We start from the raw sequence: 60,948 nt of genomic DNA on the forward strand, positions 1-60,948 counted from the left end.
CTGAAGTTTTATAAATGAAGCTTTCGAAGCTAGAGCTCTGTAAATGAAGCTTTCATAGCTGATTGACATGAGTGATGCTCATGGATGTTGACATGCGTAATGCTCATGAATGTTGACATGAGTGATGTTCATGAATGCTTATGTATGATTGACATAAGTGATGCTCATGAATGTTTATGTATGATTGACATGAGTGATGCTCATGTATGATTTTTTGGAGGACGGGTTGTATTTTTGATCACCTGGTTGGTGATAATAACGGCAGGCTGCTAAATAATTTTGGAGTACTGGATGTACTTTTGATCACCTAGTTGGTGATAAAAGCAGCAGGCTGCCGAATAATTTTGGATTACTGGACGTACTTTTGATCACCTAGTTGGTGATAATAGCGGCAAGCTGCCGAATAATTTTGGAGTACTGGACGTAATTTTGATCACTTGGTTGGTGATAATAGAGGTGAACCTTAAGTGGAGGGATGGAGGTTGGAGTTTGAAGTCATAGGGCCTGGCTCTTTTGGGCATATGGGTCTTCGCCCTCCATATAACATTCCAGCCCACTATTTTGGGCTTGCCGACATTTTGCCCTTTTTTTTTTTGGCATGCTGCCTTATTTCTTTATTTTATGATTATCCTCTAGTGGGGTATACAGATGTCTCCAGAAGATAAGAAAAGTAAATCACATCATTAAAAAAAAGAAACTATTGGGACTTGGTAACAGCGAGATTTCTCCCATCACATCAATCTCAATGGTCCAGCTGTTGGAGGAAACCTTCACGTGAAGGCAGGTCCTGTAAGCTGTCATCATTATTAGCACTCTTTGTGGTTGTTTTCCACGAGTGCAAATGGATGATTGAGTGTGGTAGACTTGATAGTGGTGGTCTATAGCCTCCCCCATAACAAACCTCATCATTTTCTCTTTTTCCAAACATCATTTTCCTTTTTCTATTCTTTTCCTTTTTTTTTTTTTCTGCTTTTGCTTCTTTTTTTCTCTTTTCCACCACACCTCTATCTTTGTCTTTGTCTTTGTCTCTACGCTGCGGACATTCCCACTTCGTCAAGGATGTTGTCCTATCCTCCGACGGTCAGTTCGCGCTGTCCAGATCCTGGGACGGCGAGCTTCGCCTCTGGGACTTGGCCCTCGGCGTCCCTACTTTTTTGTCTGAGTATGACAGTGAACAACTCATACATCTGACCCAGATCAGCTGTGTTCCCATGCCAGTGCAGAACAGTGAGCTTTGCCGACGGATTCCTTATGTACACCGCCACGACATCGTTCCCTCTCTTGGTCCACAGCTTTAAGACATCGACATTTTTCCTTGTCCCCACCCCGGTCATATTCACGGTCGATACTCGAACGTTTTCTGAAAGAGTTTCTCCCTCTCTTTCTCAGCCTTCAATGGCCTAAAAACCCACTGGGGAACCCCATCCGGATATGGTTTGAAGGGCTTTTTTGGCGATGAACATGGGTCAAGTCGACCCTTCCTTTAAACCTCGAGTGAAGAGGAGGGCGACGAGAATGCCGCCATCACTTGACTTGGAAACGACGTTGAATAAGTTAGAGATGGCGGCGTTGGGGTCACCAAATTTTTGACGGAGAGAGGACTCGAGGTGGGAGAGAGCATTGGCGGTGAAGATGCCATCGGTGGCTCCGGTGGGGTCGATGGTGAGAATTCTGACCTTTCTGATAAACTTTTTGCCAGAACGCACGTGGTGAAGAAGGCCTGGGTGAGGTCGAGGTTACCAGCTTGCGGGGAGAGATATTTTCTCTGCCCACCCACTTCTTTCCTATCACCACCCTCGATCTCTGACTCGACAGAGTCCCCCCGACTCGGTCGTTGACTCGCCCGACAAGGGTTTTGATTTTATGTTTCCAGAAAGAGAAAAAGAAAGAAAATTTCACAAAATGGATGAGAAAACACAAATAAAAACTTTTGGATTTTACAAAGCAAACATTGTTGAAGAAGAATATGAAGATCTCATTGAAAAAAAAGAAAAGAAAATAGGGATTTATCTGAGTCTCTCTCTCTATAGAATGAATGGGTGTGTCTCTGAGTGTGGGTGTTGGGTTGTTTGGTTCTTGGGTTTCTACAGATTCACGGTGGAGGTTGTGATGAGGTTTCACGGTGGTGAAATGAAAAAAATGAAAGAGAACCGACATAGTTTTTCGTGCTGATTCCCATAGACGACGCCAAATGTTGATGCACAAAATCAGTGAGGACTTTGATACAACAGAAAGTGTCAAGTTTGTGACCTTCGCTAGATTGCTCCGGTCACTAGTGTGGATAAGTATGTAAATGGATAGAGACAATGAAGCAAACCAAGATGTACGTGGTTCACCCATATTGGCTACGTCCACGGAGCAGAGAAGTTCTCATTAATTGTGAAGGGTTTACACAAGTACATATGTTTAAGCTCTCATTTTGTGAGTACTAGTGAATGATTTAGTACAAATGACATTAGGCCATATTGTGGGAGAATGATCTCATTTTATAGAAGAGTTTCTAGCTTTGTTTTGACATTGACACGTGTCATGTTATGATTGGCTTCTGATGTTGACACGTGTCGCGCTGTGATTGGCTTCTGATGTCAACACGTGTCGCATTGTGATTGGCCTCCTGGTCGGAGGGAAACTCTTCTGGATCCTTAACGGTATAACATTGACCGGTGCTTAGTAGTTTCGAGATTGGTCAAGTGTGGTACAAACAGTGTTCCCTTAAGTTTTCGAGTGAGGGAAGCTCCTCGGTTGGGGACTTGCAAGATCCAAGGTGCTGAGTAATCATAAAACTTCTAACTATCGAAGTGTGGTATCATCTTCACTTGCCTTATCTGTCTTATAGGTAGATGTGGCATCTTCTCTAGAAGTACTTTTCCTCCATCCAGGGGTGGTATCTTTAACCGGTAAAGATGCACAAGGTAATGTATCAATTTCACTTGAAGCTTACATGTAGTTTCATGCTTGGTCAAGCGCGATACAAACCATATAGTAGGAGTCCCCCAAGTCGCCGAGCTAGGAGATCTGCCGAAAGATGTGACAGACAAGGTAAGCAATCAGAGCTCCAAGCAATCAGTCCCAAATCAGAAGTATGATTTCGAGTTCCGGCTGATTGTTCTCATTCTCTCTATCTTGCAGGCAGCATGAAGGATAAAGAGAAGAAAAATGAGAAGAGATGATATGAGATACTTCTGCTTTTGAAGAAGTAACTTTCCACAGGCTTATTCTTGAACTGAGCTGGAGGGTTTTCTGGTTTCCTCCAAAGTATAAGGTCGACTCAAGAATTTAAGGGTTAAAACAAGTTCATCAAATCTAGAGTACGTTCGACCCTGATGATACGGGATATTTTTGCTGTTGACAAAGTAGTGGATGTATCGGCACGTGTTCTGTTACGCTTGTCTCCACATGCTTCCTTATATCCTTCTCACATGGCCTATCTGTTCCTCAGGCAGATGTGGTATCTTTTCTGGAAGCATAAGATGTTGAAGATGAGTACTCGAGAGCAATGACAGGTAAGTAATCAAGCAAGGGGTTCCGGTAGTCAATTCCTGACTGGAAGCTTGATTCCAAGTGTTGACTAATTGCTCTCTTTCTCATTGTCTTGTAGGTAAGAACAAGGGCAAAGGAAAAGACAGGGAAAAAGCATGATATGAGATACTTTTACTTTTGACCCTGATGATATGAGATACTCTTGCTCTGGTGTGGCTGGTTTGCATAGGTATTATTGGGGGGGAAGAAAGCTGAGTATTTCGAGAAGCTTCGTTGGGAGTGCCCTCTCAGATATAAGGAAGGGTTGAGCATTTTTGCAGGTCTGCCTATCCGTGGAGGATGGAGGTCAATATATATAAGAGTCTCCCTAACAACAAGTAGTAATGCTATTTCTTTACCCTTCTTAGTCATAGCAATGTAGTGGGAGCTGCAAACTTCACATGTTTTAACTTTGTCAGAACATTTTGAAAATAAGATCTGTGGTATCTGGAAAGTTGATGTTGCGTGTGAAGATTGCAGACAAGCTTTATCCAAGGAAATCTAGCTCTCAAAGTTCTGAAAGCGATGCCTCTTCGATTTTCGAACAAGCAATCATGTCGGGGATTTGGCTCTCGAGATTCGGAGAACGGTGCCTCTTCGATTTTTTAGAAAGCAATCCTATTGGGAGTCTGGCTCTTGAGATTCAGAGAGTAGTGTCTCTTCGATTTTTGAGAAAGTAACCTATTAGGAGTCTTGCTCTCGAGTTTTGGAGGGCGGTTCCTCTTCGATTTTTGAGCAACTAATCCTGTTGGGAGTCTGGCTCTGGAAAATCGGAGAGCGGTGCCTTTTCGATTTTTGAGCAAACAATCTTGTTGGGAGTGTTTTCTCGAATATGAGTAAAGGTTGGGCATTTTTGCCAGTCTGCCTTGCCACGGAGCATGGATGTTGACACACATAAGGACTTTCCAGTTATCAAGCAGTGGTGATGTTCCTTTACCCTTGTGGGTAATAGTAGGGTAGCTGGACCTTCAAAATTTATGTGTCTAAACTTTGTCAGAGATCTTTGGCAAAGTTATCTGTGGTACCCGAGGAGCTAATGTTGCGTGTGGAAAGTGGTGCCTCTTCGAAATCCGGAGAGTGATGCCTCTTCGATTTTTGAACCAATGGCCAAGTTGCCTTTTCTTTTATAAGGGCACCAATTGTGTGCAAGAAGTACATTCAGAGATTTATTGCTTGTAGAAATTTTCCCCTTATTTTTATACTTCAGAGATTTTTTGGACCTCATTTCTCCTTCATCATTTTTGAAAATGTCTGGCCCATCCAACCATTATTTTAACTTGAACTTTGGTAAAGAGGCAGTTATGTCTCTTCAAGACAACATATGACACCCATTCTTCTTATCCCCTACTCGTCCTCTTACCGTTGGAGATTATGTGATGAAGAATGATATGACTGCTGTGGTGGTGGCTAGGAACCTTCTCACTCCCAAAGATAACAGATTACTTTCCAAATGGTCTGATGAGTTGGCTGTTAAGGATTCCCTGACTTTCAGTGTCCAGTGTGCAGGTTTTGTGTCTAATATGGCCTAACGCCTATTTGCTCGAACCAGCCAAGTTAAATCATTACCGGCTGAAGTGATAAGTCTCAAATAGGAGATTAGAGGGCTAAAGTATGAGAATAAATAGTTGCACAGGCTCGCACATGACTATGCTACAAACATGAAGATGAAGCTTGACCAGATGCAGGAATCTGATGGTCAGATTTAGGAATCTGATGGTCAGATTTAGGAATCTGATGGTCAGATTTTACTTGATCATCATAGGTTTGTGGGTTTGTTCCAAAGACATTTATTGCCTTCGTTTTCTAGGGTTGTACCGCGTAATGAAGCTTCAAACGATCAACCTCCAATGCCTTATTTTATAAAAGGGGCTCCCTCACATTCATTGGAGAGAAACTCTTAGCCCATCACTTATGTATTAAGAAGCGAACTCTTATTCTATAAAAATGACTCCCTCACCTTTATTAGAGAGCATCGCTGCCAGTTGAGCAACCGTCTCGCAGCGAGCATCACTCCTAACCCATCACTTATGTACTGAGGAGCGAACCCTTATTCTATAAAAGAGACTCCATCACCATCATTAGAGAGCATCACCGCCTACTGAGTAACCGCCTCGCCGCGAGCATCAACTCTAGCCCATCATTTATGTATTGAAGAGCGAGCCCTTATCCTATAAAAAGGACTCCCTCACTTTCAATGCCACAAGCCGAGCAGCCTCGCAACATGTGCTGCTTCTAGTTGAGCATCATTTCACATTGAGCACCGCCTCATATTGAGTATCAGTTCTAGATGACATCTAGTTACTTCGGCCCACACATGGACTGAATTTCAAGTCTCTAGCCAAAAGACTCTTTTAACTGAAGACTTGGATGACTACTGTTTGTACCATATTTGGGGCCTCCATATTTAGACCTCGTATAAATACTCGGGGGACTCAAATATAATTATGTAATAAATGAAAGGGCAAATATGTAATAAGTGAGGAGTCCTTATTCTATAAAAGGACTCCTCACTCTCCTTATTACGAGAGGTTAAGGTTTAGGCCATGAGAAGAGAGAAAACATCTCAGAGAAGGCAAATACATAAAATAGGCTAGAGAGCACATTGCCTCTAGCCTTCTTGTACATTCACCATTCAGAGTGAAACAATATCAACATCATTGTGGATGTAGCCCAAACATTGGGGTGAACCACGATACATCTTTGTGTTCTTGAGTGTTTCTGTGATTCACGGCCGGATTTATGTTGGTCCAAGATCCTCCGGTTTTTGTGCATCAACACTCTGCATTTGGCATTAGAGATTGAATAGCATTGCCAATACCCTTTTGCTTATCTGTAATAAAAGCATATCCATGTGAATTTTCCATTCATAAATCTTTCTTCAAGATTTCAATAAACCACTCCCAAGTGTTCTGGTTTTCTATATCCACAATTGCATATGCTATAGGAAACATCTCATTGTTTGCATCAATCTCAACTGCTGCTAGTATTTGTCCAGGATGTTGGCCTTTAACAAGCATTCATCTAACCTAATCACTGATCTGCATCCTTCTTTAACCATTTCTTGCATGCATCAAAACAAATGTAGATTCTTTGAAACTTACACACATTCCCTCTCATTTGAGTCTTGAGAACAACAGTACTACCTGGATTAAATTCCTTCAACACTTCCACATATTGGCCTAACTTATTATATTGCTCTACCCAACTTCCTTTGTTAGCCTTCTCAACCCTTTGCCTCGCTCTGTATATTTGTTGTGTTGAAGACTTCATGTCCGCAGTCCTTCTTTACTGCAGCTTTGAATGCCTCAATTAACCATTCTAGATCTATCATTAATTGTTCTTAATACTTAGAGGCTAGAAACCTTGAATTCAACTAGTAAACTTTTTCATCCCTTGAACATTCATGTTTCATCACAAGGGTTTTTTATTTGGAGTGTATGAGAGTTATGTAGCCTACCTCCATATAGCAGAAAAGGGCATTCATTCTCATAGTTTACCCTAATTCTTAGATTATCATTCTTCTTAAACCAAATCCTCCTTCCATTCTTGCAACTATAATGCACTATTGCCTCCTTCAATTGTTCCTTATTGGGAAATAACATTCCCATCTCAAAATTTAGATTTTGTAAATCAATTGTCGTTTTCCATTGCTTAAACTTGGGCATTTGAGTTTCCCTCTGTCTCTTCCTCTTGCGGGTAACCCCATGAACCAAAGTAAACTTGGGCATCTGACTTTTCAAGCTCTACTTGAGACTAAAGTAATATTTGTCTCCAACCCCTCTTTGATTTTTTAACATACATTGAATGCCATGAACCAAATTAGATATTTAGAGTGCAATAAGGAAAAAGTAGGCGTTAGATATACATGCAAGTTAAAGTCTTAGAGCTATAAAATGTGACACGTAAGATGTTGCACAATGAGAGTTACAGAGAATGATAGAGGTATAAAACATGACATGTCAAGTTCTTCCACTCTATACCTAGTAATTTTCAAGGGTGAATGTGGATATATTCTTGAATTGACAATTAAATTGTTTAGCTAGTTAGTTATAAATATTTCTCTTTAGTTTATAAATATGTTAAAATTCAATCCATTTGTCATACTTGTATCTAGACTTATTTTAGATAGTTCATCAATAATAAAAAATTTCAACTCAAATGAAAGGAATTACTCAACTCGAATGGGAGGAGTGTCATGAATAATTGAATATATTATAGAAATAAGGGAATAGCCATGTAAAATAAGAACTTTGTAATCAAGGTTAATTTCTGACTTTAAAGCATTAGATTACCGATTCACAAGAAATAAAATAATTTAAATACTCATTATTTACGTAAATAAACACTAATACGATAAAAATAGAAAAAATGGTAGCATTGGTCCCTTAACCTTAATTAGAGCAATGGTACCTTAATTAAAAATTCATGAACATTGATATCTTAACTCATCAAAACGTGCAATTATGGTCATTTCCGTCAACTCCGTTAAAACTTCTATTAAAATGAGTCACGTGCCACCCATGTGAGACCGAATCAAGAGGCAAATGTGGGAAACTAAATGAGAAAATTGGAAAAATAATCCCTCAACTTTAAACCAATTAGAGAAATGATCTCTTAATTTTTAACTCAATTGTAACAATGATTTTTCCAACATGACTCATGTTAACGGAAGTTCTGATAGAGTTGACGAAAAAGACTATAACCGCACATTTTTAATTGAATGAGCATTGCTCTAATTAGATTAAAATTAAGGGACCATTGCTACATTTTCTTATAAAAAGAAAAATGTTTGCCTTGGAGTAACCAGTAACCGATACTCTAGTTAAAATGTTTGGTTAAAAATATAAAATTAAAATTTTACAGTTAAAACATTCGGAGTATCGGATTCTCGAAACATGCAAGTATTTTGAAGAAAAAGAAATGTAAATACACAAAGAAAGACCATGCGCCACGCGTTTGGTGACCTCAAACACGGCATCCACGACTCGCACTTGCTTGGAAGTAGGAAGGAAGCTTGGAACTAGTTGGGATAAAAGCATCCTACCATTTTCTAATAATAAATAAATAAAATAATTCGTAATGCCTCTGAGCAATCACGAATGATTCTCATCCCCAGGCGAATTTTCACATTGACTTGTACACTACGACAGCGTTTCGGGTGTAGAGTAATATTATAATTTAAATACGGCTTATGCCGGTATCCGGTAAATTGTTGGGCAGTCCAGACAATTTTTCCTCTTATTTTCTGCATACAACGCACCCTACCGCTTTATTCATCTTTCTCTCCTTCCTCAACAGCACAACTCTCTCTCTCTCTCTCTCTCCAAGTTTGTTCCTTTGAGAAAGAACCAGCCCTTCATCGACTTCAAAGGTACGACTTTTCCTTTATTTTCTTAACTATTTCAGTTTCTCGAGCTTGATCATCGTTTTATTGTTTCTGCACGATTTTTTATAATTTCTTCACATTTTTCTTAATTTTTTTTAAAGTTTAATTTTTGAGGTCCGATCGTCATTTTCTCGATCGATTCTTGTTCTGCGTTTCTGATTGTTGTTGTTGTGGTGCCGTTTCCGGCCTCTGATCGTTGAGGTTTGCTTGTTTGGTGGTGCTGCTATATAAAATTGTTATATACACACACACACACACACACACACACACACATACATACACATCTATATATATATATATATATATATGCCTACCCTCTGTTTAGGAATTTGTGATTTTTGGGTAATTTTTATTTTGTTTTAATGTGGATGCTGTATTGTGTAAAATGGAGCTGTGAATTGTGGTTGTTTGGTTTTATTCTGTTGTATAATTGTTCCAACATGTATGTAATGAACCCGGGCGGGCGGATAATATGATGACCATTATGATAGTGATGGTTATTGCAATCGTAAAGTCACTTTCCTCGGTTATTAGTTATTCAGGGAGAATGATTTTGCTTTGTAACTAATATCAGGGTCTCAAATACTGTTTCGAAGAAAATGGTTATACCTCCCCTGCGGTTTAGTTTAGACCGAGGTTTGCTTGGTGGATTTGAGGGTTTTTAGATAATAAATTGTTCGTTCTGGATTACCTTAGCATCGACTAGGTTTAGACCGTTCTTATTATGCAGGTTTTGGTTGTGCTGGTCGTGTATCGTTATTGCATGCTTGTGTTGAGTTCGACTGGAGAGGAGCATTAATACCCAAGTTCTGAGAGGTGATACAACTGCATCTGCAGGTGAGAGTTTCTTAGAGCCATATCTTTCTAAGGTTTGCGGTTCTGTATGGTGGTCAATATTTGTACATGATGGTTTACGTTACTGTTTTTTTTTTTTTTTGTGTTGGCAATGTGTGTTTTTGTGGTGGGTGTGTGTGGGTGGGTGGGTGGGTGGGTGTCGGGGGGGGGGGGTTTAGTTCCTTTCATTCTCTGAATTATGAATAGTGTTGCAGGGACCTTTTGATCAATTCGTCTTCTATAAAAAGGATCTCAATTCAAGCCTTGTCTTTTCTTCAGGATTTATTGGTACGCTCTGCTGCCAGCTGTAGTTTTGTGAGAGCACAGTATATGGTACTAACTACTAAAGACTCCATTTTTACTTGCTCAACTAGTAATGAACTGGATTTCACTTTAACTGGGTCTATCCACCTGACCTAGTGGAGGTCATTTTTGAGATAGAAAAAATGTAGCCTTGATGGTGATAGTGTCATGGTTTTTAGATCGGTAATGCCTGGCCCTCTGTTTACTGATGGAAAAAGTCAGAGTTCAATGCTGTTTAGGGAGGTCTTTGATCTAAACTAAGCACACAGGATCTTCCTTGTGTTTACATTATGCATACTAAGGTGACGGAGAGGTTGGCTATAATATAATGCCATGGGAAAATTCAATTGACTACGTAAAGTTTCTGTGGTCAATTCATGCTTCTCATTTTCCTAGGATTTGGAGTTACCTCTATGATGTTTCTGTACGTTGGTGTCAAATAGAACAGTGAGCTGATGGATATACTGATGATTGTGTGCTTAGGAGTTGTCAATGGATGGTGAACATACGGACCAGCTTTTGATACATTGATACATACCATCTCTGGAGAATCTTGTGCTCAGGTGATGGGATGGAACCATGTAGTTTGGTTTGAATGTGGAGTTTTCTAGTGCCACTTATCATTACCCTTGTGGTGGATGATTTGCCCGTGAGTAAGGAAAAACCTTCACTAAGAACTCTGAGGAGCTGATGTTTGTAGCACTGATACACAGAGCTTGGTGCCCTAAGATTTGTGTAGGCTAACAGGGTGGAGTGAGTAGTTGGGGTCTTGTACATGTCATACCTGGATGGGAGGTAGTGGGCTGCTAACTCATAATTGGTGGTTTGGGTTTCTTCAGATTGGCATAGGTTATCGGTTGGATGGCACCCTTGACTCGTGTACAGTTTCTTTTCTGTATTCCACACGAATAAAATTTTCCAGATTTGAGATTATGAGAATATCTTGGTTACTTCTTAGGACATCATCTTGCTGAGGAGCCTCTGTGGAGAGAGTTTTGCAAATACTAATATCCTTTCTTCGGAGATCTCCAAGCCTATCTTTTAGAGTGCAAGTATACCGACCATGTGTACTCTATAGCTTCAAGTGCCAAATGTCTCAAGATGCATATGATGTGAAGACAACACCCTTTTAAGTCTTCGGACGAAGATTCTCTTCATATTGGGCTATGGGATTTTGTAAGTGTAGAAACTTTTTGTAGACAGAGAAGGCTCCAGGTTTAAGCAATACATATATTTGATGGTTATACTAACTTGATCTTGTGGATTGACAGTTTTCAGAGTTTATATCTAGTGTTACCTTCTGTTCAGTGACTTAACCTCATCTTGGTATTTTACATGATAGAAAGGTATTGTAGGCGGGAATATAACTTTGACAAATTTTGTATTATTGATTTATGTTTAATTACTTGATTACCTAGTTTTAAAAATTGTTTAAAACAGCAATGGTATAGTATGTATTTTTCACAATCAGTCTACAAAGGCTCTCTTCCATTTATTTTACTTTTTTCATCTCAACTTATTTTATAATATACTAATTGTACCTTTCATTCATAATATTTTCAGCTTTCATCTGGAACAGTTCCGACTTTTAACCTTGATGAGAGCATCTTTTGAAATGTCTTTAGGGCTGAAAGTATTAAGAACTGTGCCTTTTTTTTCAGAATTTGGAGGCGAGGGGCCATCTGGTAGTGGGTTTTCTGGTCTTAGTTTATATATTTTAAAATTCTCCTGTTGATATTTGGATATCAAGAAATAATTTAAAAATCAATATAGTGTGTTATTAAGATTGTTACATCTTTACACCTGCTAGGTGATCTCTAATCCTGTGATTCAAAGTCCAAACGCAGGTAATATCTTCAAGGAAGGTCCTGATTCCATCTTTCACATCTCACTTTCAGCTAATTATTTCTTTACACTTTCCATTCTTTTTTATCCCTCAGAAAAAAATGGCTCTCCCTATTATCATTGGAAAAGCCATCTTATTGGAGAGGAATGCAAGTAAGGGAGTTGGTTGATGGTGATATAGGGTGCTAGCCTTTGTGTAATTAGACTTGACAGATCCTCTGCAGCACAATTGTTTTAAGCAGAACAAATCATGACTTTTACTTCAGTATTGGCCTTGAATAGAACAGAGATCGTGGGTCAAAGTGTGAAACCATATTTATAGGCAGGACTCCTGGTCGAGTAACTAGTTGGTGATGTTGTGGCATATTTTTCATACTCAGTCAAACTATTTTGAAATTTTTCGATTGGTATGTGAAGCCGGAACTTGCTGGAATAATTTGTTTAAATAAACTGCATTTTCCTTTGCCCATCTCTAGAAGTTAAATTTATCTACATCTGTGTTGGTTGCCCTCTTCGGTTGTTGGAACTTGATGGCCAGTTTTAACTTCTTTGAAACCTGTCTGGCTTTGGTTCGATGGTTCTTTTCTTATCTTTTGAAAAGAGCTGAAGGCAATTTCTTTAATGTAATTTGTATGAGGATGCTGATTCCTTTCTCCCATCCACACTCTGAGTTACACAAGAATTCTCGTTTGCTTGTTTAGAAAAGTAAAATCCTTATTACAAGCAATATTTTTGTAATGGGCTACTTATCAAGATTTTATGGTTAATAGTTCTAACTTCTTACTGTAGTGCCTAGATGTGGGCCTCCATGTGTTATAAATGCAAAATGTTGAAAGAAGAGATTTGCATGCATGATTAACCTTAGAAATATCTAATAACGGTGACGTTTCAAGAAAATCTTTGTTGGATACAGCGCTGATTTGGAGTAAAGGCGCGCAGAAATTAATACTAATGTATTTTTCATTTTAAATAAATAAATTTTTATAAGTGACATTTATTTAGATGTATCTTCTGAAACTAAAGTTTTGATGTGACACTCTTAGGTTGATGTTGGAAAATCTTGGATCTTTTCAAAATCCTTAAACGGTTGAGGATGCTGTTATATAGTTGCCCTTTTTACTTGCTCAATGCTCATTAGACTTTAAATCTGTTTAGTCGGCCTTCGTTGGTATTTTGTGATTTTCTTTAATTATACAGATACGTCCTCTTTGGTCAATCATTTTGATCTTTTAGTCTGTTTCTGCTATCTTCTAACTTTAAACATTCTGGTTACTTACTACTTGCACTGTATTTGTACAAAAATATGTTATATTTTATTATTTATCAATACCAGCTTACTTTTACACAAGTAATTACAAGTTTGGTTGAAGTTGTGTTGAGATTTGAGAATAACAAAGAAAGTAAAAAGATGTTGCCCTTGTTTTGGAATTAAAGTATGTAGGGGAACCTGCAGCACCGCTCTCTTTCCTTTGTTATTTGTCCAATATTTTATGAGTCCTGGATGCGTATCGTGACTCTCGCAGTCTGAAAAGTAATGAAGTTAATTACTTTTCTATGTTTTGAGCTGCCTTTCCCTTTTTTGTGCAGGCTGTGGTTTTATTTGGTAGATTCTATTTCCAGCTCATAACTTGTTCGTGGCTGTAAGCTGACGAAAGTTATGGGGCATAGACATCAGTTCAGCACATCTCATGTTTTTGAAAGTGAAAATGATCAGAATTGGAATCATATGAATACGGAACAACCTTTTGGGCATTTAGGTACTGTCTTTATTTTCCTTGAGTATATTCTTCTTTTCCTTTTTTCTGGTCTATAATTGCAAAATGTTTTTGGTCATTTATGAGTTTTGAGTGTATTAACCTTGAATATCTGATCTATGGAATATCTTTTGTATTCATGATTAACTGTCTGATTTTGGACCAAATACTGCAGGCCAGGCTGGCTCTGGGGAGAACGGTTCTTTCTTTTATCCTGTAGAAAATATGTTTATAGATGGAGCGCCTTTTGCTTCAAATTGGAACCCGGCTCCGAGGTCATATGGGTACTCTTCCATGAACCACAATATTGATGTACCACATTATCAACCTGATGCTTCTGGTCCGTCTCATGACCCTTTTCAGCATCCAATAAGTGCTGGTACCTTTGGCATGTCCAGTGGGAATTATGCTCACCATGCACCTTCTTCTAGTTATGACCGGCGTACATTCCATGGTGTTGAGGGTAGTTTTGTTGATCTTACAGTGAGCAACGGAAGAGGTCCTCACAAGAGAAAAAGCCCAGGGATCCCTTCAGTATCTGAGAGAGGCAGCACCAGCAGATACTATAGCTCTGGCAGTAGTTCCTCTGAGCTCCCTAGATCTTCAGAGTTGCAGCAGGAGAAAGTAAACATGGATACCTCACACGTGCCTTGGGATCACATTTCTATGGGCCCCAGCTATAGAGGGAATGGACTCTCGATTAGGGGTGAAGGATCCATGAGAAATGTGAGAAGCCGGTCTGAACATGATTTGGAGTCCAACCTAGCGAGGACACATTTATCGACCAATCCTTTGCACACTTCTTATTCTACAAATCTCCCTATTGACCATTCTAGTACAATGGATCTCTCTGGTCAGGGTTCCACTGGTTTGACCAATGAGTGGAACCATATTAGTGTGGCTCCTCATGGAAGGATTATAGCTCCAGGTTAGTTTTTGGTTCATTTGTGTCTTTGTATCCAGGGTCATGCTACTTTTTACTGATTGATTTCTTTTAAATTGCAGATTCAAGTGGTTTCGGTCATGATCCGAACCACTTCCTTGTGGGAAGTAGTGGTAATGCTTCTGCGGATACTGGGTTATACCATCATGATTTCATGTCGAGCAGAAGTAATGCGGTCCCTCAAAGTTATCCTGGTGCCTTAGCCCCAACTGTAAGGGGTGTTCGCAGTACCTACTCTCAAAGATCTACCCCAGCCTTCAGGGCTTCTTCAAGCAACTTGCGATTGGGACATGTAGCACATTCAGATGAAGGATTGCAGCTGATGCCAGAAAATTACCCAAGACATCCTAGGCCAGTGGCCTCTGTTGGGTGGCGTCATAATGACAGGAGTGGTAGATTAAGGATGTCTAATGATAGATACCGAGTCCCTGAAGCGTCTGCTCTCCAGGAGCGGTTTACTTCTGAGGTATGTAGTTCAATCGCTGCATGTTAGCATGTCTTGTTATTTTCAAGAAGGTTGCAGCTTGTTTGTGATTGTCAGAAAACACTTCACTGTTTTCCCAATCGGTGCATACGTATTGTTGTGTACTTTCCACAGTAACTATTCAAGCTAGTTCTGAGCACTTAAAATCTGAAAATGCATAGCCGATAGCTATTGTGCATTCTGTTGTGACTTTTGAGAACCTATAACTTAAACATGAGACTCAAGCTCTTGTTTAATCAGGTTCATACATCTGTATGGACTAGTATTACTAACATGTTCACAAGCGATCCATGTGACTATGGACAATATGCTCTTATGAAACTTATTTTATTGTTAATTAAAGCTTTTGAAATTCGATACAACAACAACAACAAAGCCTTTTCCCACTAAGTGGAGTCGGCTATATGAATCCTAGAATGCCATTGCGGTCGGTTTTGCGTCATGTCCTCCGTTAGATCCAAGTACTCTCAAGTCTTTTCTTAGGGTCTCTTCCAAAGTTTTCCTAGGTCTTCCTCTACCCCTTCGGCCCTGAACCTCTGTCCCGTAGTCACATCTTCGAACAGGAGCGTCAGTAGGCCTTCTTTGCACATGTCCAAACCACTGTAACCGGTTTTATCTCATCTTTCCTTCAATTTCAGCTACTCCTACTTTACCTCGAATATCCTCATTCCTAATGTTATCCTTTCTCGTGTGCCTACACATCCAACGAAGCATCCTCATCTCCGCTACACCCATTTTATGTACGTGTTGATGCTTCACCGCCCAACATTCTGTGTCATACAACATCGCTGGCCTTATTGCCGTCCTATAAAATTTTACCTTGAGCTTCAGTGGCATACGGCGGTCACACAACACGCCGGATGTACTCTTCCACTTCATCCATCTAGCTTGTATTCTATGGTTGAGGTCTCCATTTAATTCTCCGTTCTTTTGCAAGATAGATCCTAGGTAGCGAAAGCGGTCGCTCTTTGGTATTTCCTGATCTCCGATCTTCACTCCTAACTCATTTTGGCCTGAACTTGCAATCCATATATTCTGTCTTTGATCAGCTTTTGAAATTCGATAAAGCTAATAAAATTCTTTTGTATAGCGTAAATCTTGTTTAGTACTGAATACGGATGAGCCAATTGTTCATATACCACTGCAGGGTTTTATGACTGTGGATCGCCCAGCCTTTTATGGGTCCAGAAATATGCCTGATCATCATAGAGATATGAGGCTGGACATAGACAACATGAGTTACGAGGTAACATTGATATTCCTGCCCTTATTATTTTGCTCTTCCTATGGACTTTAATGTATTCTGAATTTCTTGAAATGTCCGAACAAACAGGAACTCCTTGCACTTGGCGAAACAATTGGGAATGTGAGCACAGGCTTGTCTGAAGATCTGATACCGAAGTGTTTGACAGAAACAATATATTGTTCATCAGATCAAATCCAGGAGGAAGTCTCATGTGCAATTTGCCTGGTAAGAGTAACACTTGAAACCGAAAATTATGAGATTGCACTGTCAGTTCGTACGGTTTTGTCTTAAGCTTTTTCAACCAATTGGACTATAAATTGCTTAAACTGCTGAAAAACTAACTAGCATTTTTCTCTAATTGACAGGAAGAGTACAATGACAGGGATGATGTTGGTGCGCTGAAAAGTTGCGGTCACGATTACCATGTGAGCTGCATCAAGAAGTGGTTGTCAATGAAAAACTCTTGTCCAATCTGCAAAGGTTGTGTTCTTCCTGATAATATGAAGGAGAAATAATTTAATCGCATTGCCAGCGGCTTCATTAAATTTCCATTCTTGTATATATATTTAGAGATAATCCCGAAAACGGGGGAAGCGAACTTGTTGCGAATAATTTAAAGAGATTGTTAGCCAATTTAAATTCATTTGTTTCAGGCTTCAATTTAAATGTTGTGAAGCCTTTTTGCAACTCTTGTTTTGTATGGGGCTTTAGTGGATAGATGTTTTTTTTTTTTTATTTGTTTTGTTTTATGAGTCCATTCTTCTGAATCTTTCCTTTTAGAACTGAGAAGCTAGCTAGTTTACGATGAAAAGGGATAAACCTTAAGAAAAAAGAAGGGAAAGACGAACTCTGGTTTGTTGGTTTTGGTTTTCTAACTTTTGTTTCTTTGATTTTTATTTTTTGTATCCAGCCTAAGTACCATCCCAACCCATTTCATGAATAAAATGTGACCAATTAACCAACCAACAAAGCTACTTGTTACAAATAATATCTCTTTGTTGCATCGAAACATATAAATGTTGACTAATCTGACTAACATTGGACTATTTAATCAGACGACTAAAAATTGGTAGATGCATGTAAGAGGACTACTAGAAATTGATAGATGTCAAGTGTGCAAGGGGAGAATCAGAGTGACAATTTATATGGCGATATTTGGTTTTGCTTGAGCTAAATTACACAATGTGGGAACAATAATTTGTAAACAACTTGCCAGTCATGTAATGAGAGAACAATAATTTGTAGACAACTTGCCAGTCTTGAATGTCGAGTTTAAGATACAAGCGGAGATGAATTTTACTGGATTACTCATATACAAGTGACATTTTAGTTTTTAAATCTTACATGGTTGATAATCAGATAATTAGACTTTTTAGTAAAATTTTTATTATGAGTACAAGAAGACATTTTTTTTATATATTTTATCTTGCTAATGAACATGGCAAAACAAGGCTTTCAACAATTAAGATTTTATGATTAATTATCTATTTATTTGACAGTTTGTATGATTGTGAAATGGTAAATTAATACCGCTATCGTTTCTGGTGAAAAATAAAAAGAAAAAAAAAAGTGCTACAGCAAATGTCACTCTCGCTTAAGTTTTACCAGTATTAGGCGGTGTTCAATTTGGATTGCTAATGTTCAAACTAATTTGTTACAACATTGCTTAATACCAAATAATTTTATATGACATTCACATTAAACCTGGCAAACATGTGGTATGTGTCGTCTTGATGTTAACACGTCTTTTTAACAAGGATTTTTTCTCCTTTTTTTTTTCCTTCCCCTTTCCTCTTCTCATGTTTGAACGCTTAAGATTTCATCTCTGTAGAGAGAGAAGAAAGAAGTAGAGATAGAAAGAAGAAAAAAAAAACTGTGAGAGAAGGGGAAGGAAGGGGGAGTAAAAAAGAGAGGGGAGAGAATCCCCATAATAGGTTACAAGGGTGTGACATCCACATACCGTTTTTTACTTCCCACACATCCGTTGGATCGAATGAATTAATGACGATCAAATAATATAAATTAATAAGAGGTGTGTGAGAAGTAAATAGGAGTGTGCTATCCACACATCCCTAGATTATATCTTGTTAGTCCATTAAGAACTTTTTCTTTAACAAATGGACCATAAAACTTCATTTCAAAGGGACAATACTTAACACCAATCTATAAAACCGAAAATGGCTAAAATCTTCTAACGTTGTAAAAGTTGTGGGAATGCCCGCATACTTTGACTGAAAATAAAGGACAAGGATTGTCTGCCTTCCCGTGCCCTCCTGTTTTGTGTGGTCACGGTTAAGCCACGTTAACATTTTATATATTTTTTTATAAAGATAATAAGACAAAAAATGAATAGTAATATAAAATGTTGACGTGGTTTAATCGTGACCACACAAACGGGAGGGCACCAGAAGTGGGAGGGCAGACAATTCTTGTCCGAAAATAAATGTAATAAAGATCAAAAACAGTAGTATAGATGTATTGTCAAATTTTATTATTGTTGTAAGGCATAACTCTTCAACATCCATTAACTTCTCTTGTGAACTTTTGTGTGTAAATGACTCCATATAAAGAGCTTGCAAAGTATGATCAAACTACACACAAGATCAAAAGCAGATAGTGATAATACCAGTCTCCCTTCCCTATCTTTACCCATATTCATTGTATGATACAGTTACGAAAATAAACATTGTGGTACATTGCTCTCCTTCCACTTCGATCTCTACTAAAGGTTATCTTTCTTACTTTTGCCTATTTATAACACGTTATCAGCACGACTCTCTATCCCTAACGAATTTTCATTTTCTTTGCCGAAAAATGTTTCCTATAAGGATCTTACTATTCCTCTTCCTTCTCTTCCTTACCTGCTTTGTGATCCCTCACCACCACAATGAAGAGCTACTGCCACCATGCTTTCTCCTAGTCCTCAATTAATAATTACTTATATTTTTTTATTTCTTATTTGTTGTAGCTCCTGATTACTAACCCAATATTTATTTATGTTAATTTTACTGCAAGTTTAGATGTGCAGTATAATCGCTTATCCTGCACTGCATATTTAATTTTACTGCAATTTTAGATGGTAAGGTATAATCGTCCATCCTACACTACATATTAATTTTCCTGCTACTTGAATGGTGTGGTATAATTGCTCATTCTACACTACATTATTCTAATGAGAGTGGTGTTGTACTGTCGCTCTCCTTGTTAATTTTCTTTCTTTCTGGTAGTAATACTCGATACTGATGGTAGTCTCTTTGTAGTGAGTAACTGCCTAACAATTTTTAATAAATGTCTAAATTATGTTAATCTCAAGTCTGAAGTTTTAAGTGCTTATCATTTTAGCCTGAAATTCAAAAAAACCAATTTGTAAAAACTAGAAGTTCTAACACTACATTTCTCCAGAATTCATATTATTGCAAGTTCTTATACATCTTATTTTTATTTTTATTTTTCAAAGAAAGAAAATGATGAATTTGGCAAAGCTTGATTTTGTCACCCTTGACAACACTAGAAAGAACTACCTTACCTGGGTTGTAGATGCCAAGGTTCATCTTGACGCACGAAATTTTGGGGACACCATTAAGGAAGGAAACCTTGCATCCTCCCAAGATCGGGCGAAAGTTATGATCTTTATTCGCATCCACATCCATGAAGGATTGAAGAGTGAATACATGACGGTTGATGTGACGACCCGTCCCTAATTTTCATATGTAATTTCTCCCCGAATATGTAATTTGATGATTATGCCCTTATTGGCAAGTGATGTGGACTTATTCTTATCGCTTTCCTTTTTATTTCTTACTATTGCATTTAATTGTACATGTCGGTGCATGTGTACGTATATATATTCAGTACGAAAATACTATTCTGGATAAATTTTCGATACTCTTTTCTATACAAAAGTCTAAAGCCTATCCCTAGCTTCTACCTAGTCCATCCCATGCACCTTCCTCCATTATTTACTCCCTCACCTATCCCATCTATCCCTCATTTCTGTCCCCCAATCAGAAAAGCAACCTCACATCACTCTTTCTCTCTCTCTCTTCTCTCTCCTTCGCCGAGCTCCCTTTTCCGTTCTGCAACCTTCACAAAAACACGCCAAAACTCACAAACATGACAAACCAACTACCCCATTGTGTTTATCTCAGTCCCACAATCACAACCATGTCCTTGAAATCTGGTGTAGATGAGTTTTGACTCACCAACTAGGAAGGTCGACTTGGCGAGTTCGACATAACGATTTTTAGGCCATTCATGGCTTAGGTAAGCCTCAAGAAACCCTTAGAACCTTCATTTCACTTCTATGGGTTGGTATTGATCTCTTGTTTATGTTTTGAACGTATGGTTTTACCCAGAAAACTCAAGAAGAAGAAGAACCTGCACGTTTTTCAGTCAAGGACCGTGACCATTTGGTCACTTTCAACCCATTTTTCTGGTCAACCTCGACCACATCTGGGCTCCTAATAGGTACAAACTTGTTCTCTACATTCCTAACTTCAAAATGCCTTTTGAATCACTAAGTTTGGTTAATTAACGAGTTAGAAATCAACTTTGGAAGTTGGGAAGAAAATTTCAGTTTCTGGAAAATTTGCAACCGTGGTCATTTGGCCACTTTCAGGCCAAATTTCTGAACAACACGGAACGTATTCAAACTTTCTGTGAATTGGGATCGATACATCACATTCCTAGCTTTAATTTGGCTTTTGTAAAACTGAATTTGGTTGAGAATCGAGCTCGTTAAGAGCTCTGGAAGTTGGCCAAAAATATGCAAAAACTGTTGAAAATAACGAGTACGTCTGTACTCGCGGGCGCGTGGCCATTTTGTGCAGCCACTTTGGGCGGTGCGCGACGGCGCTTCCGGCCTTCGGTCGGTGTGTGGTTGACACGTGTGTTCGTGTCGTTGAGTAGATCGATTTCATATATTTAAACCCTAGGTTTGAGCAAACTATGAGGGTTTTATTTAGATTTCCGTTATGTGCTTTAATTAATGTTATTTTAGTTATTTCACATATAAGGGAAACTTATCCTAAGGATTTACGAGGTCAAGCTAGGCTCGAGGGCTATGACCCAGCAACGTACTTATGAGTAGGCAGTTGTTTTATACCTATACATATTTATAGTTTCTTACTTCACTTTTATGCTTATTTTGCCAAGTATCGTTATTGTGATATATATTGTGATAAATAATGCTATATGACTGAGATATTACTGCCATGACATTCATACATACTTGTGTACATGCTCATCTTGCTGCACCCCAGTGTTAGTACTCGCCCCAGGGCCAGGGCCAATCTTTCACATGTAAGTTCACATTGCACCGTTCGCTCACCTTGGATCCAAGTTAGGAGCCAGTCCTGTCGGGTAGATTGCATTAGGCAATTCGACTTGTATGTGATGTGCTTCTGCACCGATCTTCACGTGATCCTAGTACTAGAGCATATTGATTACACCCAATCATGTTCGTGTCAGAAACTATTTGTTTGAACTTGTGTGTCAGCTTAGATGGATGAGCACTTAGTTATACTTGATTATCACATGATTATTACTGTGGCATTTGATACATCATTACTTGGCATATTCCTGGTTATATTACTGCTATAATATTATTGAATTATTGTTTATATACCTTGTTGATGCACAAAATCAGTGAGGACTTTGGTACAACAGAAAATATTAAGTTTGTGACCTTCGCTAGATTGCTCCGGTCACTGGTGTGGACAAGTATGTAAATGGATAGAGACAGGAAAGTAAACACAAGATGTACATGGTTCACCCAGATTGGCTACCCCACGGAGTAGAGGAGTTCTCATTAATTGTGAAGGGTTTACACAAGTACATAGGTTCAAGCTCTCCTTTAGTGAGTACAAGTGAATGATTTAGTACAAATGACATTAGGAAATATTGTGAGAGAATGATCTCTATTTATAGAAGAGAGTTTCTAGTTTCATTCTGACATTGACACGTGTCGTGTTGTGATTGGCTGCTGATGTTAACACGTGTCGCGCTATGATTGGCTTCTGATGTCGACACGTGTTGCGCTGTGATTGGCCTCCTGGTTGGAGGGAAACTCTTCTGGGTTCTTGACAGTATAACGTTGACCGGTGCTCAGTAGTTTTGGGATTGGTCAAGTATGGTACAAACAGTGCTCCCCTAAGTTCTCGAGTGAGGGAAGCTCATCGGTTGGGGACTTGCAAGATCCAAGCCATTGAGTAATCACGAAACTTCTAAGTACCAAAGTGTGGTATCATTTTCACTTGCCTTATCTATCTCATATGTAGATGTGGCATCTGCTCTGGAAGTACTTTTCCTCCATCCAGGGGTGGTATCTTTAACCGATGAAGATGCACAAGGTAATGTATCAATTTCACTTGAAGCTTACTTGTAGTTTCGGGCTTGGTGAAGTGCGATACAAACCTTATAGTAGTAGTCCCCTAAGTCGCTGAGCTAGGAGATTTGCCGAATGAGGTAATAGACAAGGTAAGCAATCAGACTTCCAAGCAAGCAACCTGGATCGAAGGTTCGACTTCGGCTTCCGGTTGATTGTTTTCCTTCTCCTTGTGTCGTAAATAGCACCAAGGATAAGGAGAAGCAAATGGAGAAGAGATGATATGAGATACTTTTGCTTTTGAAGAAGTAACTTTCCACAGGCTTATTCTTGAACTAGGTTGGAGGGTTTTCTGGTTTCCTCCAGAGTATAAGGCCGACTCAAGAATTTGAGGGTCAAAATAAGTCCATCAAATCTAGAGTACGTTCGACCCTGATGATATGGGATACTTTTGCTGTTGACAAAGTAGTGGATGTATCAGCACGTGTTCTGTTACGCTTATCTCCACATGCTTCCTTGTATCCTTCTTACTTGCCCTATTTGTTCCTCAGGTAGATGTGGTATCTTCTCTGGAAGCATAAGATGTTGAAGATGAGTACTTGAGAGCAATGCTAAGTAAGTAATCAGGCAAGGGGTTCCAGGTAGTCAGTTTCTGACTGGAAGCTTGATTCCAAGTGCTGACTGATTGCTCTCTTTCTCCTTGTCTTGCAGGTAAGAACAAGGCCAAAGGAAAAGACATGGAAAAAGCATGATATGGGATACTCTTGCTTTTAACCCTAATGATATGAGATACTCTTGCTCTGGTGTGGCTTGTTTACAGAGGTATTATCGGGAGGAAAAGAAGCTGAGTATTTCGAGAGACTCTACTGAGAGTGCCTTCTCGGATGTGAAGAAAAGTTGAGCATTTTTTTTATTTACAGGTTTGCCTGGTTGTGGAGGATGGAGGTTGACATATATAGAAGTCTCCCTAACAACAAGTAGTAGTGTTATTCCTTTACCCTTATTGGTCATAGCAATGTAGTGGGAGCTGCAAGCTTCACGTGTTTTAACTTTGTCAGAGCACTTTGAAAAAGTGGTCTGTGGTATCTGGAAAGCTGATGTTGCGTGTGAAGATTGCAGACAAGCTTTATCCAAGGAAATCTGGCTCTCGAAGTTCGGATAGCGGTGCCTCTTCGGTTTTTGAACTAGCAATCATGTCGGGGATCTGGCTCTTGAGATTCAGAGAATGGTGCTTCTTCGATTTTTGAGAAAGCAATCCTGTTGGGAGTCTGACTTTTGAGATTCGGAGAGCAGTGCTCTTCGATTTTTTAGAAAGTAATCCTGTTAGGAGTCTGGCTATCGAGATTCGGAGGGCGGTGCTTCTTCGATTTTTGAGCATGTAATCCTGTTGGGAGTCTGGCTCTTGAGATTCGGAGAGCAGTGCCTCTTCGATTTTTGAGAAAGCAATCCTGTTGGGAGCCTGACTCTTGAGATTCGTAGAGCAGTGTCTCTTCGATTTTTGAGAAAGTAATCCTGTTGGGAGTCTGGCTCTCGAGATTCGGAAAGCAAGGTTTCTTTGATTTTTGATAAGTAATCATGTAGGGCGTCTGACACTTAAGATTCAGAGAGCAGTGTCTCTTCGATATTTTAGAAAGTAATCATGTTGGGAGTCTGGCTCTCAAGATTCGGAGAGCAATGTCTCTTCGATTTTTTATAAAGTAATCCTGTAGGGAGTATGACTATTGAGATTCGGATAGAAGTGTCACTTCGATTTTTGAGAAAGTAATCCTATTGGGAGTCTGGCTCTCAAGATTCGGAGAGCTGTGTCTCTTCGATTTTTGAGCAACCAATCTTGTTGGAAGTGTTTTCTCGAATATGAGTAAAGGTTGGGCATTTTTGCCAGTCTACCTTGCCATGGAGCACGGAGGTTGACACACATTGGGACTTTCTAGTTATCAAGCAGTTGTGCTATTCCTTTATCCTTGTGGGTAATAGTAGGGTAGCTGGACTTTCAAAATTTATGTGTCTAAACTTTGTCAGAGATCTTTGGCAAAGTTATCTGTGGTACCTGAGGAGCTGATGTTGCATGTGGAAAATGGTGCCTTTTCAGAATCCGAAGAGTGGTGCCTCTTCGATTTTTGAACCAACGACCATGTTGCCCTTTCTTTTATAAGGGCACCAATTATGTGCAAGAAGTACATTCAGAGAGTTATTGCTTGTAGGAATTTTCCCCTTAATTTATTGCATCTCATTTCTCCTTCATCATTTCTGAGAATGTCTGGCCCATCCGACCGTCGTTTTGACTTAAACTTTGGTGAAGAGGCAGTCATGCCTTCTCAAGACAACATATGGCGCCCATCCTTTTTATCCCCTACTGGTCCTCTTACCGTTAGGGACTCTGTGATGAAGAATGATATGACTGCTGCGGTGGTGGGCAGGAACCTTCTCACTCCCAAAGATAACAAACTACTTTCCAAACGATCTGATGAGTTGGCTGTTAAGGATTCTCTGGCTCTCAGTGTTCAGTGTGCAGGTTCTGTGTCTAATATGGTCCAGCGCCTATTTGCTCGAACCCGCCAAGTTGAATCATTGGCTGCTGAAGTGATAAGTCTCAAGCAGGAGATCAGAGGGCTCAAGCATGAGAATAAACAGTTGCATAGGCTCGCACATGACTATGCTACAAACGTGAAGAAGAAGCTCGACCAGCTGCAGGAATCTGATGGTCAGATTTTACTTGATCATCAGAGGTTTGTGGATTTGTTCCAAAGGCATTTATTACCTTCGTCTTCTGAGGCTGTACTGCGTAATGAAGCTCCAAATGATCAACCTTCGGTGCCTCCTCCTTTTGGGGTTTTGCCTAGTACTGAGGCTCTGAATAATCACCCTCTGGTGCCTCCTCTTTCTGGGGCTCTGCCTACTGCTGAGACTTCTTCTGAGCAACCTTTGTGAAGGCTCCCTCTTGTTTGTTTATTTTGATTCATGTATATGTACATATTTGTAACTTATCGAAGATATCAATAAACAAGCCTTGCTTCATTTCAACGTATTGTGTTAAATACACCAAGGCCTTCTTCACTAAGTTCTTTGAATTTTTCCTTTTGTTGAAACTTGTATGTTAAAGCTTTGTGAGTGAAGCATGTAGGTTGAGGTAGTGCTCCCTTAATTTCCCGAGTGAGGAAAACTTCTCGTTTAGAGACTTGAAAAATCCAAGTCACTGAGTGGTCTTGAGACTTCCGAGTATCAAAGTGCAGTAGCATATGATAAGAGTCCCCCAAGTCTCCGGTCGAGGGAGTTGACGAATGAGGCACTTCCTTTCTAAGTAATAACCCAAAACTCCTTCTTCATATATATTTGTTATGAAACTTGTTAGGCCCAAAGAAGATGAGGCCTAAGCAATTTTTTTTTTTCAAATTTTTTTTTTTCGAATTTTCAAATTTTCGAATTTTTTAATTTTCGAATTTTTTAATTTTTGAATTTCCGAATTTTTGAATTTTTGAATTTTTGAATTTTTGAATTTTTGAATTTTTGAATTTTCGAAAATATATATATATATATATATATATTTTAAAATTTTGTAGGTGAAGCTTTGGTGTTGAAGCTTTGTAGGTGAAGCTTTGAGGTTGAAGCTTTGTTGGGCACCATGAGTTGATTTTGCTTCACACTATCTTGATCAAGATGGTGTGAAGCTTTTGTAGGTGAAGGTTTTGTGTTGAAGCTTTGTACGTGAAGTTTTTGTGGGTGAAGCTTTTGTGGGTCAAGCTTTTGTGGATCAAGCTTTTGTAGGTGAAGCTTTTGTGGGTGAAGCTTTTGTGGGTCAAGCTTTTGTGGGTGAAGCTTTTGTAGGTGAAGCTTTTGTGGGTCAAGCTTTTGTAGGTGAAGCTTTTGTAGGTGAAGGTTTTGTAGGTCAAGCTTTTGTGGGTCAAGTTTTTGTAGGTGAAGCTTTTGTGGTGAAGCTTTTGTGTTGAAGCTTTTGTGGGTGAAGCTTTTGTGTTGAAGCTTTTGTAGGTGAAGCTTTGGAGTTGAAGCTTTGTAGATGAAGCTTTGGAGTTGAAGCTTTGTAGGTGAAGCTTTGAGGTTGAAGCTTTGTTGGGCACCATGAATTGATTTTGCTTCACACTATCTTGATCAAGATAGTGTGAAGCTTTTGAGAATTTGTAGTTGTCCTCCATTGATGAAGCTTTTGTTGGTGAAGCTTTGGAGTTGAAGCTTTTGTTGGTGAAGCTTTTATGGGTGAAGCTTTTGTTGGGTACCATGAGTTGATTTTGCTTCACACTATCTTGATCAAGATAGTGTGAAGCTTTTGAGAATTTTTAGTTGTCCTCTATTGATGAAGCTTTTGTTGGTAAAGCTTTGGAGTTGAAGCTTTTGTTGAATTTCCCTTTTTTTTTTTTTTTTTTTGGGAAACTAGAAATTTGAAAATGTGGGAGAGACAACATATACAAATTTTTCTTCCACACTGTTGAGCAAGAGATTATGATGCAAGCCACACTTTGTAGTAATTGTAGGTTTGGATGAACCATATAAATTGAATTTGCTTCGAACAATCTTGAATTTGCTTCGAAGGTTTGAGAATTGTAGTTGCCCTCCATTAATGAAGCTTTTGTTGGCACCATAAATTGGTTTTGCTTCACACTGTTTTGATCAAGAGTATGTGAAGCTTTTGAGAATTGTGGTTGAACTCCTTTGATGAAGCTTTTGTTGGCACCATAAATTGGTTTTGCTTCACACTGTCTTGATTAAGAGTGTTTGAAGCTTTTGATAATTGTGGTTGCCCTCCATTGATGAAGCTCTTGTTGGCACCATAAATTGATTTTGCTTCACATTGTCTTGATCAAGAGTGTGTGAAGCTTTTGAGAATTATGGTTGCCCTTCATTGATGAAGCTCTTGTTGGTACCATAAATTGATTTTGCTTCACACTGTCTTGATCAAGAGTGTGTGAAGCTTTTGAGAATTATGGTTGCCCTCCATTGATGAAGCTCTTATTGGCACCATAAATTGGTTTTACTTCACACTGTCTTGATCAAGAGTGTGTGAAGTTTTTGAGAACTGTGGTTGCCCCTCCATTGATGAAGCTCTTGTTGGCACCATAAATTGATTTTGCTTCACACTGTCTTGATCAAGAGTGTGTGAAGCTTTTGAGAATTATGGTTGCCCTCCATTGATGAAGCTCTTGTTGGCACCATAAATTGGTTTTGCTTCACACTGTCTTGATCAAGAGTGTGAAGTTTTTGAGAATTGTGGTCGCCCTCCATTGATGAAGCTCTTGTTGGCACCATAAATTGGTTTTGCTTCACACTGTCTTGATCAAGAGTGTGTGAAGCTTTTAAGAATTGTGGTTACCCTCATTTGATGAAGCTCTTGTTAGCACCATAAATTGGTTTGGCTTCACACTGTCTTGATCAAGATTGTGTGAAGCTTTTGAGAATTGTGATGCAAGCCATACCTTGTAGTAGTCGAAGGTTTGGATGAACCATATAAATTGAATTTGCTTCGAAGGTTTGAGAATTGTAGTTGCCCTCCATTGATGAAGCTTTTGTTGGCACCATAAATTGGTTTTGCTTCACACTGTCTTGATCAATAGTGTGTGAAGTTTTTGAGAATTGTGGTTGAACTCATTTGATGAAGCTTTTGTTGGTACCATAAATTGGTTTTGCTTCACGCTGTCTTGATCAAGAGTGTGTGAAGCTTTTGAGAATTATGGTTGTCCTCCATTGATGAAGCTCTTGTTGGCACCATCAATTGGTTTTGCTTCACACTGTCTTGATCAAAAGTGTGTGAAGCTTTTGAGAATTGTGGTGCCCTCCATTGATGAAGCTCTTGTTAGCACCATAAATTGGTTTTGCTTTACACTATCTTGATCAAGAGTGTGTGAAGCTTTTGAGAATTGTGGTTGCCCTCCATTGATGAAGCTCTTGTTGGCACCATAAATTGGTTTTACTTCACACTGTCTTGATCAAGAGTGTGTGAAGCTTTTGAGAATTGTGGTTGCCCTCCTTTGATGAAGCTCTTGTTAGCACCATAAATTGGTTTTGCTTCACACTGTCTTGATCAAGAGTGTGTGAAGCTTTTGAGAATTGTGGTTGCCCTCCATTAATGAAGCTCTTGTTGGCACCATACATTGATTTTCCTTCACATTGTCTTGATCAAGAGTGTGGGAAGCTTTTGAGAATTATGGTTGCCCTCCATTGATGAAGCTTTTGTTGGCACCATAAATTGATTTCGCTTCACACTGTCTTGATCAAGAGTGTGTGAAGCTTATGAGAATTGTGGTTACCCTCCTTTGATGAAGCTCTTATTGGCACCATAAATTGGTTTTGCTTCACACTGTCTTGATCAAGAGTGTGTGAAGCTTTTGAGAATTGTGGTTGCCCTCCATTGATGAAGCTTTGTCGGCACCATAAATTGGTTTTGCTTCACACTGTCTTGATCAAGAGTGTGTGAAGCTTTCTACAAGTTGTAGTGTTTGCATTGTTATAGAGGGGAAATGTTTGAAGCAGATGCAAGAGAGCTGAATAGCTTGATCTTCGTATGCCATGCGCTGAAGTTGCTGTTGGCTTGCAATAAAACTTTGTTGGTGACTATAAGGGCTGGTTTGGTATTGCTGTGCTTTGAAAAAAAGCTGATGTGAGAATAAGCGGCTGTGCTGTGAGAATAAGTGGCTGTGAAATAAATCAGCAGAGTGTTTGGTAAACTTTTTTGTAAAAGTGCTTTTGGAAAAAAAAAAAGCAGTCTGATAGTGGGTCTTTTCATTAAATGAGCACTGTAGCTCCGTGTGCTTTGAAAAAAAAGCCAATTATCCAAAGCTGCAAATAGCAGCTTCAGATTTTTCCTTTGATTTCAGCTTATTCTCACAGTAGCTTCCAAAATAAGCCCTTTTTTTTTCAGTTTACCAAACACCTAAAACTCTCACAGCTTTTTTTCATGGGTGCTTTTTTTTTTAAGCACCTCACTCCCAAACCACCCCTAACTCTTATTGGGCATAAGTGCTCCCCTAGTTTAGTTGTCAAGCTTAAGGGTTTTTGATTATTTGTGAATGCTAGGAGTTCACATGTACAAGTTGTACCACTCGTCTTCTAATAGGTGGAATGAATGGTGAGTTGCTTTCATCACTTGGTTGGTGGTACGAAGGTGAGTTCCATCTTCCCCTGGTTGGTGGCATGAATGGTAAGTTGCCAAATGATATTAGAGTACGGGTTGTACATTTCATCACCTAGTTGGTGGCATGAAGGAGGGTATAGGTTGTACATTTCATCACCTGGTTGGTGGCATGAAGATGAGTTCCTTCTCATGAGTGGCAAGTTGCCAAATGATATTAGAGTACGGGTTGTACATTTCATCACCTAGTTGGTGGTATGAAGGAAAGTACGGGTTGTACATTTCATCACCTGGTTGGTGGCATGAAGGAGAGTACGGGTTGTACATTTCATCACCTGGTTGGTGGCATAAAGATGAGTTCCTTCTTCACCTGGTTGGTGGCATGAGTGGCAAGTTGCTAAATGATAGAGTACGGGTTATACATTTCATCACCTGGTTGGTGGCATGAAGGAGAGTACAGATTGTACATTTCATCACCTGGTTGGTGGCATGAAGATGAGTTCATTCTTCACATTTCATCATCTGGTTGGTGAGAATAAGGGCAAGGTGTCTAGGCACATTGTAGCAAGTGTCGAATGACATAAAATATGTTGAACCCTTTCAAAGCACAGTTAGCTTATGTATGAATGTGTTGGAATGTATGATTGAACGAATATACTGTGAAGCTGTTCGTTTATTTGTGTAGTCTTGTTGACATATACTTAGACTTTGTTTCATGTTAGAAGCATTCATGTTGAAGCTTTGAACCCGAGTGTTTCATTGCGAGGAATGTAAAAGGATTAGGATCAAGTTGTCTAAATCACCTCTTTATTGAATTCATGCCAAATAGTCTTCGTTACATAGGATGCCGAACGGCTGAAGCTTAACACTTGTACAATGTGAGTTTACTTGTAATAGTACTTCAAGTGATCAGCGTTCCATGGATGGCCAAGGGTCTTGCCATCGGAGCTTCTAAGCTTGTAGAAGCCAGGGCAACTGATGCCAACAACTTCAAACGGTCTATCCCAGTTTGGACTAAGTGTTTATTCACTCGGGACTCTGTCGCAGAGAAATTTTTTCTTCGATACACAGTCCCCCACTTTGAAAGAACGACAATTGACCCTTGAGTCATAGTAGTTAGAGATGTGCTGCTTGTAGGCAACATTCCTCAAGTGAGCCTGGTTTCTGTGTTCCTCGACTAGATCTAAGTTGAGGGTAAGTTGTTTGTCATTTTCGCTTTGCACGTAGTTCTGGACTCGGAATGTTGCTTGCTTAAACTCAATTGGGACAATTGCCTTTGTACCAAAGGCAAGTGAGAATGGGGTTTCTCCTGTTGATGTCCGATACGAAGTGCAGTATGACCAAAGAACTTGAGGTACAAATTCTGGCCAACAACCTTTAGCCTTGTCCAAGCTGGTTTTCAAAGTTTGCTTGATTATTTTGTTGATGGCTTCAACTTGTCCATTAGACTGGGGATAAGTTGGGAAGGCAAAACATAAGTTGATGTTGAACTTAGAGTATAACATCCTGAACTTATTATTATCAAATTGTCGCCTGTTGTCAGTGACTATCGCATTGGGAATGCCCGAATCTGCAAATGATGTTTTTCCATACGAAGTCTTCTATTTTTGCCTCAGTAATGGTTACCAAGGGTTCTACTTTGGCCCACTTTGTGAAGTAGTCAACTGCAACGATTGCATAGCGAACCTTGCCCTTCCCTGCAGGTATTGGGTCAATCAAATCAAGTCCCCATTGGGCGAAGGGCCAAGGGCTGATCATAGGAGTGAGCGGCTCGAGAGAGGAGTGAGGAATAGTTGCGTAGCGTTGACACTTATCACATGAGCGGGATATTCTGATGACATCTTGGTAGAGTGTTGGCCAGTAATATACCTGGCGAAAAGCCTTGTGTGCTAGGGATCGAGATCCAGCATGATCTCTGTAGATTCCTTCATGTATTTCCAGAAGGACAGTTTCCGCCTCTGCGGGCGTAAGGCATCTTAGGTATGCTAGGTTAAAACCCCGCTTGTAGAGTTGGTCATTAGTGATCAAGTAACGGGTAGCCTTGTATCGAATCTGCTTAACTTGGGCTTTGTCATTTGGAAGGGTGCCATGAGCAAGGAATCTATAAATCGGGGTAATCCAACTATCTCCTTGTGGTAAGTTGCACACTTCCGCAGCCATGGTGCTTGGTGCTGCCAACAATTTGACCTGAATTTTTCTCCCAATCTTGTCTTCCACCGCTGAGGCGAGGCGAGCCAAAGCATCTGCATGACTGTTTGCCGCTCGAGGAATTTGGGTGATCTGGTAATGGAAGTGCTTAAGCAACAATTGTGTTTGTGCCAGATATGCTGCCATGGAGCTATCCTTAGCATCAAATTTGTTGGTGACCTGGTTAACCACCAATTGGGAGTCACTGAAGATATCAATTCGTTTAACCCCAAAGTGTTTGGCCAAACATAAGCCTACTAGGAGGGCTTCACATTCGGCCTCACTGTTCGACGCTTTGAATTTGAAACGAAGAGCATACTTCATCGCTACTTTGTCAAGGGTCGTAAGGACTAGTCCTGCTCCACAACCCTGTTGGTTGGACGAGCCATCAACATATAGACTCCATGTTAGGGCTGTTGGTTCTATTTTCTGAGCTTTCAAGGGTAATGAAACCACTTCTTTAGGCGTAGAAACAATGTCAACAGGATATGTGAAGTCGGCGATGAAGTTTGCCATTGCTTGGCCTTTCTTAGCTGGCTTTGGTTGGTAGGAGATGTCAAACTCACCCAATGTTATCGCCCATTTGATCATTCGCCCAGAAGTGTCAGGACTTTAGAGTATCTGTCGAAAAGGATGATTGGTAAGCACGATGATGGAGTGTGCTTGGAAGTAAGGGCGAAGTTTTCGAGCAGACATGACTAATGCTAGAGCCAATTTCTCAATGTTGGAGTATCGTGTCTCTGCATCTTGTAAGGCCATGCTAGCGTCATTGGACATTACCATCATTTCGAATAAGAACAGAACTTACTGCTGAAGCCGATACCGACAGATAGATAATGAGAGTGTCACCAACCTCAGGTTTGGATAGCAAATGGGCTTTACTCATGTAGTCTTTGAGGTTCTTGAATGCCTCAGCACATTCATCAGTCCATGTAATGTACTTCTTACTTCCCTTAAGTGCTTTGAAGAAAGAAGCACATATGTCGGTGGCCTTAGAGATGAACCTAGTTAAGGCTGCCACCTTACCAGTAAGGCTCTGGATGTCTTTTGAAGTTACTGGTTCCTTCATGTCGAGGATTGCTTTGATCTTCTCGGGATTAGCCTCAATGCCTCGTTGGATTTTCATGAAGCTTAAGAATTTGCCAGAGCCTACGCCGAAGGCACATTTATTAGGGTTCAACCTTATTCGATATCTCTTAAGAATGGTGAAAGTTTCAGATAGGTTGGTGATGTGTTAGTCAGCATGTTTACTCTTGACTAGCATATCATCAACGTAAACTTCCGTGCTTTTCCCAATCTATTCGACGAACATTGAATTGACCAATCTTTGATAAGTCGCTCATGCATTTGTTAGGCCGAAGGGCATAACTTTATAGCAATATAGTCCCCTATCAGTAGTGAAGGCTGTGTGTTCTTGGTCCGGAGGGTTCATGAGGATTTGGTTGTATCCTGAGTAAGCATCCATGAAGCTCAGGAGTTCACACCCTGCCGTAGAGTCTATAAGTCTGTCTATGAGAGGAAGAGGAAAGCTATCATTCAGGCATCCTTTGTTTAGGTCGGTGTAATCGACACACATTCTCCACAAGATCTTTTAGAGCAGGAGACTTTCCTTGGTCGGATTCTTCTTAATAAGGATAACATTTGCTACCCATGTTGGATAATTGACTTCGCGGACGAAGCCTATGCCTTTGAGTTTTTCAACTTTTACCTTCATTGCCTCGTATCGTTTAACATCATAAGATCTTCGCTTCTGTCTCATTGACTTGGTCTTGGGGTCCATACTTAAGTGATGACAGATTATATCGGGAGAGATGCCTGGCATGTCCTCGTATGACCAGGTGAAGACCTTAGTGTTCTCTTGTAAAAAAGAGATCAATGCCAACCGAATGGGTGGTGACAAGGTGGTACTAATCTTCACCATGCGATCCAAATAATCTTTTGAGATAGAGACCTTCTCCAACTCTTCAGCGGGTTATGCTTGCTGGGTGAAAGAGTCATCTCGAGGATCGTCGGGTTAATTGTTGCCACCGTGAAGATCTAAGTTGGCTTCGTCTGGGCTGGTCTTTATGACTTGGTCATGTATATAAAGGATTTCCTTGGGCACTGGCAGGTGCTGTTGCTTGACCGAAATGTTGTAACATGATCGTGCACTAAGTTAATCTCCTCTGATGTAACCATTGCCATAGGGGGTTGGAAATTGCATCAACAACATATGTGTGGATACCATGGCCTTGAGATTATTGATGCATGTGCGTCCGAAGATGACATTGTATGTCGTTGGGCAATCAACCACCAGGAAGTTAGTGGTAATGGTAGCTGTGTAAGGGCATATACCAATGGTGAAAGGTAAGTGTAAGCTCCCAAAAGGTTGCACGATATCACCGGAGAAGCTTATCAGAGGGGAAATCGAGCGGTCGAGCAAGTGTTCAGCTACATTAAGTGCCTTGAAAGCTTCAACAAACATGATATTGACCGAAGCCCCCGTGTCTACCAGGATTCGTCGTACTTCAAAGTTGGCTATGTGAGCTTCCACGATTATTGGGTCGTTGTGAGGGTAGATGATACCTCTTTCTTCCTCAGGGTAGAAACATATTGGATCCCAGTTAGGCTTTTGATACTTACCTCCCCTGATGTCTTCCACGTGAAACACTTGGTGGCCAAACCTTAAAGCTCGTTCACTATTTTTCATGGCCCTGTTAGAAGATTTAGATATAGGTGTGCCACCACTTATGGCATATATCACATTTACCTAGCGTTGGTTACGATTACCCCTTGGAGGGTGAAGGAGGAATTGATCAATTTTTCCTTCACGTGCCAAAGCTTCAATATGATCTCGAAGGGTGATACACTTCTTGCCGTCATGTCCGTTATGCTCGTGGTAGCAACAAAACGTGCCCGTGTTCTTCGTGGGCTTGTAATCCGGGTGCCTTGGCTTTGGCTTCGGTATCAAGTGTGTTATGCTGGGGTAAATGGCCACACATGTGGCGTTCAAAGGTGTGTATGCCTCATACCTTGGGGTAGGGGCTGTCCTGACACGTGCTTGACCCACTATGTTGACTGCTTGGGGTCGGGGATTATCATGGAGATACCCTTGGTTATCGCGGTAGTGTCCCTTACTCCTTTTACTAAAATGAGACTGGTGAGGATATAAATCTTTCTTTTTTCCCTGAGATTGATATGTCTGTTGACTTGGCAAAGTTTTAAGTAAGGCAGAGGGAGGCACCGCTGCCTTTTGGAAGGTCGAGGTCTTCTCATTTGGTTGGATCTGGCTTCCACTCCCTACTTGCTGATAAGGGGTGGTTGTGGAGGGTTTCCCTTGATATGTCCTTGTCTCGGCGGAGGCATGGTTGTAAGCCTGTGCCATCACCTCAGAGTAAGTCTTCCAAGTGTTGACATTGATCATGTACTTGAAGAAACAATCACGTAGGCCTTGAGGGCGGTCTTGTCATCTGCCTCAGCGCAGTGAGAATACTTATGGCTGAAACGACCAGTATACTCTCGTAGTGACTCATTCGGCTTCTGGCGAATAGTGTACAAGTCATCTGCAGAATGCAAGCGATCGGTCTGAAAGATGTGTTGAGAGATAAATAGTTTCCTCAGTTCCTCAAATGAGTCTACTGTCTCAGGTGGAAGACGACAATACCAGTTTAGAGCTTCGCCAGAGAGGGTGGGGGGAAGAGAAGACATCGTTCTTCGTCAGTGTGCATCCGATATGCCATGGTGGACTCAAACAGGTTAAGGTGTTAATTGGGTCCTCCATTCCAGTATAGAGTTGTAAACCAAGCTTTTGTTTTGTCTTCGCTTGAAGGGGGTGTCGAGGATCCTCCTTGTGAGAGGGCCAGGCCTGGGTTGGTTCCAGTCAGGTATCTCGGCCTGACGTTCGGCCTTCAACTTGTTTACTTCCTTAAGGAGCTGTAGGACAAGGGGGTCTTAAGTGGAGTCATGTACCACTGAGATTTTCTTTCGTAAGTCTCCATCGCCTCTTGGAAGTAGGAAAGTTTGAGCAAGGGCGTGTGATTTTTCCTTGGACTCGCCGTACTGACTTCTAAGGCGAGTCTGTCGGAATACCTCAAAGTCCCCTGTACCTTCATGTTCCTCTAGGACATGTCGTTTTTTCCCTAGATTGGCAGCTGGCCTGGGTCATGGAAGGGGACCGAGTCTTTCATAAACCCTTGAGTTATTGATCTTTGAGCATATGTGGAGGGGATTCTCTTGACGTTGCTTTAGGAAGTCTCGGCAGTCACGATAAACGGCTTTCGATCCTTCCAACCCTTCTGCAAGGAGGTTTCTTCCTCCATTTCTCCTGTTTCGGGTTGAAGCAGCTGGGTTGAGAGAAGTCTTATGTTGATCAATGTTTTGATGATTAGCTCGCTCCTCATCACGGATACCTATATCAAAGGAAGGTGACCCTCCGTGTTAGGGGGCACCCAGATGATGGTTGATGTCCACAAGGGCAACAAGCTCACGTGTTTGAGTACGCATAGTTTCATGGAGCGTCTCAAAAAGCTTCTCATACTGCTCATGGAAGACCTCATTCTTCATTGCTATCTTGTTGTTTTGAGCTTCTAGCTCATCGACTTTAGCTTGAAGAGCAACCCTCTTTCCTTCCTTCTTTCGTTGCTTCGCACTAGGTGCAAGATGGGTGTCATTCTGTGTGATGTGGCTTCCTTCACTCCCCATGTTAGAGAGGGATACGTGGTCAAAAGAGAGTGTACGAATGGTGGAAACCAGCTTGACAAAGCTGAAGAGAGTGGGAATAAGTGTCGTTCCCACAGACGGCGCCAAATGTTGATGCACAAAATCAGTGAGGACTTTGGTACAACAGAAAATATTAAGTTTGTGACCTTCGCTAGATTGCTCCGGTCACTGGTGTGGATAAGTATGTAAATGGATAGAGACAGGGAAGCAAACATAAGATGTACGTGGTTCACCCAGATTGGCTATGTCCACGGAGTAGAGGAGTTCTCATTAATTATGAAGGGTTTACACAAGTACATAGGTTCAAGCTCTCCTTTAGTGAGTACAAGTGAATGATTTAGTACAAATGACATTAGGAAATATTGTGAGAGAATGATCTCTATTTATAGAAGAGAGTTTCTAGTTTCATTCTGACATTGACACGTGTCGTGTTGTGAATGGCTTCTGATGTTAACACGTGTCACGTTATGATTGGCTTCTGATGTCGACACATGTTGCGCTTTGATTGGCCTCCTGGTTGGAGGGAAACTCTTCTAGGTCCTTGACGGTATAACGTTGACTGATGCTCAGTAGTTTTGGGATTGGTCAAGTATGGTACAAACATACCTGAGTAGTATGTTTCAAGGAAACTATACTTGTTTTACGGCGAGGGGTTAGTATTTTCAAAGTTAAAGGTTTTCTTATAAGCATTGTTTTGCTGACCCACTTAACTTTGTTTTTCGCCATTCCAGGACCTAGTTAGCTGTACTATTTGTGGCACTCGAGGAATCTCGGCAGTTCTGACATTTCCTTCTGTTTAGACGTACGAACTTATAAGTATTATGTAATAAGTGTACTTTGGTTGTTTTGACTACTCTTCTATAGTCTCACTGTCTATTACGCTCTGAATAATTGTAGTAGGTTCAACTCACGATTGCACACTTTTTCACTGTTTAGTTCTAATTAGTTTTAATTTTATTCACTTTTGCATCACTTACCCTTATGGTTACGTCACCTCACAGTGATGGCCAGCATGCTTCGACCTTTCCAGGTCGGGGTGTGTCAGTTGAAGACCCATTGGCTCTTTGAAATGCATTGAGAGATAGGTATAACCACTAGCAAACAATGATTTTCCCAAGAAATGGTTATGGTTGGACACATCTGCAATCCAAGATTTTAAGTCAGTCGCTAGTATAATTCTGCAATGTTTATAATCAACTCGAACATAAAACTTTGTGGGGAAGAATATCACTAAAGTAGACATGTTGGATAAATTAGTATAATTCTGCAATGTTTATAATCAATTCGAACATAAAACTTTGTGGGGAAGAATATCACTAAAGTAGACATGCTGGATAAATTAGGGATAATACCAATCTCTCCCTCTCTTTACCTGCATTCATTGTCTCATATAGTTACTAAAACAAAAAGTGTGATATATTGCTCTCGTTTCACTTCGATCTCTTCTCTAGCAAAGATTCTCTCTGTCACTTTTGCCTATTTAACACTAATCACGCACTATACAAAATTATTCATCTTTTTGAGATTCAAAAGTCAATGATGCAAATTGTAGGATGGTCTTCTAGTAACATTCTTAACGGTTAATTGTATGATGTTGACATGTATAACTCACATGTTAACATAGCATTCTCTAAGTTCGAACAAAAGGGAAAAGGTGATGCTATCCATACACCTAATTTTACCTCTCATATGATTTTTCTAAAAACTTGTATTTCACTTTAAGTTCGGTTGAATATGAACATAGGGCAAAAGGAAAGGTAGGGCTGGTTTGGTATTGCTGTGCTTTGAAAAAAAGCTGATGTGAGAATAAGCGGCTGTGAAATAAATCAGCAGAGTGTTTGGTAAACTTTTTTGTAAAAGTGCTTTTGGAAAAGAAAAAAAAACAGTTTGATAATTAGTCTTTTCATTAAAGGAGCACTGTAGCTCCATGTGCTTTGAAAAAAAGCCAATTTTCTAAAGCTGCAAATAGCAGCTTCAGCTTTTTCCTTTTATTTCAGCTTATTCTCACAGCAGCTTCCAAAATAAGTCCTTTTTTTTCAGTTTACCAAACATCTAAAACTCTCACAGCTTTTTTTCATGGGTGTTTTTTTTTAAGCACCTCACTTCCAAACCACCCCGTAGTCTACTTGTTCAACAGACTTCTCAATTTTCGACCAAACAAAGAAGATCATAAACAAAAACTGACAAATTTTTTACTATCGAATCAAATTAAGAAAATTAATAGACAAACAAATTAGAAATTCAATTACCTTAGCAACTAAGAAACTAAGGAAAAGAGTAGGTAACCCGTCACCCTCACCCCAATCGAAAAAAGAAAAGTAAAAATTAGAGGTCAAGAATTGTTGGCACTAGAAATATCTGGGCCGTTCGCTTCACCTGCTTTTCCCGTCCACACGTTCCTCGTCCTCTCCGGAATCCTACTAGGAAATAGGATTTATAGTCGGTTTATCTTCCCTATATAAACTCCTCTCGCCCTCTTCTCCTCCTCGCAATTCTCTCAAACAATTTCTAAGTCGTTCCCAAATCTCTCTCAAATCGCTCTTTCGAAACCTTCTCGAATTTCAATTCCTCTTTTCTGAAATCATGCAGATCTTTGTGAAAACCCTAACGGGGAAGACCATCACCTTGGAAGTCGAGAGCTCCGATACCATCGACAACGTTAAGGCTAAGATCCAAGATAAGGAGGGCATCCCTCCCGATCAGCAGCGTCTCATATTCGCCGGAAAGCAGCTTGAGGACGGCCGGACCCTCGCCGATTATAACATCCAGAAGGAATCGACCCTCCATCTGGTGCTTCGTCTCAGGGGAGGTATGCAGATCTTCGTCAAAACCCTAACCGGGAAGACGATCACCCTCGAAGTCGAGAGTTCCGACACGATCGATAATGTTAAGGCCAAGATCCAGGATAAGGAGGGAATTCCCCCTGACCAGCAGAGACTTATCTTCGCCGGCAAGCAATTGGAGGACGGCCGCACCCTAGCCGACTATAACATCCAGAAGGAGTCGACTCTCCACTTGGTTCTCCGATTGAGAGGAGGTATGCAGATTTTTGTCAAAACCCTAACGGGGAAGACAATTACTCTGGAGGTCGAGAGCTCTGATACCATCGATAACGTGAAGGCCAAGATCCAGGATAAGGAGGGTATTCCCCCGGATCAGCAGCGGTTGATCTTCGCTGGCAAGCAATTGGAAGATGGCAGGACTCTGGCGGATTACAATATCCAGAAGGAGTCGACTCTCCACTTGGTGCTGCGATTGAGGGGTGGTATGCAAATTTTCGTGAAGACCCTAACAGGGAAGACAATTACCCTGGAGGTCGAGAGTTCCGATACGATTGATAACGTGAAAGCAAAAATTCAAGACAAGGAGGGTATTCCTCCAGATCAGCAGAGATTGATCTTTGCCGGTAAGCAATTGGAAGATGGCAGGACTCTGGCGGATTACAACATCCAAAAGGAGTCAACTTTGCATTTGGTCCTTCGATTGAGGGGTGGTATGCAGATTTTTGTGAAGACTCTTACCGGAAAGACCATCACTCTGGAAGTTGAAAGCTCGGATACGATTGACAACGTGAAGGCGAAGATTCAAGACAAGGAGGGTATTCCTCCTGATCAGCAAAGGCTTATCTTTGCTGGGAAACAATTGGAGGACGGCAGGACCTTGGCGGATTACAACATCCAGAAGGAGTCGACTCTTCATCTTGTGCTCAGGCTTCGTGGTGGTATGCAGATATTTGTGAAGACACTGACAGGAAAGACGATCACTCTGGAGGTTGAGAGCTCTGACACTATTGACAACGTGAAAGCTAAGATTCAGGACAAGGAGGGTATCCCACCGGACCAGCAGAGATTGATCTTTGCTGGGAAACAGCTCGAGGATGGTCGTACCCTTGCCGATTATAATATTCAGAAAGAGTCTACCCTCCACCTTGTCCTTCGTCTTCGTGGTGGTGATTTCTGATGCAGAACTTTGTTATGTTTTAGTTGTTTCCTTTTTGTGTTAAGGTGTTGAATGATGGTGGTGTTTTTTGTTGATTGGCAAGTTTGCCGTGTTCTGTTTTTGGGGTTTGTGGGTGGTGGTGTTATCATTTTCTAATTTGTCAAAACTCAGTTTGGAATGAATGAATAATAATCTTAGTTCTGTAAACTCACATGGGAGTCCCCTTTCTTTCTAACTATTATGTGGTGTATAACTTTATCTTGGTTCTTCTTGGTGAACTTTGAACCAAACTTTTCTTCAAAAGCGGCTGTGACAGCGTGAATTGTGAATTGATCATTCTTATTTCAAAGAGGAGTTATTGGATAACTGCTAACATTTTACTTGCTGTTTCTAAACGCGTAGCTTTGCAGTACACAGATTGAAACATCCCTTGTGTGCTATAATTTTATTTTGGAGTCATAAAAATGTAATCTTATGCAGTTTCTGTCCCTTTCTCAAGAGTCTACCCCCGTCTTTGTTTTTGTTTCTCTCGTTTTGTTATTGTGGTGATGATGGTGTTGTGATAGTGTTGATTTGTCAATAAACCAATTTAGTATGTTCCATTTGTGGGTTTGTGGCTGGTTTCTTTTATCTTCTATAAATCTCAGTTTGACAGTGAATCAGTAATTTTTGGTTCTGTTAACTTCATGTGCTTCCCTTTCTTTCCATTTGTGTTGTGGATGCAAAGTTGCTTAGTTTTCCTTAATAATTTCCTTCTTTCAATGTTTTTGTACGTGTTCTGCTTTGTGATCCTTTGAACTGGTGAAACATGGAACAAATTTTTCTTCTGAAAGTCGATTAGTCTGTTCCTATGCATGTGGTCATTGTTTGTTTGCATTTCTCAAGAATATTTTTTGTCATGTTAATGAACAGAAGCAGCTGACATTGCCTTTCATGCTATATATGTATATTATGGTGAGAGTTCTGTGAATTAGTAATTCAAATGTTCAAATCATGGCTAGTAAATTCCTTCAATATGGGTTGTTTTGATTGTATAGTGTGAGTAAATTCCTTCAATATGGGATGTTTTGATTGTATATTGTCAGTAAATTCTCATTGCATATCTATGCCTGGTTGTGTTTTCTTCTGCCATGTCTGTTGTTGACCGGATATATTGGACTATAGGCCATTCTGTGCAGGCCGCTTTTCATTATGCAGCGTGCACACCAGCATTGACGGTATAGTGAGAGTTTATTAATGCTTTAGATTTGCAACACTTTTTCTTGTCTTGCTATGATGCTTGTGCTCATGATTGAACGTGTGCTATAGTTTTATTTCGAGTTGTTAAATGCTGGGACATAGCATGTTACGTATACTTAGTGCCCCCAACCTTGGTCATTTGTGATTCTGTTGTCGTTGCAGATGAAAGCGTCTTCCTCTTCAATTATTGTGTGTGATTTTACTTGGGGAAACCTTAAGACTGAAGAAGTCTGGTTGCGTGAGTTGCTTGTCAACATTGTTGATATTCTTATCTTAGGTAACAGTAGAGGTTGCATTTCATGGTGTACACAGGCAGTCTAAGTTATGTGTATCTGTGATCTATCTATATGGTGTGCTGGGTTATTGTTGGTGAGTTTGGTGGTGGTTTGCACTCCTATTGTTTATACTGTTATCGGATGGATCAATAACCCTGGTATTTAGGAGTTCGGATATGTGCAATAGGTATCTACTGGTTTCGCTAGACGTAGATTGGAGAGATACACAGGTCCGTCTGTTGGCGTGGCGGGTGTTAGGGAGCAGTTGTGACATGGTAGGTCACTGTTTTTATATTTTGTGATGATTTCTGATTTAGTAATTTAATTCATTTCATCAAGCCCGTTGCACTTTGATTTCTATCGATTCTTTGGATTATTAAAACTGCGTTCCAATGAGAAGCCTATGAAATGCATTCGTTTTATGGTCAAAGCAAAAACATTAGATAACGGAGTATGGTGGGCAAACTTTCTTATTTACTGTTTATAGTTGCCTTATTTCAAAGGTTTTGGTTGACCAGGTGAATGTTGAACCGGTGAAGTATGCACCAAAATTTTCTTGTTTATTGCATACTATTCCACTTCTAGTTGGTTCCGTTCAATTGCTCATCAACATTACTGGTTGTGGTTGGGTTCTTATAGCTTCTAATTACCAAACCTCAGATTGGTATGTCCGAAGTTTTCAATTCTGTAAACTTCCCTTTCCTTACAATTGTTTTTGTGGATGCAAATTTGCTTCTTTTTTCGTTAATATGTTCTGCTTAGTGAATCTTGAACTGCTCAATTATGCACCAAATTTGTCTTTTATAAGGCAATATACCCTATTCCTTTTCTGCTTGTGAGATTACTGGTTTTTTAATTGTTAATGTGCTAGGTTGGGCATGGTTTGATTCGGTGCGGTTTTGAGTGAAATCGAAAACCGAAGCCGCAATTTTTTGCAGTTCAGTTCGGTACAGTTTTGAAGCCAAAACTGAAATGAAACCAAATTGTTTGGTTCGGTTCGGTACGATTTTAAACGGTTTTGGTTTGGTTTCAAACCATTTACATACAAAATGAAAAAAAATCTCTGTCTTCCTCTCCCTCTCCCCTCTCTAAACGCCTTTTTCATTTCCCGAGTCAATTTCTATTTGCCTCGTCATTTGGCCTCTCAAAGGAGTCACCTGTAGAAGAGCGAGCAATCCCACTATACTTCTTAGATTCTTCATTCTTGACTGAAACGTAAGTTATAACTCTATATTAGAGACACAAAATATTAAACAAAGCATACACACGCTAAGAGAGACAAAGTCTGCAAGTATTAGAAAAGGCCTAACCAAATCAGATAGACAGTGACTCAACAAATAACAATAAAACAAATTGATACACTTACCATTTCGTATCAAAATAAACTAATTATTACAAATTAAGGTACACTAGTCAATATCTATTACCATTTCACATTCATCACCCCAAAAAAATCAATATTGAAGCCTTCAGTACCATGCCCAGAACCTACCATCGACGTCTAAAAAAAGTAATAATTGCCCAAATAGAGCAATTGAGATTTGAGGACAAAAATCATACGTATCTGAATCTGATTTACGTACATACATACACATGAATTTTTATTATGAAAATGTTTTGGAGAATTTATCATTAATAGCCAAAACTTAACCCTATTTTTATAAATGTCAGGTTTTATAAAAAAATTCAAATATGACAGAACACTCATGCAAAAGTACCCAAATACTCTCAAATTTTGACCCTCAAATGCAGAAGCTGCTATCTGTGTTGTGTTCATTGAATGCAAAGCCATTGTTCTACTATCCAGGGAAGAACTTCATGCGGAAAAAACCCAGAACCTTGTAGGATTCATAATATTTCTTATTTATTTTTAAGAACATTTAAAATACAAACTACAGTTTAGCCAAAATTGTGAAAAGGATATGGATTTGTTGGGTGTTGCTCAAATCAAAATTGTGTTTGATGTCTTGAGATGAAATGGACTTTTCACTTCTGTGCTTTCAAACATGGGAGCATTTTTGCTCACCACCATAAACTATGGTGTATGCACACCATACACCTAACCAATTAACACGTGTCATTTCACTTAATCATGGTTAATTTTTTTCAAAATTGAAAAACTAACATTTAATGTGAAAGTTAATTAGAATTAGGTGAAAGGACATGTGTCAATTGATTAGGTGTATGGTGAGCATACACCATAATTATTATGGTGAGCAAAAATGCTCCCTTCAAACAGAAAGGTAGAGATACATGTTTATAAAAGGAGAATCAATGATCTTGATTAAGAGTATATTATTAGTAAAAATAATTACAATTGAAAAATAAATAAATAGGAATTTTGAGAGAGAGAAGTTGAAGACAATTCAATAAATGTGGGCAAAGCATCGCTTGATAAAATTATATCCATGGTAATTTCGAGAAGACGACCTTTGAATTTAGAAGTTTGCTTGGCAATTGGTGTGCTGCCCCACTGTTTTCTCCTCCTCTCTGGGTTTTGGTTTTGGGTGTAATTGAGTTAAATAATAAGGGTGTTTGTGTCTATTTAAGTAAATTTTTTTATATATTTGAAATTTTTTATAAAAATTGATATTTATGAAATTAATGAGTAAATTTTGGCTATCAATGATAATAACCCAATGTTTTGTCCCCAATGCCAAATGAGACCATGAGTAGCACTGCGCAGGAAACAACTAATTAAATGTATGGAGTGTAACAAACAACTAATTAAAACATAACATCTAATATGGATATTTAATTAAAGGTTCTTTTAATATTTGTGGTGCTGTTTGATTTCGGTGCGGTTTTCAAAAACCAAAACTGAAACCAAACTGTTTTCCTACACTATGGTGCGGTTTCAAATTGGAACCCTTTTAAACCTACAAAACCAAACTGTTTGGTGGGGTTCGATTTGGTTTGTGTTTCGATTTTGGTTTTCGGTTCCAAGTGTAGTATGCTATAATTTTATTATGGAGTCATCAAGAAGCTAAATTGCTAGTTTGAGGCTTCTGTAGAAATTCGATTCCTTTAGATACCGTTCCAGTTGGAAGCCTAAATGCATATCAATTTATCAGGAATTTGACAGAATATGGTTTGAGCTACCTTAAGCCTTTTCTCTACCCATACATGTTTTCTACTTAGCATCGCATCTCTAGCTTAAACATAAGTGGTGGTATCTTTGACTGGGTTAAACCGGCAAATTCAATGCCTCCGCGACCTTTCTTCTTTAATTATTTACTGGATGTGTTCTCACTTTAGGAACCTTGAACTGGGAAGGAGCCAACTGGCAATATAGTTTTGTTCTTTAGAAAATCGAGCCCATCATGTTCTGATCATAAGCTTTGGTTGTGTGTGAATTGATCATGTACTTTGCCGATTTTCTCTTATCTTCGGGAGAACAAGTAATTAGGAAACAGTGGTTTTCCTTTCGTGGTGTTGACATGGTGCGGAAGTTTTGCGAATCAATGTTTATTCTGTTCGAGTTGTAGGTGTTATTGTTGACTAGTTGTGGTTGTGGTTTTCACTCCCATTTAGTCTAAGTTTAGGGGGTAGGATATGTACAGCAGGTACACTAGTTCTGCTAAACGATGGAGAGGAATTTAAAGCAGCTTTAAATGGGCAGTAGTGAATTTTGGCCTCGTTTGGAATCTGGATTGGAATGGATAGAACACTAAATTAAGGCATGTTGAAGCGAGAAATGAAATAATTATGTCCAACAGGTAGAAGACATGAAGAAAATTATTCATTCCAATCCCATCCAAAATGGTAGGATTAGAATAAATGAGTTTCCTGTTGGAAGTTCAAATCAAATACAGTAGCCGAAAGTAGTGGAACACTTTTCAAAAATGGTTGGAACACTTTTCAGAAAATGATGAAACTATTTTTAGAAAAGCTGCATGTATGTGTGCATCAAAAAGGTGGTGCATGTGTGAAAGGGTGTAAAGATGGTAAATACCATCATTGATTGCATGTGTGTGTGTAATTTTGTTTATTAAAAAAAACCACTTGTGTGGTTCTTTTGTTTTTGCAAGTATAAGAAAGCCTTCCCGTAAGGCTCTTTGTAATTCCCATTCTCATTTTTAGCTTGTAACCTTTAAGAGTTATAAACTCTTGTAATATTTCAAAGTGTGTTGTTATTAACAAGCTTGCTACTTCTTTCCTTTCGTTTGTCCAATTTTATTGAGAGTGATAATGAGAGGTGTGATAAAATTAGAAAACTTATCACTCACATATTTTTGGTATTGAGTTAGTAAACTTTGAAATACCAACAATTGGTATCAGAGCTAGATTACCTTTCTGGCAAGTGCAGTAGCTATGGCATTTAACTTAGTGCAGCTATAGGTTCTCACATTGAAGAAAGAAAATTATGAAAGATGGTGCATCCAGTTCAAAGCATTATTTGGATCACAGGACCTATGGGAAGTTGTCAGTAATGGGTATGATGAACCGACTATTGAGCAGAAGCTGTCTACACTGCAAATCAAAGAAATACTCTCCAGGACTTACGAAAGAAGGACAAGAAGGGGCTATATCTTCTATATCAAGGATTAGAAGATTCAACATTTAAGAAGATTGCAGAAGCAACAACTAGCAAGCAAGTTTAGGACACTATGAGCACAATTTACCAAGGAGTAGATCGAGTAAAAAGAGTTCGGCTTCAATCATTAAGAGCAGATTTTGAGGCTGCTCATATGAAAGAAGGAGAAAACATTTCAGACTACTACTCTCGACTACTTGTAATTGTGAATCAAATGAAAAGGAATGGCGAGAGGATTGACGATGTTCGTGTCATGGAGGAATCCAAGAATTTGGAGACAATGAGTGTAGAGGAACTGCTAGGATCCCTCCTAGTTCATGAACAACGCATTCAGAAGAATGCAAGCCCCACAACGCTAGTGCAAGCTTTGGAGTCAAAGTTGAATATTGACAAACCAAATGGAGGTCGTGGATAGTGAAATTCACGTCGTGAAAGCTCATCCAACCGTAGCTGAGGACGAGGTCGAGGAAGAGGTCTAGTGTCACAAAACTGAGGTCAATCTCAAAAGTGAAGATCTACTCGAGGAAAGGCTCATATCCAGTGTCACAGTTGCAAGCAATATGGACATTATGCCAATGAATGTTGATATAAAAATGGTGAGCATGTCAACATGGCAGAATCAAGTGGAAATGTTGGTGAGGAATTTATAGTCTTACTAGCACACCATGATATTAGTAGCCAACAAGATGTTTGGTATTTGGACTCTGGTGCAAGCAACCACATGTGTGGAAAGAAAAAGTTTTTTGCCGAACTCAAAGATGGGCCTTATGGATCTGTGAGTCTTGGTGACTCCTCAAAGTTGCCAGTTGAAGGCAAAAGAAAGATTAAAATCATCCAGAAGGGTGGTAGAGAAGAATACATTTCCGATACCTACTACATACCAGGTATGAAAAGCAACATTCTGAGCATTGGTCAACTGCTCCAAAAAGCGTATGTTATACATATGGAGAATATGCTTCTCACTCTCAGGAATGCAAAGAGAAAGCTTATTGCACGTGTTCAAATGTCAAAGAACCGAATATTCCCGTTGAAGTTGAACATAAAGATTGGAAGCTGCAACATTGGTGTGATGGAAGATGAGTCATGGAAATGGCATCTTCGGTTTGGCCATCTTCATTTCAATGGCCTAAAGTTATTGTCAAGTGGAGAAATGGTTCGTGGTCTACCTTAGATTGAAGCCACACACCAAGTATGTGAAGGTTGTGTGCTTGGCAAACAATCACAATTATCGTTCCCTGTTGGTGATACATAGATAGCAAAGGCACCACTACAGTTAGTGCACACGGATATACATGGTCTGTTGGATCCTATGTCCTATGGAGGTAATAAGTATTTTATTACCTTCATTGATGATTTTAGTAGGAAGACTTGGGTTTATTTTCTCAAGGAGAAGTCGGCTGCCCTAAGAGTCTTCAAGGAGTTTAAGGCACTCACAGAAGCTAAAAGCAACCATAAGCTTGTGGCTGTGAGATCAGATAGAGGTGGAGAGTACACCTCCAATGATTTCCAAGCATATTGCAAGGAGCAAGGAATTAGGCATCAACTGACTACTGCCTATACCCCACAACAAAATGGGATAGCCGAAAGAAAGAATCGAACCATCCTTGACCTGACAAGGTCTATGCTTAAAGAGAAGAATTTGCTAAAAGAATTGTGGGCAGAAGCTGTAGCTTGTTCAATTTATTTGTTGAATCGATGTCCAACAAAGAGTGTCAAGAAGATGACACCACAAGAGGCTTGGAGTGTGTTGATGCACAAAATCAGCGAGGACTTCGGTACAACAGAAAGTGTTAAGTTTATGACCTTCGCTAGATTGCTCCGGTCATTAGTGTGGATAAGTAAGTAAATGGATAGGGACATGGAAGCAAACATAAGATGTACGTGGTTCACCCAGATTGGCTACGTCCACGGAGTAGAGGAGTTCTTATTAATTGTGAAGGGTTTACACAAGTACATAGGTTTAAGCTCTCCTTTAGTGAGTACTAGTGAATGATTTAGTACAAATGACATTAGGAAATATTGTGAGAGAATGATCTCTATTTATAGAAGAGAGTTTCTAGTTTCATTCTGACGTTGACACGTGTCGTGTTGTGATTGGCTTCTGATGTTGACACGTGTCGCGTTATGATTGGCTTCTGATGTCGACACGTGTCGCGCTGTGATTGGCCTTTTGGTTAGAAGGAAATTCTTCTGGGTCCTTGACGGTATAATGTTGACCAGTGTTCAGTAGTTTCGGGATTGGTCAAATATGGTACAAACAGTGCTCCCCTAAGTTCCCGAGTGAGGGAAGCTCCTCGGTTGGGGACTTGTAAGATCCAAGCAATTGAGTAATCACGAAACTTCTAAGTACCGAAGTGTGGTATCATTTTTACTTGCCTTATCTGTCCCATACGTAGATGTGGCATCTTCTCTGGAAGTACTTTTCCACCATCCAGGGGTGGTATCTTTAACCGATGAAGATGCACAAGGTAATGTATCAATTTCACTTAAAGCTTACTTGTAGTTTTGGGCTTGGTCAAGTGCGATACAAAACCCTATAGTAGGAGTCCTCCAAGTCACTGAGCTAGGAGATTTGCCGAAAGAGGTAACAGACAAGGTAAGCAATCAGATTTCCGAGCAAGGAACCTGGATCGGAGGTTCGACTTCAGCTTTCGGTTAATTGTTCTCTTTCTCCTTGTGTCGTAAATAGCACCAAGGATAAGGAGAAGAAAATAGAGAAGAGATGATATGAGATACTTTTGCTTTTGAAGAAGTAACTTTCCATAGGCTTATTCTTGAACTGGGCTGGAGGGTTTTCTAGTTTCCACCAGAGTATAAGGCCGACTCAAGAATTTGAGGGCCAAAACAAGTCCATCAAATCTAGAGCACGTTCGACCCTGATGATATGGGATACTTTTGCTGTTGACAAAGTAGTGGATATATCGGCACGTGTTCTGTTGCGCTTGTCTCCACATGCTTTCTTTTGTCCTTCTCACTTGCCCAATCTGTTCCTCAGGCAGATGTGGTATCTTCTTTGGAAGCATAAGATGTTGAAGATGAGTACTCGAGAGCAATGCCAGGTAAGTAATCAGGCAAGGGGTTCCAGGCAGTCAGTTCCTAACTGGAAGCTTAATTCCAAGTGCTGACTGATTGTTCTATTTCTCGTTGTCTTGCAGGTAAGAACAAGGCCAAAGGAAAAGACAGGGAAAAAGCATGATATGGGATATTCTTGCTTTTAACCCTAATGATATGAGATACTCTTGCTTTGGTGTGGCTTGTTTGCAGATGTATTATCGGGAGGAAAAGAAGCTGAGTATTTTAAGAGACTTCGTTAGGAGTGCCCTCTCAAATATGAGGAAGGGTTGAGCATTTTTGCAGGTCTGCCTGTCCGTGGAGGATGGAGGTCGACATATATAGGAGTCTCCCTAACAACAAGTAGTAATGCTATTCTTTTACCTTTCTTGGTCGTAGCAATGTAGTGGGAGCTGCAAGCTTCACGTGTTTTAACTTTGTCAGAGCACTTTGAAAAATTGGTATGTGGTATCTGGAAAGCTAATGTTGCGTGTGAAGATTGCAGACAAGCTTTATCCAAGGAAATCTGGCTCTCGAAGTTCGGAGAGTGATGCCTCTTTGATTTTCGAACAAATAATCTTGTCGGCGATCTGGCTTTCGAGATTCGGAGAGCGGCGCCTTTTCGATTTTTGAGAAAGCAATCCTGTTGGGAGTTTGGCTCTTGAGATTCGAAGAGCGGTGCCTCTTCGATTTTTGAGAAAGTAATCCTGTTGGGAGTCTGGCTCTCGAGATTCGGAGGGCGGTGCCTCTTCGATTTTTGAGCAAGTAATAATGCTATTCCTTTACCCTTCTTGGTCATAGCAATGTAGTGGGAGCTGAAAGCTTCACATGTTTTAACTTTGTCAGAGCGCTTTGAAAAAGTGGTCTGTGGTATCTGGAGAGCTGATTTTGCGTGTGAAGATTGCAGACAAGCTTTATCCAAGGAAATCTAGCTTTCGAAGTTCGGAGAGCGGTGCCTCTTTGATTTTTGAACAAGTAATCCTGTTGGGGATCTGGCTCTCGAGATTCAGAGAACGGTGCCTCTTCGATTTTTGAGAAACCAATCCTGTTGGGAGTCTGACTCTCGAGATTCGGATAGAAGTGTCACTTCGATTTTTGAGAAAGTAATCCTATTGGGAGTCTGGCTCTCAAGATTCGGAGAGCTGTGTCTCTTCGATTTTTGAGCAACCAATCTTGTTGGAAGTGTTTTCTCGAATATGAGTAAAGGTTGGGCATTTTTGCCAGTCTACCTTGCCATGGAGCACGGAGGTTGACACACATTGGGACTTTCTAGTTATCAAGCAGTTGTGCTATTCCTTTATCCTTGTGGGTAATAGTAGGGTAGCTGGACTTTCAAAATTTATGTGTCTAAACTTTGTCAGAGATCTTTGGCAAAGTTATCTGTGGTACCTGAGGAGCTGATGTTGCATGTGGAAAATGGTGCCTTTTCAGAATCCGAAGAGTGGTGCCTCTTCGATTTTTGAACCAACGACCATGTTACCCTTTCTTTTATAAGGGCACCAATTATGTGCAAGAAGTACATTCAGAGAGTTATTGCTTGTAGGAATTTTCCCCTTAATTTATTGCATCTCATTTCTCCTTCATCATTTCTGAGAATGTCTGGCCCATCCGACCGTCGTTTTGACTTAAACTTTGGTGAAGAGGCAGTCATGCCTTCTCAAGACAACATATGGCGCCCATCCTTTTTATCCCCTACTGGTCCTCTTACCGTTAGGGACTCTGTGATGAAGAATGATATGACTGCTGCGGTGGTGGGCAGGAACCTTCTCACTCCCAAAGATAACAAACTACTTTCCAAACGATCTGATGAGTTGGCTGTTAAGGATTCTCTGGCTCTCAGTGTTCAGTGTGCAGGTTCTGTGTCTAATATGGTCCAGCGCCTATTTGCTCGAACCCGCCAAGTTGAATCATTGGCTGCTGAAGTGATAAGTCTCAAGCAGGAGATCAGAGGGCTCAAGCATGAGAATAAACAGTTGCATAGGCTCGCACATGACTATGCTACAAACGTGAAGAAGAAGCTCGACCAGCTGCAGGAATCTGATGGTCAGATTTTACTTGATCATCAGAGGTTTGTGGATTTGTTCCAAAGGCATTTATTACCTTCGTCTTCTGAGGCTGTACTGCGTAATGAAGCTCCAAATGATCAACCTTCGGTGCCTCCTCCTTTTGGGGTTTTGCCTAGTACTGAGGCTCTGAATAATCACCCTCTGGTGCCTCCTCTTTCTGGGGCTCTGCCTACAGCTGAGACTTCTTCTGAGCAACCTTTGTGAAGGCTCCCTCTTGTTTGTTTATTTTGATTCATGTATATGTACATATTTGTAACTTATCGGAGATATCAATAAACAAGCTTGGCTTGATTTCAACGTATTGTGTTAAATACACCAAGGCCTTCTTCACTAAGTTCTTTGAATTTTTTTTTTGTTGAAGCTTGTATGTTGAAGCTTTGTGAGTGAAGCATGTAAGTTGAGGTAGTGCTCCTTTAATTTCCCGAGTGAGGAAAACTTCTCGTTTGGAGACTTGAAAAATCCAAGTCACTGAGTGGTCGTGAGACTTCCGAGTATCAAGGTGCAGTAGCATATGGTAGGAGTCCCCCAAGTCTCCGGTCGATGGAGTTGACGAATGAGGCCTTTCCTTTCTAAGTGGTAACCCAAAAATCCTTCTTCATATATATTTGTTATGAAAGTTGTTAGGCCCAAAGAAGAGGAGGCCTAGGCAATTTATTTTTTTTGAAATTTTTTTTTTCGAATTTTAGAATTTTAGAATTTTAGAATTTCCGAATTTTTGAATTTTTGAAATTCCGAAAAAAAAAAAAATATATATATATATATATATATATATTTTAAAAGCTTTGTAGATAAAACTTTGGTGTTGAAGCTTTGTAGGTGAAACTTTGAGGTTAAAGCTTTGTTAGGCACCCTGAATTGATTTTGCTTCACACTATCTTGATCAAGATAGTGTGAAGCTTTTGTAGGTGAAGCTTTTGTGTTGAAGCTTTGTAGGTGAAGCTTTTGTGGGTCAAGCTTTTGTAGGTGAAGCTTTTGTGGGTCAAGCTTTTGTAGGTGAAGTTTTTGTGGGTCAAGCTTTTGTAGGTCAAGCTTTTGTGGGTCAAGCTTTTGTAGGTGAAGCTTTTGTGGGTGAAGGTTTTGTAGGTCAAGCTTTTGTGGGTCAAGCTTTTGTGGGTCAAGCTTTTGTAGGTCAAGCTTTTGTGTTGAAGCTTTTGTGGGTGAAGCTTTTGTGTTGAAGCTTTTGTAGGTGAAGCTTTGGAGTTGAAGCTTTTGTTGGTGAAGCTTTGGAGTTGAAGCTTTTGTTGGGTACCATGAATTGATTTTGCTTAACACTATCTTGATCAAGATAGTGTGAAGCTTTTTGTAGTTGTCTTCCATTGATGAAGCTTTGTTAAATTTCCCCTTTTTTTTTTTTTTTTTGGGAAACTAGAAATTTGAAAATGTGGGAGAGACAACATATACAAATTTTACTTCCACACTGTTGAGCAAGAGATTGTGATGCAAGCCACACTTTGTAGTAGTCAAAGGTTTGGATGAACCATATAAATTGAATTTGCTTCGAAGGTCTGAGAATTGTAGTTGCCCTCCATTGACGAAGCTTTTGTTGGCATCATAAATTGGTTTTGCTTCACACTGTCTTAATCAAAAGTGTGTGAAGCTTTTGAGAATTATGGTTGAACTCATTTGATGAAGCTTTTGTTGGCACCATAAATTGGTTTTGCTTCACACTGTCTTGATCAAGAGTGTGTGAAGCTTTTGAGAATTGTGGTTGCCCTCCTTTGATGAAGCTTTTGTTGGCACTAAAATTGGTTTTGCTTCACACTATCTTGATCAAGAGTGTGTGAAGCTTTTGAGAATTGTGGTTGCCCTCCATTGATGAAGCTCTTGTTGGCACCATAAATTGGTTAGAATTGTGGTTGAACTCCTTTGATGAAGCTCTTGTTGGCACCATAAATTGGTTTTGCTTCACACTGTCTTGATCAAGAGTGTGTGAAGCTTTTGAGAATTGTGTTTGAACTCCTTTGATGAAGCTCTTGTTAGCACCATAAATTGGTTTTGCTTCACATTGTCTTAATCAAGAGTGTGTGAAGCTTTTGAGAATTGTGGTTGCCCTATATTGATAAAGCTTTTGTTGGCACCATAAATTGGTTTTTGCTTCACACTGTCTTGATCAAGAGTGTGTAAAGCTTTTTACGAGTTGTAGTGCTTGCATTGTTACAGAGAGGAAATGTTTGAAGCAGATGCAAGAGAGCTGAATAGCTTGATCTTCATATGCCGTGCACTGAAGTTGATGTTGGCTTGCACTAAGACTTTGTTGGTGACTATAACTCTTGTTGGGCATAAGTGCTCCCCTAGTTAAGTTGTCAAGCTTGAGGGTTTTTTATTATTTGTGAATGCTAGGAGTTCATATGTACAAGTTGTACCACTCGTCTTCTAGTAGGTGGAATGAATGGTGAGTTGCTTTCATCACTTGACTGGTGGTACGAAGGTTAGTTCCTTCTTCCCCTGGTTGGTGGCTTGAATGGCAAGTTGCTAAATGATATTAGAGTACGGGCTGTACATTTCATCACTTGGTTGGTGGCATGAAGATGAGTTCCTTCTTCACCTGGTTGGTGGCATGAGTGGCAAGTTGCCAAATGATATTAAAGTACGGGTTGTACATTTCATCACTTGGTTGGTGGCATGAAGGAGAGTACGGGTTGTATATTTCATCACCTGGTTGGTGGCATGAATGGCAAGTTGCCAAATGATATTAGAGTACGGGTTGTACATTTCATCACCTGGTTGGTGGCATGAAGAAGAGTATGGGTTGTACATTTCATCACCTGGTTGGTGGCATGAAGATGAGTTCCTTTTTCACATTTCACCACCTGGTTGGTGGGAATAAGGGCAAGGTGTCTAGTCACATTGTAACAAGTGTCGAATGACACAAAATATGTTGAACCCTTTCAAAACACAGTTGGCTTATGTATGAATGTGTTGGAATGTATGATTGAACGAATATACTGTGAAACTGTTCGTTTATTTGTACAGTCTTGTTGACATATACTTAGACTTTGTTTCATGTTGGAAGAATTCATGTTGAAGGTTTGAACCCGAGTGTTTCATTGCTAAGAATGTAAGAGGGTTAGGATCAAGTTGTCTAAATCCACCTCTTTATTGAATTCATGCCAAATAGTCTTCGTTACATAGGATGCTGAACGACTGAAGCTTAACACTTGTACAATGTGAGTTTACTTGTAATAGTACTTCAAGTGATCAATGTTCCATGGATGGCCAAGGGTCTTGCCATCGAAGCTTCTAAGCTTGTAGGAGCCAGGGCGATTGATGCCAACAACTTCAAACGGTCCATCCCAGTTTGGACTAAGTGTTCCTTCACTTGGGACTCTTTCACAGAGTAATCTTTTCTTCAATACCCAGTCCCTCACTTTGAAAGAACGAGGTTTGACCCTTGAGTCATAGTAGTTGGAGATGCGCTGCTTGTAGGCGACATTCCTCAAGTGAGCCTGGTTTCTGTGTTCCTCGACTAGATCTAAGTTGAGGGTAAGTTGTTTGTCATTTTAGCTTTGCACGTAGTTCTGGACTAGGAACGTTGCTTGCTCAAGCTCAACTGGGACAACTGCTTCTGTACTAAAGGCAAGTGAGAATGGGGTTTCTTCTGTTGATGTCCGATACGAAGTGCGATATAACCAAAGAACTTGGGGTACAAATTCTGGCCAACAACCTTTAGCCTTGTCCAAGCTAGTTTTCAAAGTTCGTTTGATTATTTTGTTGATGGCTTCAACTTGTCCATTAGACTGGGGATGAGCGGGGGAGGCAAAATATAAGTTGATGTTGAACTTAGAGCAGAACATCCTGAATTTATTGTTGTCGAACTGTCGCCCGTTGTCAGTGACTATCGTATTGGGAATGCTAAATCTGCAAAGGATATTCGTCCATTCGAAGTCTTCTATTTTTGCCTCAGTAATGGTTGCCAAGGGTTCTACTTCAGCCTACTTTGTGAAGTAGTTAACTGCAATGATTGCATTGCGAACCTTGCTCTTCCCTGCAAGCATTGGGCCGATCAAATCAAGTCCCCATTGGGCGAAGGGCTGATCATAGGAGTGAGCGGCTCATGAAAGAAGTGAGGAATAGTTGCGTAGCGTTGACACTTATCACATGAGCGGGATATTCTGATGGCATCTTGGTGGAGTGTTGGCTAGTAATATCCTTGGCGAAAAGCTTTGTGGGCTAGGGATCGAGATCCAGCATGATCTCCGCAGACTCCTTCATGTATTTCCTGAAGGACAGTTTCCGCCTCTGCGTGCGTAAGGCATCTTAGGTATGGTAGGTTAAAACCCCGCTTGTAGAGTTGGTCATTAATGATCAAGTAACGGGTAGCCTTGTATCGAATCTGCTAGCTTGGACTTTATCATTTCGAAGGGTGCCATGAGAAAGGAATCTATAAATCGGGGTAATCCAACTATCTCCTTGTTGTAAGTTGCACACTTCCGCAGCCATGGTGCTTGGTGTTGCCAACAATTCGACCTGAATTTTTCTCCCAATCTTGTCTTCCACCGCTGAGGCGAGGCGAGCCAAAGCATCTGCTTGACAGTTTACCGTCGAGGAATTTGGGTGATCTGGTAGTGGAAGTGCTTGAGCAACAATTATGTTTGTGCCAGATATGCTGCTGTGGAGCTTTCCTTAGCGTCAAAGTTATTGGTGACCTGGTTAACCACCAATTGGGAGTCACTAAAGATATCAATTCGTTTAACCCTAAGGTGTTTGGCCAAACGTAAGCCTACTAGGAGGGCTTCATATTCGGCCTCATTGTTCGACGCCTTGAATTTGAAACGAAGAGCATACTCTATCGCCACTTTGTCAGGGGTCGTAAAGACTAGTCCTGCTCCACAACCGTGTTGGTTGGACGAGCCATTAACATATAGACTCCATGTTGGGGTTGTTGGTTCTATTTTATGAGCTTCCGAGGGTAATGAAACCACTTCTTTAGGCGTATAAACAATGTCAACAGGATATGTGAAGTCGGTGATGAAGTCTGCCACTGTTTGGCCCTTCTCAGCTGGCTTTGGTTGGTAGGAGATGTCAAACTCACCCAATGCTATCGCCCTTTTGATCATTCGCCCGGAAGTGTCAGGACTTTGGAGTATCTGTCGAAGAGGATGATTGGTAAGCATGATGATGGAGTGTGCTTGGAAGTAAGGGCGAAGTTTTCGAACATACATGACCAATACTATAGCCAATTTCTCAATGTTGGAGTATCGTGTATCCACATTTTGTAAGGTCTAGCTAGCGTAGTAGACAAGTCATTTGACATTACCATCATTTCAAATGAGAATGGAACTTACTGCTGAAGCCGATACCGACAGATCGATAATGAGAGTGTCACCAACCTCAGGTTTGGAGAGCCAATGGGCTTTACTCATGTAGTCTTTGAGGTTCTTGAATGCCTTAGCACATTCATCAGTCCATGTAATGTACTTCTTACTTGCCTTAAGTGCTTTGAAGAAAAGAGCACATCTGTCGGTGGCTTTAGAGATGAACCTAGTTAAGGCTGCCATCTTGCCAATAAGGCTCTAGATTTCATGTCGAGGATTGCTTTGATCTTCTCGGGATTAGCCTCAATACCTCGTACGCTTATCATGAAGCCTAAGAATTTGGCAGAGCCTACGCTGCAGGCACATTTGTTAGGGTTCAACCTCATTCGATACCTCTTAAGAATGGTGAAAGTTTCAGATAGGTTGGTGATGTGTTGGTCAACATGTTTTCTCTTGACTAGCATATCATCAACGTAAACTTCCATGCTCTTCCAAATTTGTTCAGCGATCATTGAATTGACCAGTCTCTGATAAGTCGCTCTTGCATTCTTTAGGCCGAAGGGCATGACTTTATAGCAATATAGTCCCCTTTCAGTAGTGAAGGCTGTGTGTTCTTGGTCCGGAGGGTTCATGAGGATTTGGTTGTATCCTGAGTAAGCATCCATGAAGCTTAGGAGTTCACACCCTGCCGTAGAGTCTATAAGTCTGTCTATGAGAGGAAGAGGAAAGCTATCTTTCGGGCATCCTTTGTTTAGGTCGGTGTAATCGACACACATTCTCCACAAGACCTTTTGGAGCTGGAGACCTTCCTTGGTCGGATTCTCCTTAACAAGGACAACATTTGCTACCCACGTTGGATAATTGACTTCGTAGATGAAGCCTATGCCTTTGAGTTTTTTAACTTCTGCCTTTATTGCCTCGTACCGTTCAGCGTCATAAGATCTTCGCTTCTGTCTCACTAGCTTGGTCTTGGGGTCAATACTTAAGCGATGACAGATTATATTGGGAGAGATACCTGGCATGTCATCATATGACCAGGCGAAGACCTCAGTGTTTTCTTGCAAAAAAGAGATCAATGCCAACCGAATGGGTGGTGACAAGGTGGTACCAATCTTCACCATTCAATCTGGATAATTTTTTGAGATAGAGACCTTCTCCAACTCTTCAGCAGGTTGTGCTTGCTGGGTGAAAGAGTCATCTCGAGGATCGTCGGGTTGACTGTTGCCACCGTGAAGATCCAAGTTGGCTTCGTCTGGGCTGGTATTTATGACTTGGTCATGTATAGAAAGGGTTTCCTTGGGCACAAGCAGGTGTTGTTGCTTGACCGAAGTGTTGTAACATGATCGTGCAATAAGTTGATCTTCTCTGATGTAACCATTGCCATAAGGGGTTGGAAATTTCATCAACAACATATGTGTGGATACCATGGCCTTGAGATCATTGATGCCTGTGCATCCGAAGATGACATTGTATGCTGTTGGGCAATCAACCACTAGGAAGTTAGTGGTAATGGTAGCTGTGTAAGGGCCTGTACCAATGTTGAAAGGTAAGTGTATGCTTCTCAAAGGTTGCACGATATCACCGAAGAAGCTTATCAGAGGGGAAATCGAGCGGTCGAACAAGTGTTCAGCTACATTAAGTGCCTTGAAAGCTTCAGCAAACATGATATTGACCGAAGCCCCCATGTCTACCAGGATTCGTCGTACTTCAAAGTTGGCTATATGAGCTACCACGATCAATGGGTCGTTGTGAGGGTAGATGATACCTCTTTCTTCCTCAGGGTAGAAACATATTGGATCCCAGTTAGGCTTTTGATACTTACCTCCCCTGATGTCTTCCACGTGAAACACTTGGTGGCCAGACCTTAAAGCTTGTTCACTATTTTTCATGGCCCTGTTAGAACATTTAAATATGGGTGTGCCACCACTTATGGAATATATCACATTTACCTGGCGTTGGTTACGGTTACCCCTTGAAGGGTGAATGAGGGATTGATCAATTTTTCCTTCACGTGCCAAATCTTCAATATGATTACGAAGGGTGATACACTTCTTACCGTTATGGCCGTTATGCTCGTAGTAGCAGCAAAACGTGCCCGTGTTCTTCGTGGGCTTGTAATCCGGGTGCCTTGGCTTTGGCTTCGGTATCAAGTGTGCTATGCTGGGGTAAATGGCCATGCATGTGGTGTTCAAAGGTGTGTTTGCCTCATACCTCGGGGTAGGGGCTGTCCTAACACGTGCTTGACCCACAGTGTTGACTGCCTGGGGTCGGGGATTATCATGGGGAAACCTTTGGTTATCGCGGTAGTGTCCCTTACGCATTTTACTAAAATGAGACTGGTGAGGATGGAAATCTTTCCTTTTGCCCTGAGATTGATATGTATGTTGACTTGGTAAAGTATTAAGTAAGGTAGGAGGAGGCACTGCTGCCGTTTGGAAGGTCGAGGTCTTCTCATTTGGTTGGATCTGGCTTCCACTCTCTACTTGCTGATAAGGGGTGGTTGTGAGGGGTTTCCCTTGATATGTCTTTGCCTCGGCGGAGGCATGGTTGTAATCCTGTTCCATCACCTCAAAGTAAGTCTTCCAAGTGTTGGCATTGATCATGTACTTAAAGAAACAATCACGTAGGCCTACCGTGAAGGCCTTGAGGACGGTCTAGTCATCTACCTCAGCGCAGCGAGAATACTCATGGTTGAAACGACTAGCATACTCTCGTAATGACTCGTCCGGCTTCTGGTGAATAGTGTACAAGTAATCTGCAGAATGCAAACGATCGGTCTGGAAGATATGTTGAGAGACAAACAGTTTCCTCAGTTCCTCAAATGAGTCTGCTGTCTTAGGTGGAAGACGGCAATACCAGTTTAGAGCTCCCCCAGAGAGGGCAGAGGGGAAGAGAAGACATCACTCTTCGTCAGTGTGCATCCGATATGCCATGGTGGACTCAAAGAGGTTAAGGTGTTCAATTAGGTCCTCCCTTCGAGTATAGAGTTGTAAACCAAGCTTTTGTTTTGTCTTCGCTTGAAGAGGGGTGTCGAGGATCCTCCTTGTGAAAGGGCCAGGCCTGGGTTGGTTCCAGTCAGGTATCTCAGCCTAACGTTCGGCCTTCAACTTGTTTACTTCCTCAATGAGCTGTAGGACAAGGGGGTCTTGAATGGAGTCATGTACCACTGGGATTTTCTTTCGTAAGTCTCCATCGTCTCTTGGAAGTAAGAAAGTGTGAGCAAGGGCGTGTGATTTTTCCTTGGACTCGCCGTACTGACTTCTAGGGCAAGTCTGTCGGAATACCTCAGAGTCCCCTGTACCTTTATGTTCCTCTAGGACATGTCGTTCCTTCCTTAGATTGGTAGCTGGCCCTGGGTCTTGAGAGGGGACCGAGTCTTTCAGAAACTCTTGGGTCATTGATCTTCGAGCATATGTGGAAGGGATTCTCTCGACGTTGCCTTAAGAAGTCTCGGTAGTCACGATAAATGACTTTCGATCCTTCCAACCCTTTTGCAAGGAGATATCTTCCTCCCATTCTCCTCTTCGGGTCGAAGCAGCTGGGTTGAGAGAAGTCTCATGTTGATCAATGTTTTGATGATTAGCTCGCTCTTCATCAGGGATATCCATGTCAAAGAAAGGTGACCCTCCGTGTTGGGGGGCACCTAGATGATGGTTGATGTCTGTAGGGGCAACAAGCTCGCGTGTTTGAGTACGCATAGTTTCGTGGAGCATCTCAAAGTGTTTCTCATACTACTCCTGGAGGACCTCATTCTGCATTGCTATCTTGTTGTTCTGAGCTTCTAGCTCATCGACTTTAGCTTGAAGAGCAACCCTATTTCCTTCATTCTTTCGTTGTTTCGCACTAGGTGCAAGATGGGTGTCATTCTGTATGTTGTGGCTTCCTTCGCTCCCCATATTGGGGAGGGATGCCTGGTAAAAAAAAAGTGTATGAATGGTGGAAACCAGCTTGACAAAGCTGAAGAGAGTGAGAATAAGTGTCGTTCCC

At 40.4% G+C, this 60,948-nt stretch overlaps 3 protein-coding genes across 32 annotated transcripts; all 3 read left to right on the forward strand.

The window, feature by feature from the left end:
- Positions 1-8,581: 8,581 nt before the first annotated feature.
- On the forward strand, positions 8,582-17,001 carry LOC103433279 (probable E3 ubiquitin-protein ligase ZFP1). 30 transcript variants are annotated; one of them, XM_070820555.1, is made up of 14 exons: positions 8,753-8,890; positions 9,636-9,742; positions 9,955-10,027; positions 10,526-11,218; positions 11,314-11,388; positions 11,606-11,727; positions 11,853-11,889; positions 11,983-12,294; positions 13,475-13,644; positions 13,817-14,569; positions 14,647-15,050; positions 16,216-16,314; positions 16,402-16,539; positions 16,680-17,001. In XM_070820555.1, the coding sequence occupies exons 9-14, from the start codon at positions 13,545-13,547 to the stop codon at positions 16,827-16,829; spliced, it is 1,644 nt and encodes a 547-aa protein (XP_070676656.1). In that variant the 5' UTR covers positions 8,753-8,890; positions 9,636-9,742; positions 9,955-10,027; positions 10,526-11,218; positions 11,314-11,388; positions 11,606-11,727; positions 11,853-11,889; positions 11,983-12,294; positions 13,475-13,544; the 3' UTR covers positions 16,830-17,001. The 30 variants fall into 30 exon arrangements, with proteins under 30 accessions (XP_008369753.2, XP_028956930.1, XP_070676656.1 ...); XM_070820554.1 differs by lacking the exons at positions 11,314-11,388; positions 11,606-11,727 and having other exon boundaries at positions 9,955-10,072; positions 11,001-11,218; XM_070820559.1 differs by lacking the exons at positions 8,753-8,890; positions 9,636-9,742 and having other exon boundaries at positions 9,947-10,027.
- Positions 17,002-38,957: 21,956 nt separating this feature from the next.
- LOC103433278 (polyubiquitin) lies at positions 38,958-40,745 on the forward strand. The gene has a single exon (XM_008371523.4). The coding sequence runs from the start codon at positions 39,183-39,185 to the stop codon at positions 40,557-40,559; it is 1,377 nt and encodes a 458-aa protein (XP_008369745.2). The 5' UTR covers positions 38,958-39,182; the 3' UTR covers positions 40,560-40,745.
- A 5,917-nt stretch (positions 40,746-46,662) lies between these two features.
- On the forward strand, positions 46,663-47,004 carry LOC139195033 (uncharacterized). The gene has a single exon (XM_070820212.1). It carries the CDS (start codon positions 46,663-46,665, stop codon positions 47,002-47,004), a length of 342 nt encoding a protein of 113 aa, XP_070676313.1.
- The last annotated feature ends 13,944 nt before the right edge of the window (positions 47,005-60,948 follow it).

Source organism: Malus domestica, chromosome 04 (genome assembly GCF_042453785.1).
Source record: "Malus domestica chromosome 04, GDT2T_hap1".
Classification (NCBI taxonomy): domain Eukaryota; kingdom Viridiplantae; phylum Streptophyta; class Magnoliopsida; order Rosales; family Rosaceae; genus Malus; species Malus domestica.

Bases quoted from the DNA above. Each gene is read 5' to 3' on its own strand.
- LOC103433279 (XM_008371531.4), top strand. From the start codon at position 13,545: ATGGGGCATAGACATCAGTTCAGCACATCTCATGTTTTTGAAAGTGAA. The intron at 13,645-13,816 runs GTACTGTCTTTA...CAAATACTGCAG, and splicing joins ACAACCTTTTGGGCATTTAG to GCCAGGCTGGCTCTGGGGAG. The intron at 14,570-14,646 runs GTTAGTTTTTGG...TTTAAATTGCAG, and splicing joins TGGAAGGATTATAGCTCCAG to ATTCAAGTGGTTTCGGTCAT.
- LOC103433278 (XM_008371523.4), top strand. From the start codon at position 39,183: ATGCAGATCTTTGTGAAAACCCTAACGGGGAAGACCATCACCTTGGAA.
- LOC139195033 (XM_070820212.1), top strand. From the start codon at position 46,663: ATGAGCACAATTTACCAAGGAGTAGATCGAGTAAAAAGAGTTCGGCTT.